The 72,089-nt window shown below is 36.5% G+C and overlaps 4 protein-coding genes across 5 annotated transcripts in view; 2 read left to right on the plus strand and 2 right to left on the minus strand.

The window, feature by feature from the left end:
• Window positions 1-32,831: 32,831 nt before the first annotated feature.
• Window positions 32,832-34,298, plus strand: LOC138880238 (uncharacterized). Its single transcript, XM_070159916.1, has one exon. It carries the CDS (start codon window positions 32,832-32,834, stop codon window positions 34,296-34,298), a length of 1,467 nt encoding a protein of 488 aa, XP_070016017.1.
• A 16,513-nt stretch (window positions 34,299-50,811) lies between these two features.
• Window positions 50,812-53,667, minus strand: LOC104211135 (uncharacterized). Its single transcript, XM_009760141.2, has 3 exons — window positions 53,509-53,667; window positions 51,727-52,052; window positions 50,812-51,500 (listed from the first exon to the last, which is right to left on the minus strand). The coding sequence occupies exons 2-3, from the start codon at window positions 52,048-52,050 to the stop codon at window positions 50,964-50,966; spliced, it is 861 nt and encodes a 286-aa protein (XP_009758443.1). The 5' UTR covers window positions 52,051-52,052; window positions 53,509-53,667; the 3' UTR covers window positions 50,812-50,963.
• Window positions 53,668-61,585: 7,918 nt separating this feature from the next.
• Window positions 61,586-64,863, plus strand: LOC104239052 (endonuclease 2). 2 transcript variants are annotated; one of them, XM_009793582.2, is made up of 9 exons: window positions 61,586-61,695; window positions 62,354-62,528; window positions 63,191-63,301; window positions 63,386-63,441; window positions 63,729-63,812; window positions 63,910-64,002; window positions 64,249-64,316; window positions 64,404-64,477; window positions 64,578-64,863. In XM_009793582.2, the coding sequence occupies exons 1-9, from the start codon at window positions 61,681-61,683 to the stop codon at window positions 64,670-64,672; spliced, it is 771 nt and encodes a 256-aa protein (XP_009791884.1). In that variant the 5' UTR covers window positions 61,586-61,680; the 3' UTR covers window positions 64,673-64,863. The 2 variants fall into 2 exon arrangements, with proteins under 2 accessions (XP_009791884.1, XP_009791883.1); XM_009793581.2 differs by lacking the exon at window positions 61,586-61,695 and adding an exon at window positions 61,767-61,970.
• A 1,206-nt stretch (window positions 64,864-66,069) lies between these two features.
• The window catches only part of LOC104239053 (heavy metal-associated isoprenylated plant protein 8-like), a 7,480-nt gene continuing 1,460 nt past the window's right edge, over window positions 66,070-72,089 (minus strand). Inside the window, exons 3-7 of the mRNA XM_009793583.2 lie at window positions 70,611-70,634; window positions 70,306-70,492; window positions 68,148-68,323; window positions 67,879-67,966; window positions 66,070-66,365 (exon numbers count right to left, since the gene is read on the minus strand). Of these exons, the coding sequence (XP_009791885.2) occupies window positions 66,070-66,365; window positions 67,879-67,966; window positions 68,148-68,323; window positions 70,306-70,492; window positions 70,611-70,634 (771 nt within the window). The remainder of the gene's footprint in view (window positions 66,366-67,878; window positions 67,967-68,147; window positions 68,324-70,305; window positions 70,493-70,610; window positions 70,635-72,089) is intronic.

Genomic DNA, 72,089 nt, shown 5'->3' on the forward strand with positions numbered 1-72,089 from the left:
AATAAAAATTTATCCCGGCTTATCTCGTATATACCAAGCACATGTTTATATTATACTCTTTATATCCCATTTTTAGTCCAATAAAACAAATATTTTCCAATAAAAATATATTCACTAAAAGACCTTGTTATTATTTAATCCTCGTATTTTATAGCCCTATTACTATAATCTCGAGATAACTTATTTCTCTGCCAAATAACCCATTAATATCTTAGAATCAAACTTCCAAAATGTCACGACCTAATTTCGTAATAGGTCGCGACTGCGCCTAACGCCGTCGATAGGCAAGCTCACAAGTGAGACTACTATTTATTTACCCTTTTTAACATTTTTAAAATGGAAATTTTCTTTTATAAAGAACAATTTAAACTAGATTTCATGTCACAGTAACATCTCTTTTAAACAAAGTACCATCATAATAAGAACATTCATAGTGGTGAAAGAAATAATAAATACAGCAGTACATAAATGTTAAATATCCCTCAAAATCCGGCATCACAAGTGCATGAGCAATCTATGAAATATACTAAACCACTGCAACTATTGTCTGAAAGTAATAGACAGAATAGTAACTAAGGTAGAGGGAGACACTAGTGCTGCAAATCATAGCAAGGCAAGCAGTTCACCACTAAGTCTCCGGTACGATCGTTTACGTGCTCGTGTGACCACTGGTAGTACATGTCTCAGTACCTGCACATTAGTGCAGAAGTGTAGCGTGAGTACTGAAAACAACACGTACCCAATAAGTATCTAGTCTAACCTCGAAGAAGTAGTGATGAGGGGCCGACTTGACACTTACTAGAGGTCAAATAATAATACTCACTTCGTTCCAATTTATGTGAACATGCTTGACTTGGCACGGAGTTTAAGGAAAAATAAAGATTTCTGGAATTTGTGGTCCTAAACAAGTCAAAAAGGAGTTCAGAGTATTTGTGTGGTTATAAAAGCTTCTCATTAAGGGTAGAATTGGAAGTTTAAGCTAAATTATTTCCAAATTTAGAAAGGGGTCATTCTTTTTGGAACGGATCGAAAAGAAAACAGGTTCACATAAACTGGAACGGATGGAGTAATATAGTAGCATTAAGTAGATATGGTGAGTGTACAATAAGTATCAATGAAGCAAATAAGAAAAACTGTACTAAATTAACTCAGGAGTCTATATCGAATTACCAACATAACATAATCGACCGAAAAGGCACTAATACAATTATACCCACACCAGAACCCATTTCGATTATTAAGCACGAAGTTGCCGAGGCGAACGGCTCGATCCCATAAGAGTAGTGTTACCATCATGCCGAGACGAACGACCCAATCCCATTAGAGTAGAGAAATTTACCTCGCTCGCGGAAGTACTTGCGAGACGTGAAGGTATGGATTTTTATAGTTTATCAAATATTCTCCCAGTTTTCTGAAATAAGAAACTAAGTCGATAATTCCAATTTAAATACACAGTCTCAGCTCTAATCAAGACAATTAATACACATAATAGGCATAAATATAGTACAATTAAAAGCATGATGTGAATCTAATTCTACCCGGACATCTCATGAAATATTGCTAAGTACAGACGCTCGTCACCTAGTGCGTACGTAGCTCCCCACACAAGTAGCACACAACAATATATCTACGTACGGACGCTCGTCACCTAGTACGTACGTAGATCCTCTCAAGAGACTTACCTCGGTTCTAAGTCCTCAATCCAGCTCTCCAACCTCATTAGAACTCTCCAAACGACGCCGATGACTCCGAAACTAATCAAAAATCGTATAAACTAGTAAATATATGCTCAATGTTTATAATTTAGCTATTAGAGTAATTACCCAACCCAAATTGGAAGATTCCTAAAATTTACCCCCAGGCCCACGCACCCAGATTCCGAAAATTTTTGAAGATAAATGTTACACATGAACTCCCGAACTCAAATATATAATTTGCTCCCATTTCTATCACCAAATTCGTGACCAAATCCCAAATTTACCAAAACCCTAGGTTCTTCACAAATCCCACAAGTTTTCATAATTTTTTCATGTTTAATCTTACTAAAATCCGCATAATTACCTTGAAAACGGGTGGGAGTTACTTACCTTAGGATATTGATGAGAATCCTCCTCAAATGTGCTCTCAAAATCACCCAAGACCAAATTGAAATGTGAGGAAAAATGGCCTAACTCTCGGATTAAAAGGCCTCACTACCCAGCGGTTTCCGCTTCTGCAGACCTTGGGTCGCACCTGCGACGCTGCACCTACGGAAAATCCATCGCAGGTGCGGTTCTCACCAAGTTTGGCCAAGTCCGCTTCTGCAAAGAAGCATGTGCACCTGCAAATCTGCTTCTGCGGAAATTGTCCGCACCAGCACACTTGCGCCTGCGGAGAAACCCCTGCACCTGCGACCCCAGGCCTTCTTGGCCTCGCTCGCATCTGTGAATCACTTTCCTTGCACCTGCTAGCTCGCAAGTGCGGAAAACCCTCCGCTTCTACAACCATTGCCCAGCCTACTTCAGGCTGCTTCTGCGATCATTAGGTTACTTCTGCGATCTCGCACCTATAGCCAATTCCATGCAGTGTGAATGCACCAGACCTGAAGCCACCAACAATCCCCCAGATCCAAAACTGAGTTCGATTCCAATCCGTTTTGCATCTGTGGACCCCAGGACCCTATCCAATTACATTAACACATCCAAATACATAATACGAACTCGCTCGCGTGATTGAAATACCAAAATATCATCTAAAATTACGAATTGGACGCCAAAACGCATGAATTCGACATGAAACTCAAAAACTTTTAAAAATACTTCCATGTGTTCGATCCCTATCAAATCAACTCGAAATGATGCCAAATTTTGCGTGCAAGTAATAAATTATCATACGGAACTATTCTTAGACTCAAAATCCCAAACGGGCCTCGATAACACCAAAGCCTACTCCAAACCAAACTTAAAGAACTTGAAAAACCTTCAATGCGCCAACTTTCAACATTAAGAAAATGCTCCTAGGTCATCCGAAACCCGATCCGAACACACGTCCAAGTCCAAATCATCATACGAACCTATTGGGACCGTCAAACCCAATTTCGAGGTCGTTTACTCAAAACGTTGACTCAAGTCAAACTTTACCATTATACGCCGTTATTAAGGAACTAAGTGTTGTGATTTCAACCCGAACCCTTCCAAACCTAAACCAACCATATCCGCAGGTTATAAAATAGTAAAAACACATACCAAGAGTCTTAATTAGGGGAACGAGGATCTAGAAATCAAAATGACTAGTCGAGTCGTTACACTCTCCACCTCTTAAATAAATGTTCGTCCTCGAACGAGTCTAGAGTCATACCTGGAGGGCTGAAAAAGGTGTGGATATCTGCTCTTCACGTTCTCCCCGGCTCCCAAGTCGCTTCCTCGACTGGTTGACCCCTCCACTAAACCTTTATCGCATCAATCTTCTTGGACCTCAACTGGCGAACCTACCTGCAAGCAATTGCAACTGGCTCCTCTTTATAGCCCAAACTCTCATCTAGTTGAACCGTGTTATAATCTAGCACGTGCGATCTGTCAGCATGATACCTCCGGAGCATACACACATGGAAGACCGTATGAACTCCTGATAGACTGGGAGGTAAAGCAAGCTCATAAGCAACCTCCTCAACTCGTCGCAATACCTCAAATGGGCCAATAAACCTTGGGCTCAACTTGCCCTTCTTCCCGGACCTCATGATTCTCTTTATCAGCGAGACTTCCAAGAGATCCTTCTCGCCTACCATGAATGATAAATCACGCGCCTTCTAATCTGCGTAACTCTTCTACCTGGACTGTGTCGTGCGAAGTCACTCCTGAATCAACTTTACCTTCTACAAAGCATCCTTCACTAAATCAGTGCCATATAACTTGGCCTCACCGGGCTCTGTCACGACCTAAAATCCCTCCGAATGAGTCGTGATGGCACCTAGTCTCTAAACTAGGTAAGTCTAACATTAACTAATATAATATTTATTTTTGCTAACTTTAATTTAAATAACTCTTAACAAATTACAGCTCCCAAAACCGGTGGTACAAGTCATAAGCCTTTCTAAGAGTAGTTATACAAAATAAATACATTACTGTTCCGAAACAAAAGGAACAAATGAAAATAAGTACAAATGAAAGTGACTCTGAGGCATGTGAATGCTGCAGCAGGTTTACCTTGAGTCTCCACCGTAACGACCCGCACAGTTACTACCGATCGAATACCTCGATCTGTACATAAAAATGTACAAAAATGTAGTATGAGCACACAACAATGGTGCCCAGTAAGTATCAATACTAACCTCGGTGGGGTAGTGACGAGGAACAGTCCAAATACCTACTGGTCAAATAAATTGAACAGGATATGATAATAAACTATCAACCTAAAGATGACAAACTAATATCAACAACAGGGAAAGAACAAACTACAATCAGTAGAAACAATAAAGGGAAACACGGATGGAAACGAAAGATAACCAAATAAACTAACACCAACATAGCTGGAACACAGACAAGTAAAAATGTACTCAAACAAGGAAGGCGATGTCAGCTCAATAAATCATATCATTTTTTATGCACAATTCCAGCCATATCGATGTCTCATATTATAACCTGAATTACCAAACCTTTAGCACACACGGCACTTTGTGCCCACATATTTCTATCTCTATTTGCACAACAACGTTCTCATGTTACTCAGTACATAGGGTCCATAACCAATGCAATTAAGATGTTCAAGGGGTCTCATTTACATAACATAAAGTAGAGTACAACTTCTAAGCCAATTAGGAACTCAGCAAGAAAAGATGAAGTTATTTTTTAGAAATCATTTGAATAAAGAAAGTACCATTTTCAATTAAAATACAACATCGAATGAATTAGTACCTCTAACATAGGATTTAATAATTTAACTTAGTAGAAATTCCTTTTTAAGTAAAATACAACCTCAGACGGTTTAAGAAAATTTAATTGAGTAACTAATTGAATTAAAAATGAAACAATTATTAAAATTTGAAGTATTGAAATATATATATATATATATATATATATATATATATATATATATAAATAACACAATGGGGTTCCATCACAAAGGATCACAACAGTAAAGGAATCTGAACAGTTAAAACACTTGAATTGATAACCACAACAAACAGAAAGTGCACGGCATCACTCTTCGTGCTTTATCGCTCTTCCTCACCATATGCATAAATAGAAATGTGCTCGGCATCACCCTTCGTGCTTTAACTCTCTCATAATCATGGCACGACATCACCCTTCATGCTTTTACTCTCAATAATGTGGCACGGCATCGGCATCACCCTTCGTGCTTTTACTCTTAATAATGTGGCACGGCATCACCCTTCGTGCTTTTACACTCACAATATTAGCATGGCATCACCCTTCGTGCATTAACACACTCACAATATCATGCACGGCATCACCCTTCGTGCTTTACACTCTTCCTCACCCAAACAATAGAAACAATAACATCCGCCAAGGGAATCAACAATGGAAACAATAACATCCCGGCAAGAAAATCAACAATAAAAACAATAACATCCTGACAAGGGAATCAACAATAGAAACAATAACCTCTCGGCAAGGGAATCAACAATAGAAACAATAACCTCCCGGCAAGGGAATTAACAATAACCAATCTTGTTTCAACAGTTAGCTTCGCAATATAAATCTCAACTTGAGTCAATACTCAACAATGGTCAATTACCAAGAGAATATCATAAGTCTTGTTCAACATGAATAATCGTCAATTTAAGCATGAATAGTATATAATAAGGATCACGAAAAAAACCAAGAAGCACTATAACCTTAACAAAATAACAGGACATAATAATCACGTGATAACTACACCGGTAACCACAACAATTGGACATATAACATATTTGCACGAAGTCATAGAGGAACTCACAATCAAGAAGTATCAAAACAATAAGGAAGACAATCACTTCAATTAAGGCAATTAAGGGTCAAGTAACAGGTAAGAATTAGAGGAAAACTAACAACATCATAGGAGCATGTAGTGGTAATTTAAGCAATTAGGAAGCTCAATCATAACGGAATACTTTCCACATAATGAACATAAGGACCTAAGAACCCTAGAGGAAAATTTCCCACAAATAAGTCCGAGCACACACTCGTCACCTCGCGTGCACGGACTACAATTAGCATAGAAGACTCAAATCCTAAAGGGAAGTCTCCCACACAAGGTTAGGCAAAATACTTACCTCAAAGACGACAAATCGATACTCTGAAATACACTGTTTGAGTGAAGAGACCTCCGAATGGCTCAAATCTAACCAAATTAACATCAAAGCACAAATAAAACACATAAGAAACTATTCCGGATCATAAAGTCTCAGTCTTTAACAAATTCAAAAATCGGTCCAAAAGTCAACCTCCGGGACCGCACCTCGGAACCCGACAAATTTTACAAAAACCGAATAGCCATTCCAATACGAGTTCAATCATACAAAATTTATCAAATTTCGATACCATTTGGTCCGTCAAATCATGATTTTTCATTTTAGAATTTTTTTCCTTCAAAAACCAACATTTTCCTCAACCCAAATCACAAATTAAATGATAAAAATGAAGACAAAATTATAGAATATAATCAATTCTAGGTGAAGAACACTTACCCAATTATTTTGCTTGAAAACCCCACAAAGAATCGCCCAAAACTGAGCTCTAGAACTCCAAAAATGGTGAAAATGGCAAACCCTCGGAATAGAGTACTATTTATTCTGCCCAGGTCTTAAGGCATCGCGAATGCGGAGGAAGTATCTCATTTGCGAGAAGAAAAATGAAGGTGCCCAGGTTGCTCATCACGAATGCGACAGTGCGTCTGCGAATGTGAAAAAGGGAAGTCTGATGGCCCAAAGACTGCTCTTCGCAAAAGCATGAACTAGTACGCGAATGCGAAGGGTGGGACGACATAACTATGCAAACTCAATGGACAGATGCGAACGTGATGAAGGAAGAGACAGAGCTTCGCGAATGTAAGGCGTGTTACGCGAACGCGAAGAAAGAAAATTGAGGGGACCAGCAGAGAAACTTCGCGAACGCAGAAGGGGCTTCGCGAACACGAAGGAGGATATCAGATACCAGAAACAACATTTCAAAAACAAGGAAAAATGACCCGTAGCCCACCCGGAACATACCCAAGGCCCCCGGGACCCCGTCCAAACACACAAACAAGTCATATAACCTAATACGGACTCGCTCGAGGTCTCAAATCATATTAAACAACACCGAAACAACGGATCACACCATGAATCGAACTTAGGAACTTTCAAACCTTCCAACTTCCAAAACTCGTGCCGAAACCTATCAAACCAACCCGAAATGACGCCAAATTTTGTAGACAAGTCCAAAATGACATAGAGGAGCTATTCCAACTCTCAGAATCGCATTCTGATCCCGATATCACAAAAATCAACTATGGGTCAAACTTCTCCATTTTCTAAACTTCAACTTTTCCAACTTTAGCCGAAATGCCTCAAATTACCCTACGGGTCTCCAAATCCAAATCCGAAGGCACGCCTAAGTCCAAAATCACCATACGAATCTACTAACATCACCTAAAACTTATTCCAAAGCCGTTTACTCCAAAAGTCAAATTCCGGTCAAATTCTCACCGCTTAAGCTTCCAAAACTATATTCCTTCTTCCCATTCGACTCTGATTCATTCGGAAACAAAATCCAACCATGCATGCAAGTCAATACACATAATATGAAGCTGCTCGTAATCTCAAACTGCCGAACCGAGCGAAATTGCTCAAAATGACCAGTCGGGTCATTACAGGCTCACACCATCTGATAGGCAAAAGACATCGCCAACCATATAAAGCCTCAAATGACTGCTGCAACATGCTGGGCTCCACCCGTAGATAGTGCACTTGGGGTCTTATAAACAGTAGCGACGTGCCCTAGAGCCTGAGCGGTAGGGGTCTGTGCTCCCCCTCTCGCTTAAGATGTGGCAGGGTCTGTTAGAAATAAACCAGCTGTGTCTTGGAGTCCATGAACCGCATCATATGGCCCATGACCTCCTCGAATCCCGGTGCAGTCATGAAATCTACTGAGGCTGGCACAACTGCAGGCACCTCGTCCTGCTCCTCACCAATAGGATCCTCCACTGGATCTACTGGTAGTGCAATAGGAGCAACCCTAGGGAGCCTTCGTCCTCTGACTGTAGCTGGAGATCTCCCCCGACCTCTGCCTCGGTCTCTAGCAATGGGGGGAGCAGCCCCTCGACCTCCTAGTACATCTGCCATGTGCGTTCTCAGCATTTGTGAGAGATCAATAGAATGATACTTAGTATAATATCAACTGCACGATAGGAGATGAAGAAAGAGAAGTTTTCTAACGCCCTATGGCCTCTCGAAGATATGTACGGACGTCTCCACACCTATCCGCAAAACTCTACCAAGCCTGCTCATGACTGATGAGACGTATGCTAACCTGGCTCTGATACCAAGTTGTTACGACTCAATTCTGTAATAGGTCGCGAATGCGCCTAACGCCGACGATAGGCAAGCTCACAAGTGAGACTTCTATTTATTTACCCCTTTTAAACATTTTTAAAATAGAAATTTACCTTTTTAAAGGACAATTTAAACTAAATTTCATGCCACCATAACATCTCTTTTAAACAAAGTACCATCATAATAAGAACATCCATAGTGGTAAAAGAAATGATAAATACAGTAGTACATAAATGCTAAAAATTCCCCAAAATCTGGCGTTACAAGTGCATGAGCAATCTAGGGAATATACAAAACTACTACAACTAGTGTCTGAAAGTAATAGACAGAATAGTAAATAAGGTAGAGGGAGACTCTGGTGCTGCAAATCATAGCAAAGCAGGCAGCTCACCACTAAGTCTCCGGTACGATCGTCTACGTGCCCCCGTGACCACTAATAGTACCTGTTTTAGTACCTGCACATTAGTTCAGAAGTGTAGCGTGAGTACGGAAAATAATATGTACCCAGTAAGTATCTAGTCTAACCTCGAAGAAGTAGTGATGAGGGGTCCATTTGACAATTACTAGAGGTCACATAATAATAATATAATTGCATAAAGTAGACATGGTGAGTGTACAACAAGTATCATCGAAGCAAAGAGCAACTGCACTAAATCAACTCAGGAGTCTATGTCAAATTACCAACATAACATAACCGGTTGTGAAGGCGCTAACACAATTATACCCAAACCAGAACCCATTTCGATTATTAAGCACGAACTTGTCGAGGCGAACGACCCGATTCCATAAGAATATTGGTACTGAGTACTGCCGAGGCGAACGACCCGATCCCATAATAATAGTATTACCATCATACTGCGAAGCGAATGGCCCGATCCCATAAGAGTAGTGTTACCATCATGCTGAGGCGAACGGCCCGATCCCATTAGAGTAGAGAAATTTTACTGCGAGACGCGAAGACATGAATTTTTATAGTTTTCAAATATCCCCGTAGTTTTCTGAAATAAGAAACTAAGTCGATAATTCCAATTTAAATCCCCAGTCTCAGCTCTAATCAAGACAATTAATATACATGATAGGCATAAACAATACAATTAAAAGCTTGATGTGAATCTAATTCTACCCGGATATCTCATGAAATATAGCTACGTATGGACGCTCGTCACCTCGTGCATATGTAGATCCCCACATAAGTAGCACACAACAATGATGCGCTAATTTTTAATATTAAGCTCCGAAACGCTCCCGGGTCATCCGAAACTCGATCCAAACACACGCCCAAGTCCAAAATCATCATATGAACTTATTGAAAACCTTCAATGCGCTGACTTTCAACATTAAGCTCCGAAACGCTCTTGGATCATCCGAGACCCGATCCGAACACACCTCCAAGTCCAAAATCATCATATGAACCCATTGGGACCGTCAAATCCCGGTTCCGATGTCGTTTACTGAAAACGTTGACTCAAGTCAAATTTAACATTTATAGGCCACTATTAAGGAACTAAGTATTCCGATTTCAATCCGAACCCTTCCAAACCTAAACCAATCATCCCCGCAGGTCATAAACAGTAAAAGCACACACGAAAAGTTTTAATTAAGAGAATGGGAATCTAGAAACCAAAACGACCAATCGAGTCGTTACAGAAAAGTTAGACAAGTCTACTTAAGAAATGGTTGGTTTATATGTGGCAAGTTATTATCGACGGGTGGGAGTAATGAATAATGACATTAAAAGCCTCTATAAATTCTGGATAAAATTAATTCTTTGACCCACTAGCTCCCATTCTCAATAGGTGTCAGATGTAATCAGAGATTCGCGAGTTTAATAGAAATTTAGTATTTCAGGATCAAAATTTATATATGTGTGTGTCAAAAACTCACAACATTTATATTTTGATCGTATTATTCTTTACAGCAACAGTTTATCATTCAAGAGAAATTTACGATTCTTTTGTTTTGCTAATGCGTGAATAAAAAACGTTTCATTTCGATGAAAAAGGTTATCTAAAAATTGTTAGTTGGAGGTTGAGGTTTCAATAATTTGTTTATAGTGCATACATTAAGAAAGTAAAATACATATACCCCCAACCCCCTCCCCCCACCCCCAACCCCCCACCCCCTTTTTTTCTTCTTCTAATGACAAGCAAAATGCAAATAACTCATTAATGCAGCATAAATCTAACTACTATACCTTTGGTTGCATTATTGCATATAAAGAATTAATCTTTACATATTCAATTTTAATATCTTGTTTAAATTGTTTTACAGCATAATTAATCGATAATGTGAGAAAATAGGGGAAAGGTTAAAGGATTAGAGAGTATGTAAAGCAAACGAAATTTTATCACGTGAAATAATCTTGAAGTTAAGTAGATATCAATGACTGTGACGACACGTGAAAGTGATGTTTATATGTTTTAACCCATTAATTTAATTTAATAATTATCATTCACAGTTTATATAGTTAATCAAATCTGAAGGTTGAATTAATCTCTGTGTTCACATTCCATTGGTCCTTTTCACATGCACTTGTTTTTACAGCTAATAAGTCAATTCCATACGCTTCATTCAATTTCAATTCATTTGACACTTTCTAGTTATCAAATCATTTTGACCAATTTTGGATATTAATTATATTATTGTTACACCCATATTTTCGTACGTGAAAGTATGCCATAAATAAATTGATGGAAGCTCGAAAATGAGATGTTACATCCTGCATTTTCGTATGTTAAAGTTTCGTCGTAAGTTAATCGACGTAAGTTCGGGAATGAGATTACTTCGGGATTATAAGTATTACTCTATTTCAAACAAGTGATAAGTAAATTCGTGAAGGTGAGAGGGTAAGCAAATCGAAAAAAATGAGTTTCGACGAAGTTTGGCAATTGAGGATAAAATAAGGCCCAAGCTATAATACCCCATATTTATGGACTAGTGTCATACAAGGTATCACATGACCATGATAGTAATGTGCATAAAGTGTATTAAAAGTAAGTAATATTTTGAGTAACTTGAGATAATTCTTAATTATGTGAATAATTAAATAATTATTGGTTAATGGGAGATTAACAAGTTAATCAAGAGATTTGTGGATAATCAATTAGAATTGTGGATAAGTTTAAGGTGCTTCAACGTGGCAGCCAAGGGAGTAGGTAATGAGTGACTCTTAAGTCACAATTCAAGGTGGCAAAATTAATGAGTTTAGTTGGCTTAATCACCATACAAAGTGGGGCCCATAAGTTACAGTGTTAAGAGTCCTTCCTATATTATTAAGTGAGATATATAGATATGCAAAGTAACGGTTGGATTTTCAATAATCTAATATGAAGCCTTATAACGCTACGGCAACGTGAGATGCGATTTTAAGAGAGCACGGTACAATATTTCTCAAGAATATCATATGGATTTTTCTCTACTTCGATCCGCTGTTAAGTGTTGTCGCAATTGACGTGCGTTGAAGGATTGTCAAGAGAATCGACTCAGGTATGTTAAGACTATCCCTTCTTTCCTTTTTGGCATGATCCATACGATATAAACGAAACGAGCAAATGCACAACTTCCATAAATGACTATTCATAGAAATACTAGAGGTTCATATGTTCCTGATTCCCATATGTCTTATTATTCTATCGTATGTTCATGGGTCTTAGAAAATACGTAAGTTGATAAAGTTTATTTCATGATATTAATCAGAGACATAATGGTCTTATGACGTTCCGAGAGATTTTATTGATGTACTACTTTTCATGCATTGCATTTATCTATACATGTACATTGACCCATGACCAGATGACATTATATACGCATATATATATATATATATATATATATATATATATGGAAAAGGTTATGACGTTAGATACGTACCACCACCTGATCAGCTGGTATACGTTGATGATTTTGCCCATAGTGGCCGAGATAATGTGATGGGATACCCTCAGAGGCTTGATGATATTATGAACACATGTACATATGCACGACATGACATTCATATGCATGATACTGTGAGCATTTCATGATTTACAGAGTTATTCAGACTTATATGTCGAGTCTTTCACTCCATGTTTCTCTCATGTCTATTATTTACTTATTTTCATTCCTTACATACTTGGTACATTATTTGTACTGACGTCCCTTTTACCTGGGGACGCTGCGTTTCATGCCCGCAGGTCCCGATAGACAGGTCGAGAGTCCTCCAAGTAGGCTATCAGCTTAGCGGCAGATGTTGGTGCGCTCTATTTGCTCCGGAGTTGCTTGTTTGGTCAGTATGATTTTGACGTGTATTGTTTGGTATGGCGGGGCCATGTCCCAACCTTTATGATAAGTATATACTCTTAGAGGCTTGTAGACAGATGTCATATATATGGATACTTGTATGACATTGTCGGCCTATATTTTAAGTATATAATGGATCTCATGACGCCCCTTCTGGCCCACTTACATATGATGATATAATAAGAAAGATACGTTACGTTGGTGCTCGGTTGAGTAAGGTACCGACTGCCCGTTGCGGCCCATCGATTTGGGCCGTGGCAATTATAAATTAAAATTTCCGTATCACTGTATAAATTGTTGTCTCTTCCCATGTTAAAATGACATAAGAATTGTATAGGCTAAAAATTATCCTAGTTATATTTGGCCATGTCAGCACCAAGAGAGCCTTCGAAGGCTGTCATGTGTCATCAGTATGATTTTAACACAAGACGGATTCAAGGTTGAAATAATCTGACGAAAGATAAGGGCTAGGTCGAGAAGTCAACAGAGATCGAGGTTGCGGATGAGTACCCTCCTTAACGGAGCAGTAACAGCTAGTTTTGGCGATCTGACTTAAAAGAGAATATTTCAGTGAATATTTGTAAAATTTGTATTATTAGAGTTTTGTGGCACATATCCTCTTATAAATAGAAGAGACATAGTTATAGGGGGGATGAGACACTTATTTGTGAAAGAACAACACTTTGATATTATCTAAAGATTTTTACTTTATTACATACACACAAAAGACATATTTTCTTGAGATCCTCATCTAACTTTTCTCCCACGATCACAGGAGAATCCGAATATTCAAAGGCTCATCAATAATTTATCATTGTCAGAGGGAATATCATACGATTTCATCCCTTTTCCGTCATCTCTCTTGCATTTATTTACAATAATACCACTGTATATTATTTTTTGCTAATTAATGTTATTCATTGTATTTGGGCCATTAAAAGTTATTTATTGTTACATATTCATCGATGTTCCTACAGACGACGTCTTGAAATGGCACTAGTTGAATAATCTTTTGAATATTAATATTGGCTAAGATTAACCTTATCTCATTAGAAAATCTAATTGTTTAAATATAGATCTAAATTTTCGGTCAAACAAGAATATTCCTAAAAATATTAGCGCGAGCTATTCACTTTGGTTTAATCTATTAAAGCGAAAAATAGTGACAGAATAAATGAACACTTTGGTTACTGATTTTCGGAAAAGAGCGCCATGAAAATTGATAACTTCATTTTTATGCTTTTGAGTTTTAAATTAATAATTTTTATCTATTCAATGAATTTTTCACAACAATTACAGAATATGTATCAAAGTTATTGGATTCGACCGACCCGTAACTTAGGCTAGGCCCACTCTGAATCTTCAATTGAAGTAGACATTTATTGATGTATGGATCCAAATTTGAACAATCATGACCATCGATGAGTACAATAAAACGGCGAGTTCCCCATAACCTGACGCCCTGCAGAGGACGACCTTAAGACAAACGAGAGATTATACGACCCTTGTAATAATATAGGCCCGTTAGGGGATACTAAGAATATTCCTTATAATCTGTCTTTTACAGCTTGGAGGGGACTCACTCCCTATATATATAACGAACGATAACTTTGTATGAGGGGAGAATTTTTTATGCTATAATTCTACTTATGAATAGAAGTTTTCTTGAAAGGATTTTACTGATTTAGATTGATAAAGAAGTCTTATTATCCGTCTTCTCCTTATCCATCTTTCAATCTAGAGATTATTATACTTAGTTAAGATTTAGCCCTTCATTTTTGATTGATTTGTTCAAAAAGGTTTCGATATCTTTTGAGTCAAACAATTTGGCGCCGTCTGTGGGGATTTCTATAGCCGAAGTCGTAGTTTTCATCTAGATTCTTGAAAGAAATAATCACCACCCTTTAGCTTCATAAAGACCAACAATGGCAGGAAAGGGAGAATCAAGGCTAAAGGCAATAGTAGGCGTCACGAACAACCTCCTGAATTCCCTCAACGAGGCTAGTGGAGAAGGCAACGAAAACGCAACACCAAGTGCTACACTTGAGGGAGAGATCTCACCTCCCCCACACGAGGATCTAACGTTCTTGCGCGAGAGGGAAACCTCAACATCCGCAGCAGGAGAAGCGCCACCGGCCGTAAAAAGGCTATTATAATAATGGTTGACAAATACCTTGAGTAGCATGCTAGAGAAACCCGTTCATAGAGATATCGAAGACACATTACCCACAAGAACCGCAGCTGCTGCCGAAGAGCCAGACACTACACGAACATGTAATACCCGTACTGTTGCTAATGCAGGCAACGATGCACTTACGGCCATCTTAAAGAAAATGGAAGAGATGAAAAATGAGAACAAAACACTCCGTGACCAGATGAAGGAACATCAGCAAAAAGGTTGATAAAATACCAGGCGCTCCGAAGTTGTTGCCAAAATGTGATGTGGGCCGATCCGTCGAGCAGCCATATTATGAAGGGGCAACTCCCCATTCTATTCCGAAGACCTTCAAGATGCCACCATATTAGAAAATATATGATGGCCCCACAGACCCAGAGGATCACTTAATCCATTACGTTACCGCAGTAAAAGGTAACGATTTATCAAAGGAATAGGTGTCATCTGTACTGCTAAAAATATTCGGCGAAATTCTGACAAGGGGAGCATTGATATGGTATTCCCAACTACCAGCGCGATCGATATCAACGTTCGAAGATATGGCAGACAAGTTCATCACCGCTCACGCGGGAGCGAAAAAAGTAGAGGTCAGGGTCAATGATATCTTCGTCGTCAGGCAAACGACGGACGAGGGACTTCGGGATTTTCTAGCCCGATTCAACAGGGTAAAGATGAGCCGAACGTGTCTGAAGGGATGGTAGTAGCAGCCTTTCAAAATGGGTTGAACATAAACGGGTCAAAAGCAACCAAAAAGCAACTAAGTAGACTCATGAAGTACCCCCTACCACGTGGGAGGAGATCCATAATGCCTACTGCGCCGAAGTGAGGGCAGACGAGGATGACCTGAACGGTCCACTCCAACGATTAACATCAGTCCAAACCGAGACAAGGAGAGATCGCCGCAACGACGATCGAAGGGATCAACTACCACGTTTCAACCGAGAAAGGCACCAGCCCTATATCCGTACACCCAATCTACCTCCTCCACGACATGCAGACGCCGCGCTTCGACACACCACACCTCCCCGAAACGAAAGAGGTATACCTCCACTGTTATCTTCTCATAACTTTTGTGTTTCTCCTTCAGAAATAGTGCACGCACTGGAAAAGCTCGGCACGAAAGTGCAGTGGCTGCAAAAGATGAAGTCGGATCCGAGCACCAGGAGGTCGAACGTCCTGTGTGAATTGCACCAGGAAAGTGGACACAAGATTAAAGACTGCATCGCTCTGCGACAAGAAGTGGTAAGAATGTTAAACCATGGATAACTGAAAGAACTGCTGAGCGACCGAGGACAAGCCAATTTCGCTTGCGGACGCGATCAACCTCAAGGACCTCCAAAACCACTATCATCGCATGTACCATACAAATGATCATCGGCGGCAGTGATGATACGGTAATCAACCATGTGAAATTCACCACCACACATAAACTCAAATGGACGGTTGCCCACGAACGGTATGATGACCTCGAAGACAGTATCATCTTCGATAAGTCGGATACCGACGATTTTCTTTCCCTCACTATGATGCTTTGGTTATAACTTTACACATCGCAGATACTGATGTAAAAAGAATAATGGTGGATGAAGCAAGTGGCGCGTGTATTGTTCACCCACGAGTTCTCATGCAGATGAGGCTCGAGGATAAAATAATACTGCATTGCATAACACAAACGGGTTTTAATAATGCAGTGGAACGAACCTTTGGGGAAATAATGCTGCCCGTCCTAGCAGGAAGAGTTACCCTGGAAATGACATTCCACGTCATGAACCAGGAAACAGCCTACAATGCCACCATATGACGTCCATGGATACACGCCATGCGAGCCGTCCCGTCAAGTTTCTATCAAGCAATCAAATTTCCCACCCCATGGGGGATACTAAGCATCCAAGGCGAGCCACATACCGCCCAGGAATGCTACCAGATCGCCCAAGACTGCACACACACCAAATAACTAAAATGGGCAAGTGCGGAGGCATAACAATCAGCCATGTTGGGAACCAAACCCGACGTACAGGTAAAGCACATCCGAGACCCAAACATCGAAGAAGCCTGCAAATCAACCGTAGAAGATCTCGATCCCGTCCAACCGGACGATACCGATAGCACAAAAAAGGCGTATGTCGAACACAACCTCTTGGAACCAGGTAAATATCGTGAGTTTTTAACTAACAACGCCGATTTATTTGCCTTCTCCCACTTAGATATGCCAGGAATCCCAAGGAATATCGTCACACACAGGCTGAATGTCGATCCTCTTTACCCGCCGGTACGACAAATGAGGAGAAAGTTCAATGTCGCTATCAATAAGGCAGTCAGCAAGGAGGTTGATAAATTACTCACTAATGGTTCCATCAGAGAGTCGTGATACCCCTAATGGGTTGCCAATGTGGTCATGGTCAAAAAGATGAACGGGAAATGGTGGATATGTGTCGACTTCACTAACCTGAACAAAGCATGCCCAAAAGATTCCTTTCCGTTACCACACATCGATCAACTCATCGACGCAACAGCGGGGCACTACCTACTAAGCTTCTTAGACGCCTACTCCGGCTACAACCAAATTCTAATGGCTGAAAAGGATCAAGAAAAGGCCACTTTCATCACTCACCGAGGAACGTAATGCTATAAGGTAATGCCGTTTGGACTCAAGACGTTCAAAGAACAACTCGATAAGACTATGGCGGTGTACATCGACGACATGCTAGTAAAATCGACAAGAAAAGAGGATCACATTGGCCATCTGAAGGAAGCCTTTGAGATCTTAAGGCAATACGGGATGAAGCTGACTCCCGAAAAATGCGCCTTCGGTGTAACTTCAAGAAAGTTTCTCGATTTTCTAGTATTACAAAGGGGTATCGAGGTCAACCTGGACCAGATAAGGGCCATCAAAGAAATATCGGAGGTACTGACCAACAAAAGGCAGATGCAGAAATTAACAGGACGAATAGTCGCCCTGTCAAGGTTCATTTCACGATCATCAAATAGATGCAATAAATTCTTCAACATGCTAAGGAAGGACCACGGGCTGCAATGGAATGTAGAATGCATCGACGCCCTGAGAAAACTGAAAGCATACCTATCTTCGCCACCCCTACTCGTTAGGGCAGATCCAGGTGAATGTCTACTTATGTATCTAGCGGTCTTTGAAGTAGCGGTAAGCACAGTCTTGATCCGCGAAAACAAAGGTACACAATCTCCGATTTATTATATCAGCAAAACCTTAATAGATGTCGAAACAAGGTACCATCACCTTGAAAAACTAGCTTTGGTGTTAGTCGTAGCTTCACGAAAGCTTAGACCATATTTTCAATATCACCCCATAAAGGTGGTGACAACCTTCCCCCTAAGAGGTATCCTCCACAAACCCGAGTTATCGGGTAGATTGTCCAAATGGGCCATAGAACTAAGTGAGCACGACATAACATACAACCGCGAACCGCCATTAAGTCGCAAGTGCTCGCCGATTTCGTTGCTGATTTTAGCGCGGAAATATTGCCTGAAGTAGAGCAGGAAGCGCTCCGCGCTTCCGCACATACCGACCTCTGGGTCCTCTACACCGACGGTGCTTTTAATTCCTTGGGATTGGGACTAGGATTCGTCCTCAAAGTTCCTACGGGCGAAGTAATTCGCCAGTCCATACGATGCCCCGAGATGACTAACAACGAGGCCGAGTATGAAGCTGTGATTGCAGGATTGAAATTAGCCCTCAAATATGGCGCCCGACGACTCGTCCTCCATTGCGACTCTCAACTTGTGGTGAACCAAGTCATCGGGTCTTTCCAAATCAAAGAACATAGACTACAAAAGTACCAGTTGGAAATTCACAAACTGCTGCCAAAATTCGATGAATGCCGCTTCAACCAAATACCTAAGGCGCAGAATATCGAAGCAGACGACCTCGCCAAGCTAGCAGCAGCCACCAAAAATATTAACAAGGAAAACATGGTCACCCTTCTCCATTCCGCAATAGACCACGTCGAGGTACATTCTTTAAGCCTGACTTGGGACTGGCGCAACCGTTTCGTAGCATATTTGCAGGACGGAGCGCTCCCGCAAGATAAGAAAGAAGCCAAAAAGCTTCGGATACAGGCCGCCAGATATAGCCTTGTAAATGGTGATCTCTACAAAATGGCGGCCCCCTGGCCAAATGCCTTGGGCCAAACCAAAAAATACGAGTACTGGAAGAAGTGCATGAAGGGCACTGCGGCGCCCACACGGGAAATCATGCCCTCGTCTGATGCCTCATCCGCAGCAGATATTACTGTCCCACCATAAAAAAAGAAGTTGCGGACTACGTCAGGAGATGTGAACAGTGTCAGAAGTACTCCCCTATGATACATCAAGCCGGGGAACTCCTTCATTCCATCACTTCACTGTCTCCATTCATAAAGTGGGGAATGGATATAGTCTAACCCCTCATAGCCAGACGAGGTAAGGTACGTTTCCTTTTGGTTTTAACTGATTACTTTTCTAAATGGGTGGAAGCAGTTGCATACACTCAGATACGTGAGCAAGAGGTCATCACGTTCATATGGAAAAAGATAATATGTCGTTTCGGCATCCCCAAAGAAATCAACTGCGACAACGGACCTCAGTTTATCATAAAGAAAATGACCCAATTTTTCGACAAATGGCACATCAAACGAATACTCTCCACGCCATATCATCTCGCCGGTAATGGTCAAGCTGAATCTTCCAATAAAGTAATACTGAATATATTGAAAAAGAAGCTTGAAGATGCCAAAGGGCTATGGCCTGAGCTACTACCGAAAGTATTATGGGCATACTTCACCACACCAAAAACCAGTATAGGTGAGATGTCATATTCACTTGTTTACGGGACTGACGCAGTTATACCCGTCGAGGTCGAAGAGCCTAGTTTGAGATACTCCAACGAGAGCGGACCATGCAACGACGAAAGTAGGCTACAAGATCTGGATGAAGTCGAAGAACATAGAGACATGGCGCACATAAGAATGGTAGCCCAAAAGCAACAAGTAGAAAGGTACTACAATAAGAAGGTCAAAGTGCGACCGCTCAAAGTCGGAGATTACATCCTCAAGGCTAAAACACAAGCAGCGAAAGACCCTAACGAGGGAAAACTGGAAACAAACTGGGACGGACCATACAAAATCACGGCCGTAGCAAACAAAGGAGCATTCCAGTTAGAGACAATGGAGGGAAAACTACTCCAAAACAACTGGAATGTCGCCCATCTCAAATACTTCCACTTCTCAAAGAAGGCGCCACCTAAGTCATACTCTTTTTTCCTCATCCGGGTTTTGTACCAATCGGGTTTTCCCGGTGAGGTTTTTAATGAGGCAACAAGGGAGACGTCTCGAGGTTCGAAGTATTGTTCATTACCCCGCCCGTCGACATGACCTCCTGGGTAAAGTAATGAAGGGACTGGTTATAGATAATCAAATCTCCATTGTATGCACAGAGTCGACATCTGATTCTTACAAGAATATAATCAAATCTCCATTGTATGCTCAGAGTCGACATATGATTCTTACAAGAATATAATTAAATCTCCATTGCATGAATAAAGTCGGCATGTGTCTTCCTACGGGAATACGATCAAACCTCCAACAAGAAATGGCCAAGGCCATCGACTAAAACATTAGTTCGACCTCGTTCGAACTACGATGGGATACTACTTCGACGACAGTTCAAAGAAACATCCCAATGGCCAAGGTCATCGACGAAAACATGAGTTCGACTTCGTTCGAACTACGACGGGATACTACTTTGATGACAGTTCGAAGCTAAATCCTAATGGCCAAGGCCATCGACGAAAATATGAGTTCGACCTCGTTCGAACTACGACGGGATACTACTTCGATGACAGTTAGAAGCAACATCCCAATGGCCAACGCCAGCGACGAAAAAGGGGATCGACCTTGTCCAAAATCTAAATCGACTTAACAACTCGATAGATATCCCGGATACCATAGACATTGCAAAAGACACCAACAAATCAACAAAATATATTCTACATTACATCAAAATGTTATGTACACCTATTTTTACAAACAGGCTAAAGCACACCCCCTACAAAACCCCTAAAACAAAAGTAAGTACAAGCAAAAGACTACACGTCATCCCCGGTGAGGTAAGCATCCTCATACCAAGAGTACGAAGCAAGACGGTTCGCATCATCGGAGTTGATGTCATTCCCGTCAGGTGTAAGAGGGTCATACCCGCATGCCTCACGAGTTGCACGAGCTTCGTTGTGCACGGCCTAAAGTTCCAGTCAGTTGCTCTCCCCTAGGCGTGAAAAGCCTTGTACACATCAAGCCGAGCCTCAACAAGGAGCCACAACTCATACAAACGATGAGGCATGACCGGATAGGATGAGGCACGAGATGTAGAAGGCTGAGAGCGTCGACCTGCATCCTCCTCCCTTAGCGAGGCCACTTGTCCATTTAACACAGATAGCTCTGCCTCCAGTTCTTTAACACGCCATTCAAGCCCCTCGACCTTACGATTAGAGGCCTCTTTCTCTTCAGTCAGCTCCGACCTACAAACACGGAGGGCATTCTCCAAAGATGCAGTTCCAGAAATAGCTGCCGCCAACTTATCAGCACCAACGTTCAGCTCGCCCTTAATCCCCTCAACCTCCACCACCTTCGCACTTAATTCAGCGGTCAAACTGGCCACCTTTGCTTGCAAGTCGGCATTTTCGGCCATCACCCCCTGCTCACCTTAAGGGAAGCCTTGAGTTCACTATTAAGGGCGACAACCTTCATGAGCTCCTCATCCCGCTCCCTCAGCTCTTCGATCTTACGCTCCAGTTGAACCTCCCTCTATTTGAGCCCCTCGCGAAACAACTGAAATTCAGGGTCCTGATTATAAATGTCGGCCATCGCGTGTGCTTAGCATGATACCGTTGATACTTGGACGACATCTTCTTATATATGGTCGTCATTTTCCTCTCCCGACGCTCTCGCTCGATCTCCATGATGAGAGTCTGGCACAAAGGAAAAGGAGAAGAAACAAAATACAGGCCGACGATCGCCACACAAACCCAACGACGAAAAGGTAAGAAAAGGCACCTATCCGCAAGGCCATACCAACAACGTTCTGAGACAACTCCATGTCGCTCATTGCCCTAAGCACCTCGTTTTCAGAAGCAGCACATAGAGAAGATAAAACAGACGCCACTTGCTCACAGTTCAGTAGCAAGTTGTAGTTCCCCGGGACGACTATGTGACGATCAGTCCCTTCCGTTTTGACCTCCACGTGAGTATGGCGACCTACGAACTCGTTGATATCCTCCAGGTCGACATCTGAACCTGAGCCGTCACCCTCGACACAACGACCTCCAACATTGGATGATGCATCGCTCTAGCACGGAGCCGGCTCCTGGGTAAACTCTTTCCGCTTGGGGAGATCTCCCTGATAAAATAGCGTCAGCCATAAATGTGGGTACGAGTGCTGCCTGCGATACCCTGCTTCTATCAGCGTCCATGGCTACGCCCTTCCCGAGCTCCATTCTCCTTTTTTTTCTCGATAACGGCTCATCCCCATTGGAGGATTCGTCCAAGAAGTGAGGGGCCGACATTGAAGAATCCTCCTCCCTCACGACCACGACTCGAGATGGACCTTCTAATTGAACAGGTTGAGGATGACCCTCACGAACAGATTTACTCAAAATAAACTGCGTGTCCGTGACAGCAATGACCTATCGGAACGCAGGGACTAGCGCCCTCCGCCTGGAAGCTCCTCGACCTGTCATCACAAAGGGTCGTATCAACAAACAATGTCATATATCCAACGAAGTGGTAGGGAAAACATTTACCAGATGGAACTTTAGGGCCATAACGCTTTACGAAGGCGGGCCAATCATGGGTTTCTGCTACGTGGGGCAACAAACGGACTACCCAATCCCTTATGCCCGCAATGGGGCGAGGTGGACATCCCATTGCTGCAAACAAGAAGCAAACAAACTTTTTAATGAATACAACAAAGGAAGAGTAAAATGAGTGGCGGCACTTACGAGTCTCGTTCCTTTGCTCCGGTAACCTGGCGGAGTTAGAAATGATGTGTTCAGTTTTGACAAAGAAGTACTTGTGCCAAACTTGCGACTTGCCCGGTCGTCTGTTCCGACCACCAGCCCTCTTGTACCATGGTGCCTCAAATGCACTATGGTACCCCTGTGGAAGCTAGGCGAGAACAGATGCAAAAGGTGATGGATAGAAACGTCACATTCCGCCAACTCCGCATACTTGGTCAACAACAGTAGTATCATAAGCGTGTACGACAAAAGTTGTGCCGGACAAACCTGGTAGAATCTACAGAATTCTTCCGCTAATGGGAAGAGAGGAAAAGTATAGCCAATCACGAAAGGGTACTCATAGAAAGCGAAATACCCAGGTTTGTGGACCTCTACAAAATCTCTCCCCGCCGAAACCATATCGACATGAGCAGGAATGCCATACTTTACACGAAGAGCGTCAATGTGAACTTGCTCCGTCTCAGAGAGTACGGGGTCAGGAGTAGGAGGGGGATCTTTGAGGAAGTCATTTCGAGACATGGGGTGTCCGCAGTAACTCCTCCACTGTAGGAAGGCTGTCACCCTCTTCTACCACCGTATCTTCACCGCCCGAAGGGGACACCATGGACAATGGGATGGCTTCAGGAATCCCTTCGCGAGATCAGTGTTGCCTTGGCATGCTTTCATTAAAAGAGAAAAGAGGTGTTGATATCGTAAAAACAAGAGAGGAAGATGAAGTTGTGAACGAAGAATATGAGAAGAAAAAGCGAAAGATTGTCAGTGCTAGCTCGGAGAGATAAGGAGGGGTATTAAGAAGTGAAATGGCCAAGAACTTTCGAAAAAACAAACCCTCTCCCTATTTATAGAAATGGGTGGCACCAGAATCGAAGCGGAAGGTCACAGAATGGCACCAAAATCGAAGCAGCAAACCATCAATTCCTTCCTCGAAAACACGCGTAATGATGACGTACGTGAAGATGACATCATATCCCGGTAAAATGTATAACCTGGTGTCTTGCCAAGCACGCCGACCGCCCACCATTGGCCAATGCCGTAACGCTTCGAAGCGTCAAATTTTCCCATAGAAATGTGTGGTGTCCGCTCATCGAGGATGCACCAAGTTGCAACCTCGACAAGCCGAGGGACTAACTGTATGGGTCCAAATTTGAACAACCACGACCATCGACGAGTACGACAAAACGGCAAGTTTCCCATAACCTGACGCCCTGCGGAGGACGACCTTAAGACAAACGAGAGATTGTACGACCCTTGTAATAATATAGGCCCGTTAGGGGATACTAGGAATATTCCTTCGCATATTCCTTATAATCTGCCTTTTACAGCTTGGAGGGGACTCACTCCCTATATATATAGCGAACGATAACTTTGTATGAGGGGAGAATGTTTTATGCTATAATTCTACTTATGAATGAGAAGTTTTCTTGAAAGGATTTTACTGATTTAGATCGATAAAGAAGTCTTATTATCCGTCTTATTCTTACTCATCTTTCAATCTAGAGATTATTATACTTAGTTAAGATTTACCCCTTCATTTTTAATTGATTTGTTCAAAAAGATTTCGATATCTTTTGAGTCAAACAATTGAGTTATTCATTATATTAATATTCCCAATCAATTAATAATGCCTCAATTCCGTATTAGGTGATATTGGTTATTGATCACGCCCAACTATGCCTTATAAAAAGGACAATGCGGACGTTGCAAGTATAACCCGAGTATTACGCCCAGAGTCGAATCCACAGAGAGTTAACCTATCAATCACTATCTTTAGACCCACTAAACTCTTCAGAACCAGCTTCCCAAATGTTTTAAATCACAAGTTGATGGTTTCTATAGTAACTAAAATTGCAAGTAAATAAACAGCTGTAAACTAAGGATACTAAGGTTGTAAACAATTGTGAGAAAAAAGCTAAGGTAAAGATTTTCCCTATTGATGGAATCCCTTCTGTTTATGCGTCATACAAATTTACCAACACACCTCTATCAATCATGAACACTTTTCTTAGCGTAAATCTCTCCCGAGTAATCACAGTAATATACTATTGCACTCTCCCGAGATACACTAGCTAGCTTTAATTAACACAGTTCACTTAAGATTGCGTCCAAGGCTTTGTTATCCCTAATCCCGCCTTTAAACCCGCAGTTATAGATTCCTCTTATACTTTAGAAGTGGTGGTATTCAACAATAACCTAAATATGCACTCTCTCCCGAGTTATGCACACTAAATAGGCACAGCCAATAACAGAACGACGGAACCTCGACGTCAAGCTCAACGTACCGGACCTCGATGAACCAAAGTCGACCTCGACGGAAAACAGAAAACTCGGCCAAGCAGGATCGCAACAACCCACAGCTGCTCGCGAAAGATGAAACAACGTCGACAGCAGTAAGGTCGACGCGAGGGGGGGGGGGCTGCTGACGGGCGTTTGAACGGCGTTGACGCGAGGAGGATGAAGCAGAAAAAGGGGTCGTTTGGATGCGAGGAAGGAGCAGCTGTGCGTTGCTTGGAAGCGCAGCAACGACTGCTTGGCACGCATCAATAGCTGCTTGTTGGACTAACAATGGCGGAACTGCTGGGTTTTTGTTCGGGCTGTGCGTGGGGGTGGTGTTTGGACGATCGAGCTGGGCAGCGGCAGTGGGTCGTCGGGGCAGGTGGTTTCACGGGAGTTATCACCTTTGGACAGTAGGGTCGTTAGGTTTTTTCCAGTTTTTCAAGAGGAAGGAAGAAGGTGATGAGATGGAGGGAGCTGGAAGTGGGTTGTTGTCGACGGGGGGTGCGACGATGATGGGAAGGTGTGCTCGTGTGAATGTGTTGAGGTGGTGTTTGGACTGTGTCGAGGGAGTAGGTGGTTGGCGATGGGAAGGGTCTGTTTAGTTGCTAGGGTTTTCGGTCTTCTCCACCTTTGGAGAAGATGAGGAACAGTCCTTTTTTTCAAAAATCTTTCCAAAGTCCTCCCCTTTTCCAAAATTTTTGTCCGTGTATTTGATATGGTTTTGCCCAGAAAAATGAGCCCCACGCGTGGTGGGGTTCCCCGTGCGTCGTGGACTCGGATTATTATGGGCTAAGTCCGAAATTAGGCCTAAAACCAGGTAGTTTGAACCCGAATTTTATTCTTTTGCCCGGATCCGAGAATAAGAACACGACGTTGCTTACTAATCCTATGTAAGCAAAATAACTACAAAAATAAGACTAATATTTAAAACAATACTATATCTTTTTTAATATTTTTTCAAGATTTAAAATAGCTACAAAATGAAAACTATTTTATAATTTTCGTTTTTATATAAAGATAAAAAATATAAAGTAATATTTTTTGTAGTTTTAAGAAATTAAAATGACTACAAAACATTAATAGAACTATATTTTTTGGTTATTTTCGAAATTATATAAAGTACCAAAATAAAGTGCAATTTTTTGTATTTTTTCAAGTTTATGAGAAATACATAAACTAAAATTTATATATATATTTTTTGTAATTTTTCTTTTTGCAACGAAATAAAGTGAAATAGTCAAAATAGCTATATTTAGACCCAATTCACATATTCATGCTAAAAATGTGAAAATTCTCGGGGAGGGTCAAAAATCTGGTGTCTACAGACTCATGTAGTTCAATTTTTATATCACTACACAATTCTAATGTTGAAAAATGCTTGGAATGTGACTTCAAACCTTCATTTTGCAATTTTTCTATTCTGACATCCTCTTCTTCCCCCGGACTAGAGTCATTCTCAACCAGATTTTTATTTACACCGGTTGATTCTAAGTCCATGTTTTTCTCGGCATCATTGGTACTCATGGGGTCGGTTGGCGGAGGTTCAATTCTTGACTCTTCAAATTTTAGCTCACATTCTTCCTCATTTTCAAGAATGGTCTCCAACATGAGCATTATTTTCTCATTTTGGGCATTTGAGAGTTCTTGGTTTTGATTAAGTGCCAAGGAATTTTGGAGACTATTTTCCAAAAGCTCCTCCAAAGCACTTTGTTCTTTGTGTCCTCCTTCAAGTAAGCACTCCAACATGAGCTTGAACTCTCCCTTTCGGCCATGCTCAACTTCTTCCAATTCGTTAGCCCTATCATTTTCATCAAAAACAATAGAATCATCATAGCGGGGGCTTGGGGAAGGGAAGGACCAATCAACACAATCATCCCAATGACCATTTTGAAAACCACACTTATCACGAATACTCCACTCATGGGTTTGAGATTGTGCGAACAATCCACCCCCGGAAAAATTTAAACAATTTTGCCACGAATGTGGTCCTCCACAATAAAGACAAGGGTCATCACAGTATGAACAACTACCATTCCACCAATTTTTATTATATGATGCCATTTTTCAAAACTAAGAAAATAAACAAGACCCAAACAATAAAAATAGACTAAGGTAAGAAAAATTAATTACACAAATATTCACAAGTTGGGTATAGAGAAAACTGACCATACTAAGAATTTTTGTATTTCTATCAATGGTAATTGATAATTCCGTTAACTCCCCGGCAACGGCGCCAAAATTTGATCACGCCCAACTATGCCTTATAAAAAGGACAATGCGGACGTTGCAAATATAACCCGAGTATTACGCCCAGGGTCGAATCCACAGAGAGTTAACCTATCAATCACTATCTTTAGACCCACTAAACTCTTCAGAACTAGCTTCCCAAATGTTTTAAATCACAAGTTGATGGTTTCTATAGTAACTAAAATTGCAAGTAAATAAACAGTTGTAAACTAAGGATACTAAGGTTGTAAACAATGGTGAGAAAAAAGCTAAGGTAAAGATTTCTCCTATTGATGGAATCCCTTCTGTTTATGCGTCATACAAATTTACCAACACACCTCTATCAATCATGAACACTTTTCTTACCGTAAATCTCTCCTGAGTAATCACAGTAATATACTATTGCACTCTCTCGAGATACACTAGCTAGCTTTAATTAACACAGTTCACTTAAGATTCCACCCAAGGCTTCGTTATCCCTAATCCCGCCTTTAAACCCGTAGTTATAGATTCCTCTTATACTTTAGGAGTGGTGGTATTCAACAATAACCTAAATATGCACTCTCTCCCGAGTTATGCACACTAAATAGGCACAACTAATTGAGGATCCTGTCAATTAACTACAACAAGAACATAGTTGAATAAATAAAGATTGAAACTAGCAATTTGTATTCACATAAACAAGAAGTTCATCCCCCAATAGGTTCCATCAAAACCTTAGACAAAAGATTTAGCTACTCATAACTATGGGTAAATAAACTAAAACAATGTTCATCATAAAACTTGCAAGAAACATAAAGAGAAGAAGAAACCAAGATGTTTTGGGTGATCTCTCACACTTGTTCTTCTTCCAAAACTACTCTCCAAAACAATATATGCCTCTCTTGGGCGGAGTCTAGTGTTTAAAATAGGGTTTTGGGCTTAAAATCCCGTATTTTGCACTTTAGTCCCTGAAATTTCCGCCTCCTGCCGCGGTTCTACCGCGGTCGCGGTCAAACCGCGGTCAAACATGGCCTCTGCTGCTTCAATTGTCTGCGAGCAGCCCTCACCGCAGTCCTGCCGCGGCCGCGGTAAAACTGCGGTATTTCATCCTGTTATGTTTAGAATATGGAAAAACGTAAAACATGAAAGTTGTAGCCCTTTGAGTTAGCTTTCCAACTATATATTATGAAGCCCAAATGGGATTCTGAGTAAAAAGTTATGTCTATTTTACTAGACAGTGCACAATATGCCTCTTCGAGTTTTCGTTTTGTTGTTTTATCATCCGTTGATCCCCGAACGCGATCCCGGCTTAATTCCTTGAGCTCTTACTCAGACTTCAAAGCTCAAAACCACTTAAATTTATTCCATAATATCTACATAACTCGAAATTACACCTACAAGGCATAAAACACACAATTAGTGCAAAACACTAGCGATTAAAGCGCAAACTCAACTAAAGTGCAATAAATTAGAGTGTAATAATCGACTAAAATACGTAATTATTGCCTATCATCAGTTATACATGAACTTTTTTTTTGTCAACCGGCCAGTATTTATAGTATCAATCATAATTTGTTTTTTTCGCTGACTATTAATTTTCCATACGAAAGAATAAAATTAGCCGCAATTTTTTATTGAATAAACAAAACAAAAAAGTCATGAAACTGATTGTTACTCCCTCTGTTCACTTTTACTTTTTCAGTATTCTAAATATAAATTTTTATTTTTACTTGTCACTTTTAACATATCAAGATAAGACAAATTTTTTTTTCCTGTTATACCCACAATATTAATTAGTCATTTCAAATTATTATCTGAAATCCACTAAAAGTATACATCAATTAATATGAGTATCATGATAAATTATGCACTTTATTTATTATTTCTTAAGGAATGTGAAAAGTAAAGTGGACAAGTTAAAATAAATGGAGGGAGTATTAGATTGGAGTAGGCTCTGTAGTGTTCAAATTAAATAGTGCCTACTTAGTTGTTCTTGCTTGGTAATGTGCTTGCAGTATATATCTGTCAAATTGCCAATCATTTGGATCTTAATTTGCAAATAATTTATTAGACAAAGATCATTGACTTGTATAATCGTAATTGCTTGACAATGCTTGAAGTTGATTAGTTAACTAATAAGAATGGATTTACTTTTCTTTAATCTTCGTTGCCGTCCATATGAAGGAGACGGTGCTTTGCCCAAAACGATTTTAATGCTTTGGTTTAATTTTTTTTTTTTTTTTTTTTTTGCTTTTGCTGTAAATACGAACTTTTCATTACTTAACTAGTATTATTACATAGATAAAGAGTCCCATTGGGCTCAGTCATAGGTTCTGCCACCATATTGTCTACATTAGTAGTGCAAGTTACAAAAGGATTTCCTAGTTCTACTAACTTGGTAATTATAGTAGTAGATATTGTTCTACATTTTGTGCTTCCAATTTTATCTTCATGGAGAGCTTTCAAAAGAGAGTTTGGAGGCTGTTCTATGAGATACTTTGGTTGGTAGAATATGTGGATTTGGTTATAGTTAGAATTTTGGATCATTCTATGTAAAAAAAATAGCACGGGCTAGCCAGTTTTCTGATTGGTCATTCAAAAATAGCCAGCGTTTGCAAAGTTATTGAAAAATAGCCACTATTTTGCTACAACAGGGATCGATCCAACATAATATACTGGAGATCGGTGCACCTGTGTATGAACTTCCAGCATATTATGCTGGACCTCCAACACACGAAAAGTTCCAGCATAATATACTGGAGATTGGAACACCTGTGTATGAACTTCCAATATATTATGTTGGATCGGTATATTATACTGGAACTCCAGTATATTATGCTGGAATTCCAGTATACTTATGCTGGAACTCCATTATAATATACTGGAGTATTTTTCGGATTTTGAACAATGTTTTCATTCAGATTTATTTTTACATAAAAAGTGACTAAATTTCACTTACTTTTATAATTATAGCTATTTTTGAACGACCACTTGTAAATCTGGCTATTTTTGAATTTCTCCCTCGTTATATTGACCATTGTCTTGAGTCTTGACAACATGCAAAACTCAGTGCCATTTTATATTTATTTCCTACTCTTGAGCTGAATATAAAAATTATTATAAAGTTAGTGGAGTGATATATATATATATATATATATATATATATATATATATATATATATATATATATATATATACCTAAAATCACCCTTAAACTTGGTCCATATTATTACTATCCTCCCCGAAATATGCCCGATCTTAATTATCCCCCTCAACTTGGCCTTTTGAGGGCCATTACCTCCTAGACGCTGATATGGCAAAAAGTGTGGGTGCACTCACCTGCCACGTGGATTTTTCTGTCTATGTGGCATTTTCTTGAGAAATAAAATATTTTTTTACATTTTTAAGAATATTACTTTTTTAGATAATTTTTTTTCGAATAAAATTTATAATAAAATTTGGATATAACTACATTATTTAGGCAAAATATTTTTATTTGGCCAAAAATAATAAAATTTTAATTAATCTTTTTTGAATTTGACCTGAAAATAAAAATTTATACAATTTAAATAAATAGTCAAGGCATCTAAAAAGTTATAAAAAATATACAATTTAAGTAAATACTCATTGCATCAAAAGAAGAAATAAAAAGAGTGTACAATTGCAGTTGTAATTTCTTGCAATTGTACACTCTTTTTATTTCTTCTTTTGATGCAATGATTATTTATTTAAACTGTGTATTTTTACTTTTTAGGTAAAATCTGTAAAAAAAAAAATTAGAGCACCGTAATTTAGAGTTATATAAAAAATTATATCCAAAATAATTAATTTCAAATTATGTATTTTTATAACTTTTTAGGTGTCTTGACTATTTATTTCAATTGTATAAATCTTTATTTTCAGGTCAAATTCAAAAAAAGATTAACTAAAACTTTATTATTTTTGGCCAAATAAAAATATTTAGCCTAAATAATGTAGTTCTATCCAAGTTTTATTATAAATTGTATTCGAAAAATTTTATCTAAAAAGTAATATTCTTAAAAAGGTAAGAAAATATTTTATTTTTCAAAAAAATACCACATATATAGAAAAATTCACGTGACAGGTGAGTGCACTCATACTTTTTGTCACATCAGCGTTTAGGGGGGTAATAGCTCTCAAAAGACCAAGTTGAGCGGGATAATTAAAATTGAGTATAGTTCGGGGAGGATACTAATAATCTGAGCCAAGTTTAGAAGTGATTTAAGGTATTTTGCCATATATACAGAGAGAGAAAGAGGGGTACATCTTTTAGACGTATATATCTTTTAAAACAATTTCATACGTATTATCCAAGTCGGGAGTAGTAAGTTTACACCTCATTCTTATTTTTATATATTTTGGTTCCGTTCATGTTCACCCTTTCCGATTTTTGAGATAAACATTTCTCAAAATGATGAATAAAAAGATAAGAGACAATAGCTAAAACTAACATATTATATATAATTATAAAGGTAGGCGTGCAATTTACGTGTACTTTTCTTCTCCAAGCGTAATTTTCATAATTAAAAACTCGAGCTACATGATAATGTTTGTTTTACATAAAATTTTGTTTTCTAGTTTAAAGAACATGGTGGCGAGCAAGAAGCATTATATACCAGCAACTTTTTTTCTTAACTAAATGATATACAAGAACATACTAATCCTATTAATTAAGATTCACGTTGGATCAACTTAAGGATAAAGTGTTTCGCACCAAAAAATTTTCGATTTTTAAGACTCAACTACAAAATCTCTAATTAAAGATGGAGGTTTTCCAACTGACCCTCCATATTCTTTGATGTTGTCATGAATTAGGTCCAAAGTTAATTACAAATAAGATGTAATGAAAGGGATTCAAAGCTAGGTTACAACTTTTGGTAATGCTCAGCCAATTAGAAACGAAGGACAAGGATTAGAAGTTCATTAATAAGGAGGAAAGGTCACGATTACGCCACGTCAGCAGGTTGTTAGTTTGTTACAAATACCCAATGGCAAGAGAGAGAAGGCAACGAATTTCTGGTAATTTTCATTCTCCCCCAAATTCCTTCTCTCCTCTGTTCTCTCTCTTTCTCTTCTTCTCTAATTCTCTTCTCATCTATTTCTGCAGATTCTCAGTGGCAATGGCGACCTATGTTTTCACTTTTTCTAGTTAATTCAGTTACTTTTCTTGTAATTGTTTTCAGCTTTCAATTAATATAATCAGAAAAAGTTCCAAGAGAGTTGATTTTGTTTTCTATTTGCAATTGAATTTAGATCCTTATCAAGATCCTTACAATTGGTATCAGAGCCTCGATTCTGCGACTTGTGTGTGAGTAATAGCAAAAGGAACTCGTTTGAAGCCGATGGACGACAAACTTGCTAAACATGACGAACTGTTGGCAGATGTGTTGAGCAGCCAAGAGGAGGTTCGTAATACTCAGACGGGAATCCAAGGCACCTTGGAGCTGATTCTCGAGAGGTTGACAGCACTGGAAAGAGCTCCAGCAGGCCTAAACAATGGAGGAGGATTGCTACCCCTTCCAGTTGTGGACAACAGACAAAATAGACCTCAGAATACGGTCATACCTCCTCCTAAATGGGAACTGCCCTCCTTTGAAGGACATGAACCCAAGGTATGGTTGCGTAAATGTGAAAGGTATTTTAAGTTGTATAAAACTCAAGAAGATCAAAAGGTAGAAGTTGTTGCTCTTTATTTGAATGGACTAGCTGAGATATGGTATCACTCCTTGTTGCTAAGCCAAGGAGTATTAACTTGGGCTGAATTTAAAGAAGAATTGATTAGTAGGTTTGGAGTAGTATTAGCTAAAGATGTAGTCGAAGAGTTCAATAAGCTATCACAAGAAGGGACCGTGGATGAATTCCTAGGGAAATTTGAGGATCTCAAAGCCCAGATGTTGGTTTGTAACCCACAACTGGATGAATCTCACTTCCTATCCAGTTTTATAGGGACTCTTAAAGAGGAAATCAAGTTTGGGGTCAAGTTGTTCAAGCCTACGACATTGAGGTTTGCCATAGAGCAGGCTAGGTTACAGCAAAAGGCTATTGAGACTGCACAGAAGAAGGAGAAGGCTAATGCTAAAAGCCTTCCAAGGGCAAACCTCACAGCTAACACTAGAAACCTACTAGTGAGCAAGACCACTGCATTTAGACTGAGCCCTGAGGTGTATGAACACAGAAAGAACAATCACTTGTGTTACAGATGTGGGGAAAAATATAACCTTGGCCACCAGTGCAAAGTGAAACAATTGAGCTGCCTCAAGGGTAGGGTGGAAACTGAAACTCAACTGGAGGAACGTGAGATTACACAAGTATCAATACCATTTGAGTTGATTATTGAAGATGGAGTGAAGCAGGAAATTCAGGAAGCCATCTATATGAATGCACTTTCAGGCAATAACCAAGGAAAGAATACCATTCTGGTAGGGGGAACTGTGAAGAAAAGGCATGTCACAGTGATGATTGATTCAGGGAGCACACAGAGTTTCATAGATGAGCACACGGTTAAGGAAACTGGCTATCAAGCTAGTTTTTGTCCACCAGTGAGAGTGACAGTATCAGATGGTAATTATGCCATGTGCACTACCCACTGCAAGGGATTCACATGGAAGATGCATGGCGGGTCATTTCAAGAAGATCTTCTCATCATTCCTTTGGGAGGATGTGACCTAGTGTTAAGTAATAACTGGATGAAGAAGCACAGTCCTACTAAGTTTGATCATGAAAAGAAGTGTGTTATTATTAGGAGAAAGAGCAACAAACTGGTGCTTCAAGGCCTTCCAGAGGAAGGTAGATTTAAGTATGATGAGTAGCAGAACAATGGGTAAAGTGTTGAAGAAAGGGCAAGCTCTCATAGCTCACTTGTTTATGCTGAATGTTGAGGCACAGAAAGAGCAAGAGCAGACTGATAAGGCTATCCAAGAAGTGCTGAACCAATATGTTGATGTGTTTGTAGAGCCAAAATCCTTACCTCATATCAGAGCCTTGGGCCATGCTATACCCCTTAAACCTGGTAGTTTACCAGTCAGTTTGAGGCCCTATAGATACAATTACCACCAGAAGGATGAGTTAGAAAAATAGGTGAAAGAGATGTTAAGCAGTGGCATCATTCAGCAAAGCCAGTCTCCCTTTTCTTCACCTACCTTGCTAATCAAGAAGAAGGATGGCACTTGGAGGTTTTGTGTGGACTATAGAGGATTGAATGATATTACAGTTAAGGACAAATACTCCATTCCTATTGTGGATGATTTACTGGATGAACTTTATGAATCTACCATCCTTTCTAAGGTAGATCTCAGAGCTGGGTACCACCAAATCAGAATGAAGGTGGAAGATGTTCACAAAACTGCATTTAGGACTCACATGGGACATTATGAATTCATGGTGATGCTCTTTGGGCTCACAAATGCTCCAGCTACATTCCAGGCTCTAATGAACCAAGTTTTTCAACCTTATCTGAGGAGATTTGTCCTAGTATTCTTTGTTGATATACTCATTTACAGTTTGAATTTGGAGGAGCATGTTAGACATTTGATGTCTGTGTTTGACCTTTTGAGGAAGCATACCTTATTTGCTAAGAAGTCCAAGTGTTCCTTTGGACAAACACAAGTGGAATACTTAGGTCATGTCATTACAAAAGAGGGAGTTTCCACTGATCCTACTAAGATTCAAACAATGGTAGACTGGCCTAAACCCAACTCCCTTAGGGCCCTCAGAGGATTCTTAGGACTGACTGGCTACTACAGGAAATATATGGCTAACTATGGAACCATATGTCGACCCCTCACTGATCTGCTAAAAAATGATGCATATAAGTGGAGTCAAGAAGCTGAGTTAGCTTTCTCAGCTCTCAAATCTGCCATGTCCTCAACACCAGTACTGGCATTGCCTGACTATACTAAGGAGTTTGTGGTTGAAAGTGATGCAAGCCATGGAGGAATTGGAGTTGTGTTCATGCGAGGGGGTAAACTACTTGCTTATTTCAGCATGGTGCTAGCTCAAAAACACAGGGGAAAGTCCATTTATGAAAAGGAGTATATGGACTTATTGAGTGTTGTGGATAAATGGAGGCATTACTTGCAGTTCAAACACTTTATAGTTAGAACAGATCACCATAGTTTGAAGTATCTTCTTGAGCAAAGGTAACTTCAGCTATCCAACAGAAAGGCTTAACTAAGCTACTTGGGCTTGACTATGAAGTGCAGTATAAAAAGGGAGCTGAAAATAGAGTAGCTGATGCTCTTTCTAGACAGCAAGAAGGGTTAGACACTCAACCAAATCAAAGGTCAGGACAACTTTTGGCTATCAGTGTTTCTGTTCCCACTTGTATGCATGAGGTGACTGCTAGCTATAAAGGAGACTCTCAGGTACAGGAATTAATTCTTCAACTTTCCATTGACTTACAAGGCCCCAGTATTTGGAATTATTCAACAGGGATTCTCAGAAAGAAAGGGAAGGTGTACATAGGAGAAAATGGTAACCTCAGGCATCAGTTAATTGCCTCCTTCCATGACTCTCCCAGTGGGGGGCATTCTGGTCAGCTTGGCACCTTTAAAAGACTAGCTAAGCTTTTCACTTGGATCAGGATGAAACAAATGGTGAATGAGTATGTGTCCAGTTGTTATGTGTGCCACAGAAGTAAGGATGACAATGCAGCATACCCTGGACTTCTACAACCTCTCCCCATTCCCAATCAAGCATGGAGCCATATTAGTATGGATTTCATAGAAGGTCTGCCCATGTCCAAGAACAGAGAAGTGATACTGGTGGTGGTGGATAGGTTCACCAAATACGCTCATTTTATTGTCCTAAAACATCCCTATACAACTGCTACAGTAGCAGAAGTGTTTTGGAAAAGAGTACATAGTCTACATGGCACACCTGAAACCATAGTTACTGATAGAGACAGAATCTTTTTAAGAAAATTATGGCAAGCCTTGTTTAAGATCCTTGGGGCTTAATTGCATTACAGTACAACATATCACCCACAAAGTGATGGATAAACTGAAAGGGTGAATAGGCTTCTTGAAAATTACCTCAGGTGTATGATTGCTAGTTGACCTAACCAGTGGAAATAATGGTTATCTGCTGCTGAATGGTGGTACAACACTAATTTCCATACCAGCTTGCAATGCACCCCATTTGAAGCCTTGTATGGCTACATTCCCCCTCAACTATCTATTGGACCTTTGCTAGAAATTATTGTACCGGCATCTGAGGATGTTGTGATGAGAAGACAACAGATGCATCAATTACTGAAGGACAATTTGAGCAAAGCTCAGGAAAGGATGAAGTTCTTTGCTGATAATAGAAGAGCTGATAGGGAGTTTCAGGTTAGTGATTTGGTTTATTTGAAGCTGCAGCCGTATAGACAAACATACATTGCTCTACGAAAGAACCTCAAACTAAGTTCCAAGTACTATGGTCCTTATAAGATTCTTGCTCGAATAGGTGCTGTAGCTTACAAGCTAGAATTACCCTTTACATCTAAAATTCATCCAGTCTTTCAAGTCTCCTTGCTCAAGAAGAAGGTTGCCAATAGGGTGGTGGTGCAAACGGTTCTTCCAATTACTGGTGATGATGGTCAGATTTTGGTTAGACCAGTGGCTATACTTCAAAGGCAGCTGGTTAAGAAGAATAATGTGGCAGGTTTTAAGGTCTTAGTGCAATGGTTAACCTCCCTCCTGAAGATGCAACTTGAGAGGATTACCAAGATTTGAAGACCAAATTTCCTAGTTTCGATTCTAATCCTTGAGGTCAAGGATTATTTGAAGGGGAAGGGATTGTCATGTATTAGAGGTCCAAGGTTAATTACAAATAAGATGTAGTGAAAGGGATTCGAAGCTGGGTTACAACCTTTGGTAATGCTCAGCTGATTAGAAACGAAGGGCCAGGATTAGAAGTTCATTAATAAGGAGGAAGGGTCACGATCACGCCACGTCAGCAGGTTGTTAGTTTGTAACAAATACCCAACGGCAAGATTGAGAAGGCAACGAATTTTCGGTAATTTTCATTCTCCCCCAAATTCCTTCTCCTCTGTTCTCTCTTTCTGTTCTTCTCTAAATCTCTTCTCGTCTATTTCTGTAGATTCTCAGTGGTAATGATGGCCTCTGTTTTCACTTTTTCTAGTTAATTCAGTTACATTCTTTGTAATTGTTTTCAGCTTTCAATTAATATAATCAAAAAATTATCCCAAAAGAGTTGATTTCGTTTTTTATTTGCAATTAAATTTAGATCCTTATCAGGATCCTTACAGATGTTTATACCAACAAATTAGTTGACGACCATAAGATTTTTGTTATATTTATATTATTTTATATAACATCATTATTACTATTATTTATTGTATTCTAATTCATTAAGATTTGTTTTTTTATCTATGTTCTTGTGATGCTGTTATTTTTTGCTATAATTTTTATTGACGGTACTGATATTTTGTCTCTTTTCGTTTCGAAAATAACCTTTCTATCCCTCGGGGTAGGATAAAGTTTGCGTACACACTACCCTCCCCAAACTCCAATAATGGGATTTCATTGAATCGTTGTTGTTGCAATCCATTTGAAATTCCTCACGACGGGCTCCATATATGTCCTTTATTGAGTATTTGGTCATAGCTGCTACATCTGTTTCATTGAGACCTATTTTTTCAAACATGCTTTTTGCTTTAATAATCTTCTGTACCACCCATGAGGCTTGAGTAGTCTTAGTCTCTCATACTTCCCCTGCTTTGGTACAGTAAGAGTGGATCCACTTTACCCATAAACAGTGGATCTACTTTACCCATAAACAATCTTTCTTCCTGCATATGTTCCATAGGAGTTTGCCAATAGCAGCCCAGTTTCATGCATAGATGCCTAATATATTTAGACCCTCAGCTGCTATAGGAAGACATAACTTATCCCAAGCAATCAGTGCTTATGGAACATATAAATTAAAAAGGGGGTAATTATAATATTAAAAAAGTTTTAAAAAAAGAAGATAAATATTTATAATTTAGAGGGTAAAATAGGTATTTGGCAATCCAAAATTTGAAAAATCTAGTTGAGTGGCCTTCTGAGTGTTATAAGCATAGTTCAGTGACTTTGTTGTTACAAACGAAAGAAAAGTGACTTTAGGAGATAATTTGGGATAATTGAGTGACCATTTGAGTAATGGACTATATATATATATATATATAGAAGGTACAATTTTTATACATATATCTTTTAAAATAATTTCATAAAAATTATCCAAGTCGAGAGTAGTAAGTTTACACTCATTCTCATTTTCATTTTTTAAGTTCCGTTCATGTCCGCTCTATCCGATTTTTGAGATAAAGCATTGATCAAAATGATGGATAAAAAGAGAAGAAACAATAGCAATAAAACTTAATATTATTATATAATTATAAAGGTAGGCGCGCAATTCACGTGTACTTGTCTTCTCCAATCGTAATTTTTATAATTAAAAATCGAGCTACATGATAATGTTTGTTTGCATAAAATTTTATTTTCTAGTTTAAAGAACATGGTGGCGAGCAAGAAGCATTATATACCAGCAACGTTTTTTTCTTAACTAAATGATATACAAGAACATACTAATCCTATTAATTAAGATTCGAATTGGATCAGCTTATTGAGGATAAGTCTCTAGTTAAAGATGGAGGTTCCAACTGACCCTCCATATTCTTTGGGTCGTTTTGCATGAGATATAAGAAGGCATAAGATTGATATAAAAATTTAATATCACCTTAATACTCTGTTTGGTTAGCAAATTAGGTATAAGTTATTTCGGTATTAATTTTAACACCTGGATAATTTATACCTTATAGAAGGTGGGGTAATTAGCACCGGTATAACTTATACCTTCTTCTTAGAAATTATGCAATTGTCATTATATTCTTAATACAACATACCAAACAATGAATAAACAAAAGTCCCAGCATAACTAATCCCAGCATAACTTATCCCAATATAACTTATACCGGTATAAATCGTATTCCAACCAAACGACCCGTGATGTTTAATTTATACCAACAACTTAGTTGACGGCCATAAGATTTTTGTTATATTTATATTATTTTATATAACATCATTGTTACTATTATTTATTGTATTCTAATTCATTGAGATTTGTTTTTTATATATGTTCTTGTGATGCTGTTATTTCTTGCTATAATTTTTATTGACGGTATTGATATTTTGTCTCTTTTCGTTTTGAAAATAACTTTTCTATCCCTCAGGCTAGGATAAAGTTTGCGTACGCACTCTCCAGACTCCAATAACGAGATTTCGCCGAGTCGTTGTTGTTGTTGCAATCCACTGAGACACTTTCTTGGAAGTGTCGCATCTCAGTGAATCATCATTCTGATCACTCCATATTTCGATTCTTTCCAAAGAGTACGAAGAGTCGTGCTTTGTTCGGAAAGAATAAAATCTAAGGTAGCAATGCATAAGTTCCACAAAAAGACTATCTTATCTCTTTGGAGAAATCTTTGTGCCGGCCAGGCCTATCGAGCAAATAATTACGTAATAAACTTTTTTTGGTTTCTTATTCAATCTTCAATATTCGTATTAAAGCTTAGATTAATTTGAATTGCGTTGTATTCTCTCCGTCTCAAATTATTCGCCATGCTTTTTAAAAATAGTTATATTAAATTATTTCTTAAGTCATAATAAAAGCAAAATAGTCCAACACTTCTCCCTAATTAATATTTCTTAAGAGACGTGTAAAAGAAGCACGACGAATAATTTAAGACGAGAGACTATAAAGCTCATTAAATGGGAAGGAATCCCGACTACAGAGCTTTATGTTTCCTAAATTCTAGGATGACAATATTATTAGATATTAGTAACTGAATTATGAATTTAATCTTTATATATATTTAATGAATTTTTTAATACAAATATAAAATTTTAACAAAATACTGATGACCGATTGATCAAATGGTCAGGTTTATGTAATACTTTCTTCGTTTTATTTTGTTTGGTACTCTTCGTTTACTGAAAGTTAGTTTGATTAATTAGGGAGTATTAATCTTACCTCAATTACGACTAAAATCTTTAAATTTCCAATTTTTATTGAGAGTTAGTTTGATTAATTCAGGATGATTACGCATTAATTTGAGTAGAATGGAAAACAAAAGGACTCCCTCCCAAAAAATGGACGGAGGTCGGAAGAAAAAAGAGAAATTATTAGGTATACGTCAATGAGCATGACGTACAGCACGTGAAAAATATTTATGTTAACTATTAATTTAACAAATAGTAGTAGTCAATACCCCAACTTTTATCGTGGAGTATTGGCTTTCCTAGAATTAGAATTAAAATTCTATTTATTAATGTGAAAATTGCATTTATTATGTTATTTGAATATTTTTCTTATACTAAAATTGGTAAACTGTAGTTTTTATTCTTTTAGATGTTAAACAAAATTTATTCAATATGAATTTAGGGAGATGAAAAATGAAAAACATCTTGTGAGATGATATACTTGGTTGCTAATATTTTAAAATGAGCTCGACAAAAAATGTCAAACCTAAGTCCAACTAAAGACGAAGTGCAAGGACGGTGAGTGTTGAATAAAACAGGACGGTGAGTGGTCCACTATGATCATGAAACCAACAATATTAGCCACAACATAATCTAAAAAATCAATTAAAAAAGAAGAAAAGAAAATATAATTAATGAAAAACAAGTAGTAATCAGTTTGAAGAGCAAAATCATATAACAGTAACAACCACAAACTCACTAAAATTCTATAAGTGAAGTCAGGGATGAGGGAAGAATCTTGTTTATGCACATCTTACCCCTATCTTCGGAAAAGTAAATAAGTTGTTTCAGCTAAACCCTCGACTTAAGGAAAGAAGCAAAATAATGCAATAACATAAGCAAAAACAACAACAAAGTAAAAAGATAGGATAAGCATGTTGGGAGCATGCCCATATTGTCCAACCAAAGGCCCAATAGCCTAATCTTATTCTCTTTTGGTTTCCATTCATATTCGAAATTGGATACGGTGTTTATTTCTATTTTGAGTGGATTTTGGCTTTAAGAGAAAGCACCACTCATGATCTATATATAGGACAACCTTGGAGAATTATTCTATGCTCATTGATACAAGTCTTTGAAAGACTTAAGCACATAAGAGTGGTTTTTGAGAGAGATTTCGTCAAGAGCGAAGAGAGAAGAAAAATATTTGTTTTGCTGCAGATTTTTATTCCGACCAGCCAATTTCAAATCACGTTTTCTGATTCGTTAACCGTTGGATCGAGCTGAAATTTTGACTCAGTATTCATAACATCTTGATCTTGGATTTGAACAGTGAAGATCGGATTTCAAGGCTCGTAGCATCTGATTTCGAGCCTCGAACAGCAGCTCCGATTTTGTAGTTTCTCCTCTTTCTTTAATTGATTAGTTGTTGCTCTTATTACTATTGTCGCTCCATGTTTGACATTTATTGTGTAGTCAATTTGGAGAACTTTTTAACCCTCTTATTGTTATAGTGGAGCTTTTTTATATCTTTGTGATCCCGTGGATTTTACCTTCGATTTGAAGGGTTTTTCACGTTAAAATTTGGTGTTATTTATCTTCTTTATTTTCAGGTTTGCCTCTTCCTCGACATAACAGTGGTATCAGAGCCTTGGTTATTTATCCGGTTGTTACAGAATGGAGGAAAATATGAGCAAGATGGTATGTTTAAATGGGAGAAATTATAATGTTTGGAGAAACAAGATGAAAGACTTGTTGTTCGTGAAGAAGATGCATCTACCCGTTTTTTTAGCTTATAAACCCGAGAGTATATCCGATGAAGATTGAGATTTCTAGCACTAATAAGTATGTGGATATATACGACAATGGGTTGAAGATAATGTTCGCAGCAATATTGTGAAAGAGATACATGCGAGATCATTGTAGAAAAAGCTAGAGACTCTTTATGTTTCAAAAACCGGGAACAACAAATTGTTTCTACTAAAGCAATTGATGACCTTTAAATACAAGGAAGACAACCCTATCCTTGATCACCATAAATGATTTTCAGGGCGTCCTTGATCAACTGTCTGGAATGAGAGTTGATTTTGATGATGAGATATAAGGACTTTGGCTTCTTAATACTTTACCATACTCTTGGGAAACTTTTCGTGTTTCTTTGACAAATTCATCTCCTGGAGGTAAGGTGACCATGGAATATGCCAAGAGTGGTGGGTTGAACGAGGAAGTAAGGAGAAAATCTCAGGGTTCGTCATCATAAGCAGATATCTTGGTTACAGAAGACCGGGGGAGAGATAGAACAAGAGGCTCATGGAATAGAGGTAAAAGTAGAAGTAAGTCAAGGTCCAAATATCATAATATGACATGCAACCACTATTGCAAGAAAGGACATATCAAAAGGTTTTGCCGCAAGTTAATGCAAGACATTAGAGAAGGAAAGAAAGTTGAAAATAACGAGAACAATGTTGTTGTTATTGTTCGAGATGACCTTCTTTTTGCTTATGATGAAAACGTCATCAATTTGGTATCCCATGAGACGAGCTGGATAGTAGATTCTGGAGCTACCTCACCTTTCATACCAAGAAAAGATTTTTTCTCATCTTATACTCATGTTGATTCTGGAGTGTTAAAGATGGGCAATGCCAGTGAAGTTAAGGTGTTTGGTGTTGGCACATTTTATTTGAAAACTAATAATGGTTCAATGTTAGTTCTTCAAGATGTCAAGCATGCTCCAGACTTTCCTTTCAATTTGATCTCCGCAGGAAGATTAGACAATGAAGGTTACCATAATGCCCTCTTTAATGGCCAATGGAAGCTCACCAAGGGCTCGTTAGTAGTAGCTCGAGGAGTCAATTCTGGTCAATTATATGTGCCACAAGGCTCTATTCTTAATGACTCAATAAATTTGGTGGAAAGTGATACTTTGTCAGAATTGTGGCACCAAAGGCTGAGTCATATGAGCGAGAGGGGGATTACGTGTTTGGCTAAGAAAAGTTTACTTTTTGGAGTGAAACAAGCAAAGCTGAAAAGGTGTATCCATTGTTTAGCTGACAAACAGAAAAGGGTTTCCTTTCATAGCCATCCTCCCCCAAGAAAGTCCGATTTATTAGAGCTAGTACACTCTGATTTGTGTGGTCCTTTTAAAGTAAAGTCAAAAGGTGGTGTACTTTGTGACCTTCATTGATGATCATTCTTGTAAGCTCTGGGTGTATCCTTTGAAATCTAAAGATCAAGCACTTAGCATGTTTAAGGAATTTCAGGCCTTAGCTGAGAGACAGACGGGGAAGAAATTAAAATGTATTCGCGCTGACAATGGTGGTGAATATTGTGGTCCCTTTGATAACTATTGCAAGGAACAAGGAATTCGTCATCAGAAAACTTTGCCCAAGACGCCTCAATTGAATGGTTTGGAAGAGAGGATGAATAGAAGTCTAGTTGAGAGAGTTAGATGCTTACTTTCAGAGGTTAAACTTCCAAATACATTTTGGGCGGAAGCACTTAACACTGTCGCCTATGTTATTAATTTGTCTCCTGCAGTTGCTTTGGATGGTGATGTTCCAGACAGAGTTTGGTTTGCCAAAGATGTTTCTTATGATCACCTGATAGTTTTTGGGTGTAAAGCTTGTATGCATGTTCCTAAAGATGAGAAATCGAAACTGGATGTCAAAACTAAGCAGTGCATCTTTATTGATTATGGTCAAGATGATTTTGGGTATCGTTTTTATGATCCAGTTGACAATAAACTTATTAGAAGTCATGATGCAATATTCTTTGAAGACCAAACTATTGAAGATATTGACAAAGCTGAGACGATAAATTCTCAGAGTAATGAGAGCTTAGTTGATATTGATCCAGTTTCAATTGCTAAGGCACCTATTGCACATGAAGGAACCCAAAACAATGATAGAGATAGTGATCAAGATCAAAACGATCATCATGGTGTAGATGTTATGGATGCTCCAATTGATGAAGTTGTGGTTGATCACCAACTAATTCCTGCACAGGTAACTACTTCGAATGCTCCTGAAACCTCTCTTAGAAGATCTACAAGGGAGAAGCAAAAATCCATGCGCTATCATCCTGATGAGTATGTACTTTTGAATGACATGGGAGAACCTGAGAATTATGATGAAGCAATGCAAGATACTCACAAAGATTAGTGGATCGAAGTGATGGAAGATGAGATGAAGTCACTACATGAGAATGACACATATGAGTTAGTGAAATTACCAAAAGGTAAGAGAGCTTTATCTAACAAATGGATATTCAGAATAAAGCAAGATAATCATACCTCTGCACCTAGATACAAGGCGAGGTTAGTTGTTAAAGGTTTTGGCCAGAAGAAGGGAGTTGACTTTGATGAAATTTTCTACCCTGTTGTGAAGATGTCTTCTATTCGTGTGGTTCTAGGCTTAGCTGCAAGTCTAGATTTAGAGGTTGAGCAGATGGATGTTAAGACTGCTTTTCTTCATAGTGATTTAGATGAGGATATTTATTTGGAGCAGCCTGATGACTTTGTAGTTAAGCTTGCAGATAAACGTGTGTTTTGCAGAAAATTGGCTGGCATGAAGCCTGTCAATAGTTCCTCTACTGAAGACACATTTTGGCCCTTTGGCTGGAGGGGGAGTTTGTTGGGCACATGCCCATATTGTCCAGCCAAAGTTCCAATGACCTAATCTTATTCTCTTTTGGTTTCTATTTCTATTCGAAATTGGATTCAGTGTTTATTCCTATTTTGAGTGGGTTTTGGCTTTAAGAGAAAGCGCCACTCATGATCTATAAATAGGACAACCTTGGAGAATTATTCTATGCTCATTGATAGAAGTCTTTGAAAGACTTAAGCACATAAGAGTGGTTTTTGAGAGAGCTTTCGTCAAGAGAGAAGAGAGAAGAAAAGTATTTGTTTTGCTGCAGATTTTTATTCCGACCAGCCAACTTCAAATCACGTTTCCGATTCATTAACCGTTGGATCGGGCTGAAATTTTGACTGAATCTTCGTAAATCTTGGCCTTGGATTTGAACGGTGGAGATCAGATTTAGAGGTTCGTAGCATCTGATTTCGAGCCTCGAACAACAGCTTCAATTTTGTGGATTCTCCTCTTTCTTTAATTGATTAGTTGTTGCTCTTGTTACTATTGTTGCTCCGTGTTTGGCACTTGTTGTGTAGCCAATTTGGAGAACTTTTGTAATACTCTTATTGTTATAGTGAAGCTTTTTTGGATCTTTGTGACCCCGTGGTTTTTACCTTCGATTTGAAGGGTTTTCCACGTTAAAATTTGATGTTCTTTATCTTTTTTATTTTTGAATTTGCCTCTTTCTCGATATAACAAACCAAAGAGAAAAGAAACAACAAGTAGAGGTAAAAATCTAGGAATAAGAAAATATGAGAATAGTTCTAATACTGCTGGTATGTAATTCATTTGCATGACAAAGGAAACCCTTATATTTGATTTTCTTTTCAGATATACTACCAACAAAAATTTTGGAATTTATGTAAAATGTTTTATGAAAGATTAAACATAAGGTTCTGTTTCTTATGGAAAGGTGATTTATATATAGACTTTAGCGACTGTCATTTTCCTTTCATTTTAAATAGTACTAAGTTCAACATTGTTTCACCAGTACATATCCCTTGCTGTGGGGGGAATTTATAATTTTTTTTCTTTTTTGTACATTCCAATCATGTTGCAGTGGACAAGATTGAAAATCCAACCTTGGTCATGGAGAAGTTTCTTGGTTTTTCTAAAAGATGAATATCAAAAGCAATTAATGTCTTGAAATCCATATTTGAAAAGTCGTTTAAGCAGCCTAAGAAATGGTCAGGTCCATATAATATAAACCAGAAAATTATACTGTATAGCGCTCTCAAAATAATAGTCGAAAAATATATATTTTTTGCATATTTTTGTATACATAAACATTCTGTATGTTATATACAAAAATTATACAAATTTGATACATTTTTTCAATTATCGAATATAAATAATTTCTAACACGGACTAAAAGTGAAAAAATCTATATATATATACAAGGGAAGAGGAATCCAACCGACCATAAGTTATATATGTCATTAATAGCTTCTTTCAAGAAAGTGAGACAAATTCTAGAACAAATTAATTAATAATGTCTTTGAAATCAAAATTTAAAAAGTGGTCAATTATGTCATTAACACTGGAAAACTAGTAGAATTTATCCCAAATTACGTTGGATAGATCCAGCTGATATGTGCAATGACATTAATAACATCTTTGAAGAAGGGAGAAAACTACCTATATTTGTCCAAATTTTCGTTTAAACTGACATCGGTCGTTTTTTTTTCTACCAACCAGTATTTTTCGACCCACCTAATTCGATCAGTTTTTAATTGGTAATTGTTCAAAATCGATTGCCTTCGGGCGATTTTGGTAAGAAAAATAATATTTTATTTTGTAGTAGAGACTTATTTGATTTTTTTTTGTTGACAAGTTTAGGTTATATATAGTCCTAGTTGCTTGTAATCATTTGCACCAATATGGTTGTACCATCATATTTTTTTGTGCTTATCGAAATTAACTTGATCAAATTTTGGAACTAAAAGATAATTTTTTTGTTAGCTTATCAAGGAAATGACTTTTTTCTAGAATAAATTGTTTTCTTTTTCTACTTAAGGCATCCAGTATCCGAAACTCAATGGTCGGATTAATTAATAAATTGGGTAAAGTATACTATATAAAAAAATTCTTCATTCTCAAAATTCGAGCGCAAGATTTCTAATTAATAATTAATAAATTGGTTTTATGACCATTACAAATTTTCTCTAAGTTATCACCCTTTAATTTCTATAGGAGATTGATAAAATATATACATGATGTTTTTGTCAAATCATTTTTGTTTGAATATAAGCCTATCAAACTGTCTCCATTTTCGGATTATAATAATTTGATAATAATTAATTAGGTATAGAGTAGTGGTTTTTGTTCGTGAGATGACGATGGACTCACTACAAAAAAAAAAAAAAAAAAAAAAGCCTGAAATTAGGCACGAACTTTGTCGCTAATCTATTGCTAAATAGTTTGTAGCCAATATAATTTCTCGATAATCTTTCACTAAATTGGATTAGTGACGAATTTTTTTGTTTAACTACAAAATTTATTCGTCGCTAATTTCCGAATACAGTAGAACCTCTCTAAATTAATACTCGGTAAATTGATAAGCTCTTTAAGATAATTATATACGGTCGGAACCGGGTCCGTCTATTGTATGACCAGTCGAACTGAAACGTGACAGATCCAAGCTCAACCCCGGGTTATATCGAACCAAGGTACGAAGTTAAATCGTTGAGCTTGTGACTCCGGGACCGAACAAGATTGAGGGAACTTTGTTGAGCCAGATATCCTCGATCGGTTAGAGATCACGACGGAAATCTCAACAAATATCAAGGAGAGGCCGATTAATTAGCAAATCATGAGATTTTTACATTTTATAGAATTGTATCAAGAGAAGGACTCCCCTACTATATAAATGGAGGTTTGATCATTTGTGAAGGGCATTGTAATACGCACCAAAAAGCAATGCACTATTATTTCTAGTTCTAATCATCTTGTTATTCTATTCTAACACATTTGACGCATTTTTTGGCTCGAGGGTGATCAAACTCAAAGGCTAAGGTTGTTCAATTTGTGTGGTTTGCATTTATTTTGTTATCATTAATTTCAATAGTAATCTATTTTCTCAATTTGTATCAAGTTATAACACGTACTTTTAAAACCGCGTATAAATTCAATTGTTATCCGATTTTGAAGGTAAACAATAATATTTTTCTCCGGTCTCGACTTGGGCCAGTGGAAATAATCACCGATTTCAAAAAGATAATATATTTTCGGAAGACCCCTATATAAATGTATGGTCCCATTAATATTATAAATTAATAATTCTTTAAAATTACAAAAATATCTAAGACAATTTAGTGAAATATGATTCTAGTATTTTTTTATTTTTTCGTAAAATTTAAATCTAGTTGAAGCTCATCTCTAACTTTTCTTATTGCATCCAAAAGTTCCGATGTTGTCTTCTCGAACTGCACCAAAAAATTGTAAAGAGTTCTAGACGCGATAAGTGCTTCCTTATGTGTAACTGGTTCCAAAGATATTGTATCGTTTTCAACTTCATCATCAACATTGTTTTCTCTAATGGTATCTACAAGTTCTTCTAAGCTCAGGACCTCTGAACGTGTATCATTTTCACCCGGGTAATCCAACATGTATCATAAACAATGAACATTACAATGAATCATTTAATAAAAAAAAATATTGCAATGAATCATACATCATATATTGTACGTTATGTGTAATAAATTTATTTTTTATATTAATTCAGTAAATACAATACATAAATTAGTAAAATACAATGATTTTGATGTAATCAAAAGTAACCTTCATTGAATTTCGAAAACATTCTTTACCTTAATAAATATTCCCTCCGTTCAATTTGTGTGAACTTATTTCCTTTTTAACCCGTGCCAAAAAGAATGACCACTTTCCTTATTTGGAAATAATTTACCTTTACACAATGATTTATAGCCACACAAAATATATGTGCCTCATTTTACACCACAAAATCAAAAGTTTTCTCTTTTTTCTTAAACTCCGTGCTCAGTCAAATGAATTCACATAAATTGAAACGGAGGGAGTATTTTTTTATCGATTAAATAATACCTCTACAAAATAAAAAATAATAATAAAAAATAATAATAATAATAATAATAATAATAATAATATTTCATGGCCCCGACAATATTAATTTAGAGAGGTTCTACTATAATTTAGTTTCGTTCTATTTATTTCCTTTGCCGTCCACATTAACACTAAAGAATTTTGTATTGAAAAGGATTAGTACTTTTGATATTGGAGGGAATTTGGTATCGCAATTATTAACTACGAGAAGAGTGGAAAATGTAGTGTTATTTAATATTTTATTTCTATTATCTTTTTTACGGTATGACATTTTATACAAAATGAAGAAAACCACCACCTTTGTCTTGTACGTAATCAAAATCAGTCGAACTACGCAATGATGTTTCGGTTTTTCAAAAGAATTTTTTTTCTTTTATTTACATCCTAAAACACAAGATAAAGATGCATTTGACTGCGGAACGGCTAATTAAGAAGCCCAAATATGGGTTTGGTTGAACCCAAATTAAGAAATTTATTAAATATATATAAATATTGAATTTAGAATTTAGTCTGACAGACTTGTAATATTCATTTGGGGTTTTCCTCGAGAAAACTCTCGTTGGACTATGACTCAACAATCATTTTGGACAAAGCTTCCTTAATTTGGAGGGAGCTAGAAATCAGAAGAGTTAAAAGTGAAATAAATTAATCACACTGAATTCAAACATAGGTTCTTTAAGTTTTTGAAATAAAATTTATATATTTGATAAAAACTACTATAAGTCACAATAGTTAACAATTCAAAATATTTAAAATCTTGCAAAAAATATGGTCAAACAAAACATTGTTTGATTTCCCAAATACTAGTAAAAGATTCATTCTTTTTTTGAGACGAGAGGGAGTAGTTATTATGAACATGGCCAAATGCAATGATACTTACTATGGTTTAACATATGGCCTTAATGTGATTTTGCACTTCATGTCCAAATGCCAAATGCAATGATAACATTGAGTTTGAAAGTTCAGGTGCAAAAACTTAAACAAATAAGCCAAACTCAGCTGTATTTGTTGCATTTTGCAACCCTATGTGTTTAAACAAATTCAACTGCTATACAACAATAACAAACTCAGTGTAATCCCACAAGTACGGTCTGGGGAGGGTAGTGCGTACGCAGATCTTACCCTTACCTTACCTTCAAGAAGGTAGAGAAACTTTGTGGTAGACCCTCGACTTAGGAAAGATAAAAGGAAGGACAATAACAAGCACACCAATCAGAAAACCAAACCAAATTCAACTGCTATAATACCAAAATAAATCTAATTGGCCATTACTTTGGCCAGAAAGTTAGCTCCATCATAGTATTTTCTCCAAGAGAATTGGATTTCGTGTGGACTTCAAGAGAAAGACTCGGGGCTATTTTATAGATGTTGAGGTTTGAGCAAGCAGGACGGAGCTTAAAGAGCAAAGCGAGTCACGCTAGCCTAGCAACGTCTTTCAGCAGCAAGCTACGGTATAACGAGATACAAAATGAATGTTAAGAACAATTTCTGTAATAACTTCATGCCTATTTTAAGTTATTAATTCCAGTCACACCAGTATCCAAAGTTCACACCAGTCACTTTTGGTTCTTCCCTAGGTTTGGATTTTCAAAACAATAAGGTGACTATAAAAATTTATTCTACACCTATTCAAGCATAACAAGACATGAAAAAAGTGTATTTCACAAACAGAAAGTGTTCCATAAGCATATTATAGTAACCCAAAGTTCCATAAACATAATAGATACTAGTTAGGAAACAAGAAAGAAAAGGTTCCATACAATCAACATCTAAAGTATATATTAGCTAATTAGCAAAATCAAAGAATTCCTATCCTTTTCCCCATGACTTTGATCCAACTCTCTAATTTGTCGACCTCTATCATTTTCATCCATACTTTTCTGTGACTATCACCTTCACAAAGTATACTAACAGCTGCGCTGTATAACGGTTCTTCCCATCCAAGTCCCTCTAATTTGTCCATACATTCCTCAATGTCAGGCCCACTATTTTTTTTAATCAATATCTCCAATGCAATGCTCATCTTCTCATCAACTTCCAATTGAGACAATGAGAATTTTCTCTTAATTCCTAAACTTTTCCTTTCAACTGGAACTGAAGATTGAGACGTAGAATTATTAGAAGCTCCATCATTTTTGTCACCAAGTAGATCTTCGGCAACATCAGGTGTATCTATATCTTTATCAGTAGATACATAAGACATATTAGGCCCGGGAATTGTACCGCTTGGACTCTGACCATGAACTTCTGTTCCACTAGAATCCTCAAAAAGTCTTGTACAAAGATCCGGAAAAGGTAGAGGCGAGCTCTTCAATGTCTTTGCTTTTGGATGAGCCTATATTTAAATATAGAAGATCATATTTTCAATCTATATTTGCCTGGACTCTTCAAAAAATACTGGCGGGTGTGTATCGGATCCTCCAAAAGCTATGCGTTTTTGGAGGATACGACACGGGTGCGACAACATTTTTGGAGGGTCACAACAACATAGCTTTCAATATACACGTCAAACCGACTTTTTACCATAAAAAGAAGAAAAATATACTAGACAATGAACTCACCTTTATGTACTCATCCCACTCAACATTAGACATTAGAATGGAATTGGTTGCTGGATCATAAAAATTGCCAGTCTTTTTAGTTATCGGCAGCCAAGCTTGATATTTTTCTTTTAAATAATCATAATGATTCTTCATCTGCTTCTGAGTGACTCGTAAACCATGAGAAGTCTCCAGAGCTAGCTTAACCTTGTTCCATGAATCCGGCTTCAAACTGTTTCTAAGTCTCCCGTTTAAGGATACTTCTTCAATACAAGTCTCTAAAAAGGTTTTCACTACATTGACATTTCTCCAACTCACTCTTTGATTTTCATCAGATTGTTCCATATCTGAAATACAAAATTATAACAATTATAGCATATCGACTAATGTAAATTAAAGTAAGAAACAGAGACAATCAAGAAGGAAAAAAAATTAAAACATACAAAAAGACCTGCAATCCTTATGAAGAATACAAAAGAGGGGGGGGGGGCGGAGATGGTATGGTTTATAACACAAACAGGGGAACAAATGAAACACTAAAGAAATGCTAAGACACCATGGTTCAATTATAGAACATGTACATAAAATAAATAATTCAAGAGAAATGACACGCGAATGTACAAATAGAACTACTGACCATCACAAGCAGCTTTATATACAGAAAGTAGTGAGATATACATATAAATAAGAAAGATATGAACATTTCCTTTCAAAAAATTTGCTCTAATGACAAGAATTCAAGCCTATACATTCAGTGTTGGTTCAGGGACGGAGTTATGTAAAGTCGACGGGGTTCAGTTGAACCCACTTCAGCAAAAAGTATACAGCACAAAGAGGACAAAAAGGACATATTGATTATATATTAACTGTTGAATCCTTTGGACAAAATTGAAGATTCTTGGTGGCAAAGGGGGTTAAAAAATTAGCTTAGATCACACCTAAAAAACACAAGCTTACAGTCTACCATTTGATTTGAATACCTCTAGCATACATTCTTGATTTCACCACTGGCTATTGAATTTGCCAGCTACTACAATTTTTAGAAACCATACTGAAGAATATTTTGTTTTAGAAGGTAAAAGTACAAAATATTTTATTTGCATAACATTGACGTGTAAAGATTCGACCACTTTTCATCAGATAACATTTGAACAAACTTAATGATAAAAAATCATATATACAAAAAGGTGACATTTTGGGTACTCAAGGGTAGGACCTAGTGGTCGATGAGATGGGTTGAGAACATGAGGTCTCCGGTTCAAATCGGAAGCAAAAACACTAGATAATTTCATGATTTCTTCTCATCTGAATTACCAAATACCTATGCTGGTGGAAGTTAACAGATATCCCGTAAGATTAGTTTAGTGCGGTGCACACCAGCTTATACAAAAAAGGTGACATTTTGGTCATCTTTTTTTTGTCTTCTAGAAAATGCCTTTATCCCATCCAATACAACAACACCAGAGAAATAGAGAAAGGTAAAACGAGCAAAAGGAAATGAAGCCAAGGTTAATATTTCTAGTTATTTTAAGTGATTTTGCCAAAATTGAATTAGCCGCACCAGCAAATAACCATACATTAATACATTCAACTCTTTCATTACAGTTTCTTACTGTAATTTTTCACTGTTATCGTGTTTCAAATAATGGCATAAGACCCCGTAAATCTGATTTTACTCAGTGCATCTGTTATCAAATCATATTTCAAAAGGGGTCTTCTTAAACCCTAATCTCAAAACTGAAAATTAAATCAAAATGCAGAATCCGAATTCCAAATTACGCAGTAAATATTCTGAAATCTTACCGGTTCAAGAGGGAAAACTTTGGCTTGAGAGAGATGAGTACAGCCTGCAGTTGTTTCGCCGAAAGAAGTGATTTACAGAGAGGAAAAAAGCAGTTATCTTAGGTTTTCTGGCCGGTTAAACCTGAAAGCCTTTTGAACTTTGAATTTTTTCGCATGAACACTCCAATTCGACAAAATGGCTACTAATAAATATTTTTGATCGTGCTGACATGCTAAATTGTGTGCAAATAACGCTGATAACGCGCGTGAATAATATTATTTTTACTTAAAAAATTAGAATAAGAATAAAATATAAATAAAAAAGAAAAAGAAAAAAGAAAAAAAAGACTTTTCCAATTTTTTCATATTCCCAGGTGTCCACCATGAATTAAGTGATGCTATCAGATGAGTAAGTGATGCTACTAACTTTACCAGACCATGTCGGAGCATGTAAGTTCAAAATTCTATTCACAATATGCCAAAGGATATATTTGACGGAGAAGCCATTAGGTTCGTGGCGAAACTTGATGAGGGAATTAGGGACCTTCTTGTTCACCTCTTTGAGTATCTCAGAAAGTGGTCGGCTGATTCTTGAAATTGAGACATCGTAGGCGTTTCCCTGTTGGAATCAGACATCATTTTCTCTCTGTCTTTGTCTTTGACTGCCCGGTGGGAAGAAGAAGACGAGGGCTTGGCAGAGAAAGAGCGCTGGCAAAATCGGACTCTGTTCAACACAGAAGAAGAGGTTGATTGCAATGAAGAAAAGGCTATGGCTTTCCCGCTTCCGTAGTTCGCTCTGCTGTGTGCCACAGTACTCCCACAATGAAGGGGGCGGTTGGGTAGTATGTTTCAGGCGTTTTTTCTTTTTGTATTTGTAATTTTTTTACCTGATTTTGTATTTAAAAACGGGACCCACAAATAACACATGACAAGTAATAAATAGCTTAGCATGATGTGTTGTACATGCCAACACAATTGATATACACGCTCTAGTGGATGTGTTTATTAGTACCCATTTTGTCAAGTTGGAGTGTTCAAATGGGAAAATCCAAAGTTCGTGTATCGGTTTTCAAAAGTCCTACAAGTTTAAGTGGTCAGGAAGCCATTACGCCTTATTTTTATATTTGAATGGTCTTAAGACTTTGCTACAGAATATCCATACAGATCTATTAAGAGTTTTAAATAAAACTAGTTTTAGGTACGCACTTTGCGCATGAATTCATATCGACAAGTAAATTATTTTAAATAATAGTATAAATATTAATATTAAGTAATGTGTTTGAGTTATAAAATAAAAATTATTAGAAAAAGTAAGTTATAAGAACTTCTTGCAAGAATATTGTACAAAAAATTATTGTTATTTCTAATAACTTAATATTGAACGCAAACAAATAATACGAAAATACTTTTATCGTGATTCTTTAAAGATTTGTCAAATAAAACAAATTAATTTTTTTGTGATCTTTTAGAGATTTGAAAATGAAGTGTTTGATCCTATATAGCTCCTAGAAAAAAATTGATTAGTATGTCGTAAACTCTAAAAATGATTAATGTTGAGTTAATATTTTATAGTAGTAAAATATAGGAAGATGTAATTTGTTGGAAAAAAAGTTCAATTAATGACAACTCATTTAATTTAGAATATATTTTATTTTTTTACTATTTCATCCTTATTTCTTCAAGTTTTATTTTTAGTAACTTGACTCTTAACACTATACTATAGTCAATTTCTTTCCCTGTTAGTGGTATTCTTATGAAATTAATTTAAATAATTAATTGTTAACTTGGTAAAGGTAAAGTCTGCACATACTATCCTCTCCAGACTCTATTTGTGAAATTACACTGGGTCTATTGTTATTGTTGTTATAATTGTCAACTTGAAAAATAACTTTACATGTATGATAAATTTTATAAATAAATAATTTTTTTACTAATTAGTTAATTCAAAGAGTTATATTTGCTCTCAACTTTCATAAAAATAGCTAATAATTCTTTTATGCAATTTTTAATATTAGCTCATTCTTAGTTTTAAATATTTAACCGCTATTATAATTTTATTAAATAAGAATTTTACTTTCAAAAGGTAAAAAAGTTAGTCTTATATTTCATTTTTGTTATGAAACAATAAAAGTAGAAGAACAATATTGTAGAGAAAGAGAGAGAGGAAATTCTTATTGAATTTTGGGATGAATTACAATGGAATAGAACCCTCTATTTATAGGGAGAGATTGGCTTAGCCACCAAGCAATAAACCCTAGAATCTCTCTAAATATAGACATTCACCTTAAATAGAATTTTATTTATAACATTCCCCCTTGAATATCTATTCAACAGATAATGTGCCTCGTTAAAACCTTAACTAAATAAAACCCAATGGAAAAAAAATTGTAGAAAAGGAAAAAGAGTACACATATCTAACAATACGCTTTTTGGTTGCCTCGTTAAAAATCTTGCAAGGAAAACCCAATGAGAAAAAACTTTGTAAGGGAAAAAGAGTGCAACGCGCATTAACTCCCCCTAATGAGAGCATCAATTCGCATCTTTAAGCATTTGCATTCCAATCTTGTGCACCATTTTCAAAGGATCTTTGGTAGAGATTTGATAAATAAATCAGCCATATTAACTTGAATGAATATGCTGAACCTTGAAATCATCATTCTTAATAGATGTATTGTCTTCATATGATCTTGTTGGAATCGTCAGTTCAATGTCTTCACATAGAGGTGAAAACTCTTGCTATCATATTATCATGCTTATAGTTATAGCAAGATACATTTGTGCACAAATTGCACTTAGGATGTGGTACTTCAAGACCAAGAATTGTATATGCTTTAAGCAACTTAAATCCTTCATGGATTGTCATATAAGTTAAGTCATATAAGCCATATAATAGACTTTAGATGCATATCAAGTTTTTATGTCATGCTAGACATATAAGATATCGGAAACTGATTGCACATACCATTGACTTTATACTTTCAAGTATTTGAACAACATAGACAAAATTATATGTCTTTCATATGGAATCAATTCTACTTGAATTATGTCTCTTCCATTTGGCCAATACTTTTGTGTCTATATTCGATAGACTTAAGATCCTCATCTATACTTAGCGCTATGATAGATGTCGTCGACAAATATTTTATATCGGTTCCAATATTTTTTCATAAAGACATAACATAGAGATCTCTTCATTCATATATTCAGGTACTTGAATCTCTCATGAGACTTTATGAAGTGTTATGTCATGTGATCTTCTAGATTACTTGCCTCCTTTATTATGATTATTTTGATCATTTGCTCATCTTCTTTATCAAGAAGTTCTATTTGAAACCGATTTGTCTATACACTTTAAGCATACCATAGACTTTGTCCTTTTAGGACTTAATATGAGCATTTGCAATGAGAATATAGTTACTTTCTTTGGGTCAGCAAATGTGTAAGGCATGCTTTGAAATATATTGCACATGAATTATCTTTTTATGAACTTCAAGTTCATATTATGATATTCGAGGATCTATATATACAAATGATAATCCGTTCCACGTAACTTTTTCTCAAGTGTTTATCATGTCTGCCCTTCATGTTAGAAAAACTAACTTGTTTCCTCAACTTTGAGAGCCCATATTTGTGTGTCATGGTACTAATCAAAATATACACCGCACATCAATAATAATAAAATGGAATTATTTGGTTCCTGACCCCGAACCACTTGTGAGGGAAGAATGTAATATACAAACTGATATAGGTAACTTTGTTCTCATAAGCAATAGTTTAGCTATTAAGTGGAGGATCTCAATAAATTATTTTGCTACAGCAACTGTGATATAAACCAACTTATCAAGATAAACTTTCTTGAGTAGAAAATCTGGAAATTATGCTCGAAATTAAATTATTGAGCAAGTTACCTCGTAAAACATCATATTGTAGGTTAATAATAATCGCACATGTAACCATCTCATAGATTCATCTTATGTGGTATACATGGCAAGTGAATGAGCCCATATTCACTTTTGATATTTCCAGCGTTTATGGGATTCAATCCCAATTTTAGTTGGTCTACTAATTAATGAGAACAAGCAACCTAGGAGAATTCATAAAGAACTTTCTAGTTCTTTAATGTTTACTCATTTGAATTCTCTTTTATTTTTGCACATCATACTTAAATTGATATGACTAAACCATCTATGCCAACTGGATATCAATAAACTCCAAGTTTATTATGATATGAGTTTTATATCAATAAAGTTCTACTTTATTGTGACATTCTTTTATTTGTGTAGTACAAACTGAAGAATAAAGCAGGTAACTTTTCACATACATATTACCCTGCTACAAGTTGTAGTAATAGAATATATTAAATCTTTCCTTTATTTATAGTCTCAATATAATCAACTGCTTTCACGTGTACTTTGGAAACTGAATAAGTTTCTTTGAGACTTACTACAACACAATACCTTATTAGTAATCAACTGTGTTTCTCCAAAATAGCATAATTGGCTCTTGCAGAGTTCTCAATTAATTTTGTACTACCACATATTCATCAACATCAATATGGTGGATATCTCTTTTAAAGAGAAAGTTATACCATTAGGGTTATGGTCAAAATTATATGCAAGATATGTTTCTTGCATTAATGTTATTCTTTAATAATCGCATTACCAAAATATTTTGGTGTGCAATAGGTACGTGACCAATGACCATTCATGCCATAATAATGATATTATTTTCTTATATCATCTCAAACCTCCTTCTAGAGGCGAGTGTGGTATATTCACTACCACTAGCACGTTCATATTCTTCCAAGAATGAATATGTATTCATAAATTAGATGTTGTCATATTCACATCATGAATGGACCATAATCATCTATATGTGCTTTATAAAATCTCATGTCAAATTGTGACAAATATTACTTTCACAAAGTGAATGATTATTTTGAGAATCCTTATTGTTCTCATTACCACAATGATGACGATTATAATTTCGTCTATTGCCACGTCCACATCCATTGTAATAATTTTGTTTTCTTTCAGACTTATCACATACTGCTATCACATTCTCTAAAGGGAATGAGAATGGATCAAATTCAATGGGACGAGTTTTCAATTCTTTGCCCACACATGAATTTGATCATGACAAAGCATAGAAATTTTACCACTTTGGGTGGTTATAATATCTTTCAAACTCCATTAGAGTTACAATCAAAATTTATCGTCTTTGCTTGTATTTAAAATCAAATTATAGAATGTCAAGAATTTGAAAGAGAAAAGTAAAATACTTACCTTAAATCCAGAATTTAATCATGAAGGAAGTTCATAGAATAATTGACAATCATTATGCTCAATCACAAATCTTCTACTCAATTAGTTAGAATCTCGTGCTGATAACGTGTTATGAAACAATAAAAGAAGAAGAGGAGTATTGGAGAGAAAAGTAGAGAGAGGAAATTTTTATTGAATTTTGGGATGAATTACAATGGAATAAAACCCTCTATTTATAGGGAGAGATTGGCTTAGCCACCAAGCAATAAACCATAGAATCTCTCTAAATACAGACATTCACCTTAAATAGAATTTTATTTATAACAATTTTTAAATTTTTGTATTTGTAGAATGATTAGTGATGTTACTCCTGCCAACTACCTTCCTCTCTCTATCTCTCTCTCTTTTTATATTTTTAAATATTTTTTTAGTTATTTATTTTAATTATTGACTGTAATTTTCAGATATTATGCAAAAGATAATCATTATATTTGATAGTAGTATTAATAAGTAATATATAAATTGTAAAATGACTAATATTAAGCTAATATTTTACAAGATCTGGCCTTTAAAATTTTCAAAGTATGCATATATGCATAATTTTTAGATGGTCAAAATGAGTTAAAAATTATATCTGGTCAAAATATGGACAACATTTTAATGACATAAGTATCATTTTAAAAATAATAATTATATAAATTCACGTATATTTCCTTTGAGAGAAAGCGAACATTGGATGGAATTTTGAATTGCTTTACCAAATTCAAATATGTTCTTGCCCTTCTTTCTTGAGTTTGATATGTATTGCTAATTATATCAAATCTCTATGTATTTAGACCGAGACAAAGAATTCTAAGCAGCCAACAAATCTTCCAAATATTTCTTGAGAAAAAATGACCCCCCCAAAAAAGGAATTAATTGAATGTTCAACTTATCTCAGGTTACCGGTGAAACTGACTATGTACGTTCCTAATTTGTAGGCCTACATAGTACGTACAATTAAAAAAATCTTATAAAATAATTGTTTGATATATATAAGGTAATATTTTAATCAATTTTAAAGTTCCAATATTAGTGTTTCTTATCTAGTTCAAAAAGGAAAGATTTTATGACCAAAATTTTAGTTGATTTTAAAGTCCTAAAAATTAAGAAATTAACTTAAATTATAATTTCATCCAATATAAATTTGATTTTAAGGGGCAAAAAAAGTGAACGATATTTTGCTAAGGAGCTTCGTGTTTTTAATATAGTATAGATATAGATATAAATATAGATAATAAATGTATTTAATACTAGTTAAGATCTGAACGATTTAGATTTTAGTTTAGTGCAAACAAAAACATTGTGCCACATTTTCATTTTCATTAAAAAGTATTCTAAGAGAAGCAGAGAACTATTATTGGAAACGGGCCTGCACGTAGAATAACATTAAAGAGTTTATTATTCTTTTCAAATTATGGTCTGATTTATTTGAACACATTAATTCATACTGATGAATGGAATGGATCCCACATCAGATCAAGATGAGATCCCTGATCTAAGGCTTGAACAATCCTGCTCTCTTCGAGTTAATTTTTGGGATGTGAGTAGGTTCAAAGCTTATTTTGGCATGGTATCAAAGTAGGTCCGTGGTCGATGTGAGCCCCTAGAAGAGAGATGCGGAATGATCACGGACCAGCTGAAGAGGGGGTGGAAATACCCCTGGTCCGCGTGAGGAGGAGGGGGAGGGGGTGATTGATGGAATGAATCCCACATCGGATCGGGATGTGATCTTGGCCTCCTTATATAGCTTGGACAATCCTCTTCCCTTCGAGCTAGCTTTTGAGGCGTGAGTGAGACCCAAAGCTCATTTTGGCACATATTGATTTAAGAATTTTTAATTTGTTAGCTTGTTTTCTAATGCAATGTGCGAAATAACAAAATCTCTATGAAATTGAAATATATAAATTATATGGACATTGTTATGAACAAGGTAGCCAAGAACGAATGGATTGGGCTTGGAAATGGGTTACACATGAGTCAGAGTATTAACCAGCCCAAAGAGAAGTTATTAAACTATAATTGGGACCCAGGTTGAGGTACATGCCGTCAAGAAATTATTGGACAAGAGGGAATACAATTATTATAATTATCAGTTCGTGCAAGTGTCGGGTTATGCGAATTGTTATTCGGAATCTTTATGTTACTACCCTTAGTTGCTGCTACTTTTCAGTGTAATTATTTGTTCTCAATATCAATATATATAAATATGTTATTTGTGTATTTGATCCATTACAGACATCGATTATCTTTTTTATTCCTTAGTAGCTGACATTTGAACGATTCAGATTTAGACCTCCGTGCAAACAACTAGAAATTCCTATGGGACTTCATTAGCATGTGTGATGTTCATTTTCCTGGAAAGACAACAATTAAATTTTACATTACTAATTGGGTAGAGTTTGATTATTTTGTGAGTATAAAAACTGATTTACTTTCTAAAAAATGGAGGACTCAAAATGCAAAAGTAAATAATTCCTGTTACAACTTCATATCCTTCCATATTAAACTCCAAGATTGAGCATGTCACCATTATCCTTCTTTTAGATTCTGTTTTTTTCCCTTTATGATAATAAAAAATAAAATTAATTAAATGAGCAAAATCAGGAAAAAAAAAGTACAAAGAATCCAATTTGAGCCGTTACGCTATATATGTCTAATTAAATTGCTTTCCTTTACAAACACGATTACTAAATCATGCAACCTTTTCATTCTTTTCTTTCTTTTAAATGTTTAATAAAAGTATCTTTAAACTTTATAAACCAAAAGAATATTCAATATAATGATACTAAAAAGTTGACAAAACAAGTAACCAAATGTGAACCAAGATTTCATCAAATCATTAGCCTTTATTGATCTTTATTTCCTAAAATCAAGCTTGTCCTTTAGCATGCATGAAATAAATGTCAGTATCTAACTTTATTGCCACATTAATTTTTTCTTGATCTTTTTTTCATGTATTCATACAGTTCACACCAGCCACTTTTGGTTCATTCCTAGTTTATTTATATAGGACTAAAAAAGTAGTTTGTGAATTTGGTATTTTTCAGTTTGAGAGTAGCAAAAATGGAATACTTTAAACTTAATGTGTTCTTGCCCATTGTAGCTTTCTTGTTTCTTTTTCCAGTAGTTCATGGATGGGGATTGGATGGTCATTACACTGTTTGCAAAATTGCTCAGGTTCTAATGTTTTACATAAATAGCCCCTTATCTTTGAGCCGAGGGTCCTTCGGAAACAGCCTCTCTACCTTCATTAGGTAGGGGTAAGGTCTGCGTACACTTCACCCTCCCCAGACTCCACTTACAGGATTTCACTGGACTTGCTGCTGTTGTTGTTGTTGTTGTAGCCCCTTATCGGATTTAAACCAATGACTTACGTCTAGATATAGATGATGATATCTATACATATGGATTTTATATATGAATCTAAATCTGTCGAATCACTCATGTTATGATTCTCGGTTAAAAGGGTCTTTTTAAAAATCAATTCTTGATTTTTTCCTTGTAGCATTTGTGGCTTGATTTGATTTTTTTTTAATATTTCATATTTTAATTTGTGACAGTCAAGATTGAGTAAAGCTGCTGCAGATGCAGTTGAGAAGTTGTTGCCAGCATCTGCAAATGGTGATTTGGCAAGTGTGTGTATATGGGCTGACCATGTTAAGTTTCGTTATCATTGGTCATCAGCTGTTCATTATATTGATACCCCTGATAATCTCTGCAATTACCAGTATAACAGTAAGTATTTGATACTTAATTCCTCTGCTTTTTCTAGTACTAATATCATGTAGGGATGGACTATTTATTTTGTATATAACTTGTATATATGTCAGTAGAAAATATAGCGAATTTCTAGTACTTTTTATTTTCATTTTCATATGGTGCAATATTGGGTATTGGGAGTCTTATCACAATGGTAAAAGTTGTCACCGTGTGACCAGGAAGTCACGGGTTCAAGATAGGAAAGTAGCCATTCGCATAAATGTAAAGTAAAGTTAGCATAAGGCTATGTACATAAGACCCCAATGTGGTCGGACCCTTTCCCGAACCCTGCTATAGCGGGAGTTTAGTGCATCGAACTGTCTTTTTATTTTAAAATAATGGCCCGAGATGATTTTAATTGAAGAAATATGAAAAGGGCAGCCTGGTGCACAAGGCATCTCTCGTTCACGCACTGTCCGAGGGGCCGCACTCTAAGGGTTGTGATATAGACAGCCTACCCTAATGCAAGCATTAGTGGCTGCTTCCACTGCTCGAACCCGTAACTTAAAAGGTTACATGGAGACAACTTTATAGTTGCTCCAACGCTCTCCTTCTAATCGGAAAAACATGGTCAGTGAGAATTCATATATTCGATCCTAACTTATTTGGAATTAAGGTGTAGTCGTTGTTATATACAGGGGACTGTAAAGATGAAAATGGAGTTCCAGATAGATGTGTAGCTGGAGCAATCAACAATTACACTGAACAGCTCCTCAGTTATAACAGTGCCAATGAAAATGCTATAACATGTAATGTTTTTATGCTAAATCATGCTTGTTTCATTCTTGTATTGCAATCAGGTTGATACTAATTGTATTTTGTGTAATTATCAGATAATTTGACAGAATCACTTCTCTTCCTTTCTCACTTTATGGGGGACATTCATCAGGTAAAGTGTTGAATAAAAAAGTTTTTTTTTTCAATATACATTACTAAAGACGGGGAACTTTGTCGTAACTGGTAAAGTTGCTGCCATGTGATCAGGAGGTCACGGGTTCTAGCCGTGGAAACAGTTTCTTGCAAAAATGTAGGGTAAGGCTGCATACAATAGCCCCTTGTGGTCCGGCTCTTCCCCGGACCTCGCGCATAGCGGGAGCTTAGTGCACTGGACTGCCCCTTTATATGTTACTAAAAGTTTTTGCAGTTTTAAGGCATAGTTTTTATCTTCATATGCAGCCATTGCATGTGGGATTTACATCAGATAGGGGAGCCAATACAATAGATGTTCATTGGTACACTAGAAAAACAGTTCTACATCATGTAAGCCTTATCTTGCCTTGGCTAAATTGCCTTAACAGACAATTTAATTTCCTCCAAATGATATTTTCTCATTTTCTCAAACTAATTCTTATAACAGGTCTGGGATTCAAACATAATTGAAACTGCAGAAGAACGCTACGATGATTCTAACGTAGATGAACTAGTCGATGCACTTCAGAAGAACATTTCGGTATAACACTTGCTCCTAACCTATGTTGCTCGTATCCTCCAAAAATTGTGTCCAGGATTAGGATTTAACACAGGTGTAGTGGTATTTTGGGAGGATCCGAGCAACATAGCTCCTAACTTACAGGAAATGGAACTACAGAACCATCAATACTTAATCATCTATAATCACTACAAAGAGCAATCGGAATACATAATTGAATCGACTTTATCAGTTTGTTAGTATTTGTGACGAATTTCGTCTTAACAGACAGGATGGGCAGATCAAGTAAATTCATGGGAGAGCTGCAGTGGTAACAAGAAAACCTGTCCAGATATGTATGTTTATCTCTGTTGACAGATAGAACCAACATTTTTGCAACAAGTCTATTATATAAAGTAATACGAATTTTTTGCTTCCTATAGATATGCAGCTGAAGGTATCAAAGCTGCTTGTGCCTGGGCATATAAAGGAGTCAGTGAAGGTTCAACATTAGAAGGTAAATTTCGCCAAAACTCCCTGATCATTTCTTCTAGTAGCACCTGATTTTCTTCAAGCGCCGTCTTTTAACTGTTGAAACGCTTATCTGTGGAATGCAGATGACTATTTCCTCACGCGTTTCCCCATTGTCCAACAACGCCTAGCTCAAGGTGGAGTTCGCTTAGCTGCTACACTAAACCGCATATTCACATGACAATAAATTGTAAACAAGGACTATATAATCCTCTCAAACTAGAAACTGATACATCACTTTGACAGGTGATGACCTATATCTTCATCAGACAAGCTTTCCTTGTTTTAATATCAGAAAACATCTACAACATTGTTACTTCAATTAAGACATCATTGTATTGTAGTAATCTTCATTGTATCTTTTTCGTGCTATATCAGTAGTTATTCGTTGACTTTGATAATTCATATCGTCTCCCAGCCTAACAGATACTCTCCTTGTCCTAAACATTTCCTATGATTCTCACCTAGTCAACTAACATTGAGATATTTCATCGACCATATAAGCCAATAATTACACGATGATTCATATTAGCACGCCTATGTCATGCTCCTCAAGTAGGGCATGATATGAATCTGTTGCTTAGTTTTGACTGCAATGTAGCACCTCTGATATAGTTGAATTAAGACATCATTGTATTGTAGTAATCTTCATTGTATCTTTTTCGTGCTATATCAGTAGTTTTTCGTTAACTTTGAAAATTCATATCTTGTCTCCAGCCAGATAGATACTCTCCTTGCCTACACATTTCCTTTTCTCAACTAGCATTGAGATATTTTATCGACCATATAAGTCAATTACACGATGATTCTTATTAGCACGCCTTGTGTCGTGCTCCTCAAGTAGGGGATGATATGAATCTGTTGCTTAGTTTTGACTGCAATGTAGCACCTCTGATATAGTCTTTGCCCTTACGTTATTTTTCTGATAAAGCTAACAGCAGCTCACCTTAGAGCATTGAGGTTAAAATATGAACATATTGTGCAGAGTTCAGTCTTATAGAACTTGAAAATTCCGCTACCTGATCTGTTATAAGTTTCTTTTTTTCTTTTCCTTTAGGAGTAAGTATCCTTTGTTGTTTATAAGGCGACGCCAATTAGTTAGGATTATAAGTTTTAGTCATGTTGGTATGTTTACTTTAGCTCCAATGCTTGCTAGGAGCTTTTTGTTCTCATGGAAGACTTATACGCCACTAGAAATTGTAGAAAATAGAGCGATATAGATGGTGAAGATTCATTTAACCGATCCCAGCTCCGCTGGCATAAAGACATAATAGTTGTAGTAAGTATCAAACTTATATGAAAGATTACTCGTAAATATCATTTGAACGACCTGACACTGTCGGTATATCCAATAAAACCTCTGTATATCAGCATCACTATATAACAATCATTCACTATAAAAGTAAGTTTTTTTTTAATCGATTTTATGTTATGTTATAATATATGTCATCTATAACAATACTTCACTATAACAGTCAGAAAATATCTTAACAAATGAGACTTATATTGAGAGGTTTGACCGTATAAGTTAAACTCAGCGTAAAATGGTGTGAAACTTCATCACAAGTTCATACAAGATCAAAAGATGGAGCAAGAATTAGGATTCTCATCACTAAAAAGCTGAGGGGCATAAACAAGCTGAGGTGGATAAGGATATTCATGCTTACAGGAGCAATCTTTTTTAATATCAGAAGCCTTATTTTTATCAGATTCTGGCTTTTCATTTTTCTGTTCTTTGTCTATTTTACTGGACTTGACAATCTCAGCATGTTTCCCTGCTCTTTTGCTGATGAATTCTACCAATTTTTGAGGATCCATTGATCCTTTAACTTTCACAAGGTTGTTCTTCATCTCTGGATCCACAGTTTGAACTCCTACTCATTCATCAACCACAGAAAATAACAAGATTTTAAGTCAAACATAACGACACAACAACAATAACAACAACAAAAAATCCAGTATAATCCTACAAGTGGGGTCACATGATAGTGTGTATACAGACCTTACCCCCTACCTTGAGGGTAGAGAGGTTGTTTCCGATAAACTCCCAGCTCAAAGAAGATGAAAAAAAACAGTAGCAACAAACAGTAACAACAACAAAATATTAAGAAAATAAGCGTAATGAACAACATGTAGACCAACATAACGACACTGCGTAAATGATATTCACACAGCAAAGCCACTCATAGATAATTCCAGGCAAGTCTCTCCACAAAAACGATAAATTTTTTAGTCAAACATAATAACGTAGTGTAAAGGATATTCACCGACCAAGCTACTCATATGATAATTACATATAAATCTCTATGATAAGCATTAATTTGTAACCTCATATAATAGCAAACTTGCTATAATAAGCTAAACTACATTGAATCTTTATACGGTCAGTATCATAGATCTAATGATCAATTGCTTTGTGTTTAAATTAGGCATAATAACTACTAAAAAGTCTGGTTTTAGCGACTGGACAAATTCTATAGCGCTAAAATGAAAAATCAATCGCTAACTCATTTAGCGATAGATTAGCGACTGATTATTAAGAAATTCTGCTAGCTACGACGATTTAGCGACGACGTTCGTAGCTAATTCTAGTGGGCAAGTATGCCCTCCAACTTTGGATGTGAACAAGTAGGCACCTCAACTTGTGTATAGTTGAACACGTAAACACAAATGCTGACCAGGGGCGGATGTAGCATATACTCGGTGGGTTCAATTGAACCCATAACTTTCGACAAGGAGTAAAAATTTATATGTAAAAATTAATTAAAGTTACAAAAATAGTAAAGATGAACCCATAACTTTAAAATATAACGGGTTCAATGCTAAATTTTTTAAAAGTTGAACTCATAGGGTTTAAACCCTAGATCCGCCTCTGATGCTGACGTGGCACATAAATTTTGGAGGTGTCTAGATGATCATTTTGTAAGTTGGAGTGTTCAACTGACAAAATGGAGACAAGTTGAGGTGCCTACTTGTGCACACCCAAAGTTGAAGGGCGTACTTGCCAGCTGAGGCCAAGTTTGAGGGCCTGTTTAAGTATTGTGCCTTAAAATTAAGAGTGAGAGTTTCTCTTATCATGTTGCAATCTACTCTTTTTTAAGATCATAAATTTCCATTTAAATAATTAGGATGCCAGTGAGACTTTCCAAAAGGCCTTCTTGTAAACTAGTATGCTGGAAAATTATTTAGAAAACTGGAGTATTTTGATTCAATCTTCAATTCTAAAAAATTGGGAAATAATGCTAATTCAATGTAAATAATGCACAAAAAGGAAAAGAGGAAGAATTAATTTAAACAATTATATTTTCTACGACAACAACTACGCCTCAGTCCCGACCAAGTTGTGATCTGCTATATCAACATGTATAATTATGAGGGATAATATACCTGGCATTTTGTGAATACATTGCTTGACATCTTTGGCACATCCTTCACAGTGTAAATATAATTTCAGAATTACTTCAACCACCTTAGGCTGCATTTCAAGAAAAATGAACAAAACATAAATTAGTGAATGGAAAAAAAATGATAAAGATTTTAGTTATTAGAATTGAAAAATGAAAATAACTTTATTATTAAGTATTAATAAAAAACAATAAGAGAATGGCGTGAAAAAATATGTTTAATTAAAAAAATTATATAATGTGTAATTACACCTCTTGCTTTATTTCTTTCTTCTCTTCTTTCTTCTTAGGTGGAATTATTGGAGATATTAATTCCACATGTTTACCACTCTTCTTTCTCAGTCTCTCTGCCATCTTCAAAGGATCTGCCTTTTTTCCTTTTACCACCACCTTGTGGTTCTTTTCATCAACCTCAATCTCCTCCACACCTAAATTTGAGAGATGAAAAAAAGTTATCACATAAATTTGAGAGAGAAAAACATTATATTATACTCCAAAAGATTGAATATATAATAAAAAAATTCAAGATATAATAAGAATATGTAGTCTACATCCTATTTTCAATGCATGACTATAAAAAAAGGTAAATTTTCATAAAACACTATCTTTTAGTAGTAATTAGTCATCTATAGATACCATTTGCTATATTACGGATTATAGATACCTTTTATGTGGTTATAAGATGCATTTGATGTATTTAAGTTATTGTATTCATGAATACAGTAGCAAAAATAGACGTGAATCAGGGAAGTCCAGCTAATCAATTGTTTTATTCGAGTGTATTCGACTGTATTCATGGAGTGAAACATGGGATTACAACTGGACAAATTATTGTATTCGACTGTATTCACGGCGTGAAATAGGGGATTACACTGTTTTTAAAAGAGAAAGTGAATCAGTTAACATAATAGACTCCTAATATAACTCAACAAACTCAATTATAATACACAAATTTTGTATTTTCAGTTATAAAAAAGATTCTCAACTGAAAAATACCCCAAAAACATAGCAATCTTCAGAGAAATTATATAATACATCTAAATACATAAATTATAATAATTAAAAAAAACTTATGAATACATTCATGACATATAGCGAGACAGTGAATACAATGAAATACATAGAATACACCGGGATACATTGAAATATAATGAGAAAAAACGACAGTGAATACAATAAAATATATGAAATACAACAAGATACATTGAATTACAATGAAAAAAAAGACAATGAATACAATGAAATACATGAAAATACATTGACATATAAAATACATTGACATATATTAACAGAAAATCATCCTACAACATCCTATCTCAAATTTTTTCAATTGGCAGGGACGATATTCACGAGGCCTCTACATCATAATAGAAATTTTCTTGAACTCAGTAGGAGTCAAGTTAGTTCATCAAAATGTTATTGAGGGATAATTTACGAAAAGGAAGAAAAGGAAGTAAGCGTTTGTACTTGATTGCACGTATCTTTTCTCATCACTAGCAGATCTTCATGTGCCAACGTTTCAACCTTAAATACTTATTAAGTTTCTCTTAATTCTAACAATACGAAAAACATCGATTCCCTGGGTTTTCTAGCTGTAGGAATATGCCGTTGCAGTCGTTGGATGCGGGAGCCGGAGTAATTTTTAAAGTGGGCTTTGCATAAATTCGGTGGAAGGAGGAGGAGATCGAAAATTTTAATGGGATGGGGAAAGAGAATGAGATATATCAAAGTAGAGAGAGAAAGAAAATAGTGTAACTGATTAGCGTATTTAGTGGCTTAGGACTAGGAGGTAACCAAAATTAAATATTTTGCTATAAATCTTAAAAGGTATCTGTAGAATATAATTTTTTTAAATGATATTTATTTAAAATAAATAAGGTGTTAACCTTTGCTATAGGAGATAAAAATTCCTATAAAAAAAAAGGTAGCCCGATGCATGAAGCTTCCGCTATGGGCAAGGTCTTGGAAAGGATCGGACCACAAGGGTCTATTGTATGCAGCCTTACCCTACATTTCTGCATGCACAAGATGCTATTTCCACGGCTCAAACCCGTGACCTCCTGGTCACATGGCAACAACTTTACTAGTTACGTCAAGGCTCACATTCTTTGAATGCATGACTGTACCCTAATAATAAAACATGAATTATGCACTTAAGGGTGCCGTTTAACGGTCAATAAATGTGAGAAAATTCATAAAAAGTCAAAGTTTAAATTTCAATAGAGACAAAAAAAATTCTACGCGATTTCTCTCAAACTGCTTAAATCTTTCTTCCTAAGCATTCGTGGATAGAGTTACTCAATATGTATACGGCTAAGAGGTAACGAATAGACTAATATAGGTGCGCACAAACTGAATGAAACACTATAAAAGAAATGTTCTAAAATAAAATGGTTGGAAAAAACTATACCATCAAAGCCTCTAAGGGATTTAAGCACTTCTTCTTTACAACCTTGACAATGAATATAAACACCCAATATGATAGTAACCCCTTTTGAATTATTCTTATTTTCTTCATTTGTGCTCTTCTTCTCTTCCATTTTATTGCCATTGTTGCATTCTTTGTTGTTTTCTTGTTGATTCATTTGCTGTTTTCCCTGCAATTTTCATTTTTCTTTAATTAGTACCAAAGAAATTGCAAATAATATTGAGATAACTACTCTAAAATGTTGTAAAATTTTCAAGAAAATTATATTAAAACTTTCGAGGAAATACCTTCCCCATTTTCCCTGTATTTTGCTAAGAAAAAAAAAAGAAAATAAATACTTAAGTCCTATGCATGTAATAAGTTCGGTTATTTATAGCTAGAAAACACCTTCTAATAGAAAGTTTATAGTGTACAAGCCAAAAAAATTGATTTATTTTTATTTTTATTAAATCATGGATTGAACTGAAATAGAATGAATATTGTTGAATTATGATACTTTCCAAAATAGAATTATGATAATCATTGGAGTAATAAAAGTAACGGTTATTACAGAAAAGGATATTGTTGAATGAGTATAGGAGATTATTATATACTTTATTTGGTTTAGGAATATTGTTTAAGAAATAATATTAAGACAATCAAAGGCAAGAAATAATATCTAAATGGAAATTTTATGGTTAAATGTTTTATGCTAGCTTTCTTTGCCATTATGGACAAGCGTTACAAAGCTTATTAATTTTGTCTTTGGAATTACATGTACCTAAAAGAGAGAAAAATAAAAAGGAAATTATTCATGCTTTATTATTATGCCTTTTTTACTTAATATCTTTAGTTAATCATATTTGCTCAAGTTAACAGCATTTACAAAACACATAATTAAGACATAAGAGTTGATAATGTTATATCATATATGAGCATTGGAGTGGCATTTCTATACTCCGTTTTTATAATTGTGGTGTCTGAATCGGTTTACGCATATCTCAATTAATTTCGCACGAAATTTACCCTATCATTTTTTATAATTGTGGTATCCGAATCTATTTCACACGAAATTCACCCTCGTCTCAATCAATTTCACGCAAGGTATTTCCAACCAATACAGTTTACGCATATCTCAATTAATTTCGCATAAAATTTACCTTATATTTTTTTTATAATTGTGGTGTCCGAATCAGTTTACGCATATTTCAATCAATTTTGCGCGAATTTTACCCTCATCTCAATCAATTTCACGCAAGGTATTTCCAACAAATATAGATACCGGATAACGTTATCCACCTGTAGACATCGAAAGTTTAAGGGATCAAACCAAATTCTAAATTAAAGATACTACAAGACTCTTAAAATCCTAGGAGTCTATTAGGGTTTCTTGGTGGCTAATCCACTCAAACCCTAATTTATGCCTATAAATAAGGCTACATATGTCTTTCAAAGACGATCTCAGCAATTTCATAAACTCTCGGAATATGCACAAAGAGATCAAATATGAGATCTCCAAAATTCCATGAAACTTTTGAAATATTCACTAAGAGATCAAAGACATGTCAAATATGTCTTGCTCAAATTTCTAGCAACATTCAAGATCCAAACGAAGTGCTGCTACATGCTTCTTGATCATCAAATACATCAAGGAGATGCATATCATTCTACGTTCGAGAAATACGCCGCTAAGACCCTCGAATCACGTAGAACAAAACAGGAGGGAAGAATCAATGGATAAATAGAGTTGCAACCTGCAATGTTTATCAATAAGATCCTTTTTTCTG

The sequence above is a fragment of the Nicotiana sylvestris genome, chromosome 10 (genome assembly GCF_000393655.2).
Source record: "Nicotiana sylvestris chromosome 10, ASM39365v2, whole genome shotgun sequence".
Classification (NCBI taxonomy): domain Eukaryota; kingdom Viridiplantae; phylum Streptophyta; class Magnoliopsida; order Solanales; family Solanaceae; genus Nicotiana; species Nicotiana sylvestris.

Coding starts and splice junctions, on each gene's coding strand:
- LOC104211135 (XM_009760141.2), bottom strand. CDS start 52,050: ATGGAACAATCTGATGAAAATCAAAGAGTGAGTTGGAGAAATGTCAAT. Junction 51,501..51,726: donor AGTGGGATGAGTACATAAAG/GTGAGTTCATTG, acceptor ATTTAAATATAG/GCTCATCCAAAAGCAAAGAC.
- LOC104239052 (XM_009793581.2), top strand. CDS start 61,857: ATGGAATACTTTAAACTTAATGTGTTCTTGCCCATTGTAGCTTTCTTG. Junction 62,529..63,190: donor CTGCAATTACCAGTATAACA/GTAAGTATTTGA, acceptor TGTTATATACAG/GGGACTGTAAAGATGAAAAT. Junction 63,302..63,385: donor CAATGAAAATGCTATAACAT/GTAATGTTTTTA, acceptor TGTAATTATCAG/ATAATTTGACAGAATCACTT.
- LOC138880238 (XM_070159916.1), top strand. CDS start 32,832: ATGGACGACAAACTTGCTAAACATGACGAACTGTTGGCAGATGTGTTG.